General features: G+C 33.7%; 4 protein-coding genes across 6 annotated transcripts; 1 reads left to right on the forward strand and 3 right to left on the reverse strand.

Annotated features, from left to right (window-relative positions):
* Nucleotides 1-3,896: 3,896 nt before the first annotated feature.
* On the reverse strand, nt 3,897-4,902 carry LOC122608396. Its single transcript, XM_043781497.1, has 2 exons — nt 4,684-4,902; nt 3,897-4,524 (listed from the first exon to the last, which is right to left on the reverse strand). Exons 1-2 carry the CDS (start codon nt 4,848-4,850, stop codon nt 4,050-4,052), a joined length of 642 nt encoding a protein of 213 aa, XP_043637432.1. The 5' UTR covers nt 4,851-4,902; the 3' UTR covers nt 3,897-4,049.
* A 12,037-nt stretch (nt 4,903-16,939) lies between these two features.
* Nucleotides 16,940-39,219, reverse strand: LOC122608594 (protein ALTERED SEED GERMINATION 2). 3 transcript variants are annotated; one of them, XR_006325266.1, is made up of 20 exons: nt 39,085-39,219; nt 33,775-33,849; nt 32,821-32,898; nt 32,503-32,637; nt 32,309-32,416; nt 32,096-32,224; nt 31,350-31,465; nt 31,157-31,274; nt 30,258-30,363; nt 28,962-29,104; nt 28,690-28,857; nt 28,498-28,608; nt 21,735-21,843; nt 20,010-20,353; nt 19,813-19,903; nt 19,296-19,391; nt 19,146-19,216; nt 18,513-18,640; nt 18,240-18,355; nt 16,940-17,177 (listed from the first exon to the last, which is right to left on the reverse strand). XR_006325266.1 is itself a non-coding variant. In XM_043781690.1 (20 exons), exons 1-19 carry the CDS (start codon nt 39,175-39,177, stop codon nt 18,258-18,260), a joined length of 2,298 nt encoding a protein of 765 aa, XP_043637625.1. In that variant the 5' UTR covers nt 39,178-39,217; the 3' UTR covers nt 16,940-17,177; nt 18,240-18,257. The 3 variants fall into 3 exon arrangements, 2 of the variants coding, with proteins under 2 accessions (XP_043637625.1, XP_043637624.1); XM_043781690.1 differs by having other exon boundaries at nt 18,240-18,339; nt 20,010-20,350; nt 39,085-39,217; XM_043781689.1 differs by having other exon boundaries at nt 18,240-18,339; nt 39,085-39,217.
* A 3,410-nt stretch (nt 39,220-42,629) lies between these two features.
* On the reverse strand, nt 42,630-46,703 carry LOC122607892 (transcription factor bHLH143-like). The gene is made up of 4 exons (XM_043780964.1): nt 46,670-46,703; nt 45,678-46,154; nt 45,444-45,584; nt 42,630-45,040 (listed from the first exon to the last, which is right to left on the reverse strand). The coding sequence occupies exon 4, from the start codon at nt 45,021-45,023 to the stop codon at nt 44,034-44,036; it is 990 nt and encodes a 329-aa protein (XP_043636899.1). The 5' UTR covers nt 45,024-45,040; nt 45,444-45,584; nt 45,678-46,154; nt 46,670-46,703; the 3' UTR covers nt 42,630-44,033.
* Nucleotides 46,704-61,337: 14,634 nt separating this feature from the next.
* Nucleotides 61,338-62,296, forward strand: LOC122609131 (ring-infected erythrocyte surface antigen-like). The gene is made up of 5 exons (XM_043782190.1): nt 61,338-61,401; nt 61,525-61,566; nt 61,676-61,690; nt 61,775-61,851; nt 61,955-62,296. The coding sequence occupies exons 1-5, from the start codon at nt 61,338-61,340 to the stop codon at nt 62,294-62,296; spliced, it is 540 nt and encodes a 179-aa protein (XP_043638125.1).
* Nucleotides 62,297-72,089: the final 9,793 nt, after the last annotated feature.

Raw genomic sequence — 72,089 nt, forward strand, 5'->3', positions numbered from 1 at the left:
TTGAAGCACAACACTAAGACAATAATTCGGAACGATGTTAAATAAAAAGCTAGCAATTAAGGAAAAGACTTATGCCTATGAGAATCATTTAATTTGAAAAAATCATGATAATTTTTAGATAAAACTTTATATGTTGATATGTGAATATTATATGTGATTAAAAGATAGAAGAAATAAAAGTAAAAAGTCAGTCAACATCAATATTTCTTATACGTTTTTACATATGTAGCTTTATACATAAGGAGCAATTTCGATGGAGTTTCCTACCATAAAGTGTTACCGGTGACGTATCAAATTCAAGGTCAATGATATGAAAACAAATTACATAGTCATCGACTCATCGTCTATTTATAGTCTTATTTTATTAAAAGAGATATTTTTAAATTATAACATATTTTCCCCAAATGTCTACGAACAAATAAAAGAAAAGGTAGAATCTTTTATCACGTTGTGATTAACATATATACATTTGGTTATCAAATAGTTTATGATAATTATAATAAGAAGTGAAATGTTTATTTGAAAATTAATTTTTTTATAAATTAAAAAGCTGACCAAAACATACTGTGATCTGAATTTAACACAATGTGCTTTTATTGTATAATCTAAATACACATTGTGTTGAGTTTTAAATCAGAGTGTTTTTGATATCGAGTCAAAATCGGAAACACACTGTGATATGAATTAACACAAACACATTATGTTAAATTCATATCACATTGTATTTTGACAAGTTTTCTAGTTTTAACAAAAATTTTAGTTTTCAAATGATCACAACGTAAATTTATAAAGACTTAAAAATTTGAATAAATATCGTTGTCAAATTAAATTAAATATAAAAACGGGCGCAATATTTCAGATAGCTCACACATAAATAAAAATCTCATATCTCTTATAATAAAAAGATTCATCCATTTATATTAATTTTAACATTTACATTTTTTCACATTTAAATTTGAGCATATAATTACTAAAATGGTACTAGGGATTGCTCAATATTCCTGATTTCATACCCTACATTTAGTTATTATGCGTATCATACCCAACATTGTCAAAATTCTACTCGAACCATACCTAGACGGTCCCAAACGTAATTAGTTGACTGTCAAAACACCCCACGTGACTTACACGTGAGGGGTAAAAATGTAATTTTGTGTTTTTAATTTCTTAAATGGTATCTAACATTTGCTCGATGTTGCTGGCTTTTATACCTAACGTTTAGTTATTACTTTTTTTGAAAGGTGAAATTTGCTTGAAATTTCGTGTCGCGATTTGACAGCGGGAGGTCTAGCATACGTTTTTCTTAATTAGGTTCGCGCTAGGGAGCTCCTTCGAAGCAGAAATGCTTATTTCAAATACCCGATGGGGGGAAAACCCCATACTAATCTTCTCGAAGACACGACGATTTATATGGGTAAAGTTTTCTCCAAAATTCGATACTGGTAGTCCGTAGGATGTCAATACCGCTTTTCTTTGCCATCGATAGTCCTCCAATAAAGGGGTTCGAATCTTGGAGGAGGCAAGGGTTATCGATATTAATCGTCGCAACTTCAGGCGGATTAGTAGAGTTTTTCCCCATCGGGTATTGAAACAGACATTTCTTTTTCGAAGTAGTTGTCTAGTGTCGACGCGGTTAAGACAACGTATGCTAGACCTCCCGTTGTCGAATCGCAACACGAAGTTTCAAGCGAAATTCACTTTTCAAAAAAAAAAAATAATAACTAAAGGTAAGGTATGAAACCAGCAATATCGAGCAAACGTTAGGTACCACTTAAGCACGTAATTAAGAAACACAAAATTACACTTTTACCCCGCATGTGCAAGTCACGTGGGGGTATTTTGACGGCCAAATAACGACATTTGAGTCCAGGTATGGTCCGAGTGAAATTTTGACAGTGTTGGGTATGATCCGCGTAATAACTAAAAGTAAGGTATGAAACCAACAATATCGAACAAACATTAGGTATCATTTAGGTAATATATCTTTTATATATTATAAACAAACAAGTATGTACATGTTGCATATGTTTGTAACAGTGAATGTCTTATCACGTTATTTACATTATACAAATCTTTTTCATAATATACGAATCGGTCTTCTTGGATTAGATACTTTTTCTTGTCTTTACTACTAGCTTTATATCGATCGAGTTTTTGTTAGGCGATTTATGGACAAATGACAAACATGTACACTACTTCAATTCACAAGTTATATATAAGTGGGGCAATTCTTTTTCAAAATTCTTGATTATACAAATTGTCTCCCAAACCTTAAACGATTAGGATTAATATATATAGCACTAATGCATTATCGTATTGTTGGGGGAAAAAATCATTAATAAATAGCATAATCACCGAATAAGTAACAAATTTGTGTGAAAACATGAAAATTTGGGACATATAATTAGGAAACAGGTCTTCTTCTGTATACAAATAATAAAAGGTTGTGGCCGGTTTCCACCCGGCCCCTTTAATTGAAAACAAAAATATAACAAATATATTTGCAGTACGTAAAACTATTGTATCTACTCATCCTCATATTCCTTAACCTATTTTTAAATTGACCATGTGAATTGGTTTAACACTATCACCAAAATCAACATCTCGACACATGATTGATAAAAGAAGAATGAATAATTAATAATTGTGATTTTAGTTGACAACGACCAAAAAATAATGTATTAGATAGTATCTACCAATAAACTAACACAATATTATTATTGTGACATATGGCGTTTTTTTTGAACAACATGTGTCTTATTTAAAGTAAAATTATATTATATTTACAACTAATAATAATATTTAATATAGTTTTATATAAGTGTATAACTTTTTTAGAAAAATTGATATAGATAGCATAAAAATATGGGAAATGCTAAATACAACGGCTGTATTTGACGTGCATAAAAAAACTTGTACCTTCCATATTAAAAGTCCGTCCCCTAATTTTCATGGTAAATGTACAAACAATTTATGCATTTTAAACACAGCCCTAAGGACTATATTTAACAAACCCCTAAAAATATACATCTAAAATGAATTGTATTACAATTAGGAATATATGAATTATCCATGTAATTATATGTATCTGTAAGTTTTATATCTAATTTCTTAAAAATTCTTATATCACATGGATTTTTATATAACCCCGTTTCTTTGACTCATTATTATAAACCTTTTTGTAGGCTTACTTTCACAAAACCAATATTTTTTCCGTTTCCTTTACGTGATAAGATCTTGGCATGCTAATCAAAGACTAATGCAACTGACCGACCGTGTGAGTCTTTTATTATCGTCAAGCAAGCAAGTGTTTATATTGTAATTCTTTGTTGATTTATTCCATTGTCTATGGTATAATTTTTTTCTTCAATCACTATGTTATCTATTTTTTTCTCACTTGGTTATGAAAATTATACGTATAAGATGTGGATTTATCTAATTGTATTCACATATCTTTCATTAATTAGTTACACTTTATGAGTTATTTATAAGCTAATGCGGTCTTTTTCGTCTCATCTCAAAATTGTTGTTTTACTCTTTTCGATTGGTATTGTATGATCATCTTAATCCAATAAATTTATTACCGTTTGTGAATATTTATATATATATTTATAATATATATAGTAAACCCATACATCATACGGTATTAAGAATAGTAATATAATATACTTCATGTGATCATAAAATAGAATGTCTCCTTGTTTCTTGTACGTTACAATATCCGCGTTTGGTGAACACGTTTTCGTTTGTTGATCATGCATGTATATATCACTAAACTAATTAATTTAACTCGTTTGCATGTTTCATTAAACTAATTAATAAATTTAACTCATATGTATAAACACATAGTCATAAACTACAAGTCTACAACAATCAAACAATTAAAATACATAATATAAGTAGTTGAAAACTTAATATTGACATTGATAATTAGGAATATATATACAACATTAATATAATTTCATATATGAAGTAGACAAATTAACCATCATATATAGTACCAAAAGAGAACAATTAATTAAGTTCTTACTTGCTAACTAACTAACTAACTAACTACATTGGCTTGAAATTTCATCTAGTAATTTATACCTTCTCACCCTATGTTTAAAAACTGGTCTTATTTTGATCCCACCACCATCTCCTAAATGATTCTCTGACTTTGACTTTCTTAACACCACATTATTCTTCTTCTTCTTCTTATCCTCAACCACCACCCCACCACCGACGACGATCCTTTTCCGGCTAGTAGACACCGGCGATTCCTCCGCTGATGATCCATGTACTACTTTCTTCATCTCATTAAAACTTTTTGTCACCTTTATCTCTAAATTAGCTTTCCTAATTCTTTGAGTTCTTTCTCTCAAATCCTTATGACTTGCCATTTTCTCATCAGGATTTCCTTTGCTCTTTCCGGCGTGATCACCGCGTGTTTCGCCGGATTTCCTTGACTTACCGGCTGAGTCATGTAAGCACCAGTTGCAAGTGTTGTATGTCTCAAGTTTAGGGTAGAGATTGCTACAATATCTATTAAAAGAATTTCAATATAAAAAGTATTATATGTTTGAAAATAATGTAAAGACGCAGACAGTCATGACTCTATCCAAAGGTCGAGAAACTGCTTCCAAACGAAATTAAAAATATACGAAATAAAAATAAAAAATAAATATATGAATTGAACCTTACTTGTGTTGTGATCTGAATTTACATATTTTGCATTTGAAAAGCTCTATAGTGATGCCATGATCACCACACATGCAACACTCTATGGGTGATGGTTGTGTATCGCCGGGACGAGCACCGCCGCCTCCACCGCTAGCGCTGCCACCGTGGCTTCCTTTGGTTTTCACCATTTTGATTTAGAGAGAGAAAGGGAGAGGAAGGAGAGAGGAAGCTAGAGATATATATGTGCATCCATGTGTGTATATATATATTGCTATTGCTATTGGAATAATTATTCTGTGATCGAAATAATACACCTTTTATTTTATATTGTTTTTTTACTTCTAACAAACTATTTCTATAGAATAACTTTATAGTATATAGTATGATATCATCATTACAATGAATGTATCATCAATTAATTAATTACTAAAAGATTCATATGGCATTCATATACTAGTTTACTTTATAGCGTCACATAAAACACGAGAAAAATATAACTCACATTTTTGTATTATTTCAAACTCTATTATGCCCCGTAAGTAAAATCTAGTCTTAATAAAAAAAAGTACTAGTGTATCTTATAGTGTATAGTATAATTATCATTACACAAACTACGAGTTTAATGTGATTTTAAAAAGTGTTTTTATGACCAAACGTCATTTTTGAATTTGAAACTAAAATTAACAACTAAATTTGACAATAAAGGTCGAAATGATTACATAGAATCGAGAATTGAGAAAAACGTTTTATCAAGTAATTTAAATAGTCATCTATTTGGATTAATCCATGACATGATAACCTCCGATTGCATATAAGTGAAAGTCTAATTCAAATAATTCAAATACGTTGATTAGTAACCGAAGTTTAGATAAAGACTCACCCTTTCGTACCTGTCAATTTCTTGACTTTATTAAACCCCTTAACTAAATAATTCCATTATAAGGTCCAGCACTCCAATACATCGTTTATAACTTTCTAGTCAATTATTGTACATTTTAGTAATTAGATAACAATCGTATCTAACTCGTATTTTATTGATTGTAACCAACTATTAACTCATTAATTCTTATTATCTATCAATAGTAACTTTTTTTACTATTACCATTCATAGAACCTACTATTTATATCTAAGCAATCAAAGTAACTCATACGCAACCTTAGCTACCACTAAATTCATGCACATATCACCAACAGTTATTTGAAAGAATTAACAAACTAAGATCACGACACAATATTAAAACTAAATAAACTTGGAATTCAGTCGATGATGCAAAATTTAGCTACTCATAATAGCAAACAAATCACAATAAGTATTAATATGAGAAAAAGTAGTGTACCAATGTGAAGAAACAACAAGAAAGCTAAGAAAATCGAAGGTGGAATTAATGTCTTAAATCTCTTGAGAAACCTTGTAAAATTTGAAGATATTTTAGCTTCTTGAAAACCCCTCTAAATACCTTAAAGTCGACTGAGAGTAAAAGGTATTCGTTTGGTAGGATTTTGGTTTTCTATTAATAGAATTTGCAAAAGTCCATGTCTGGCCGATTTAAAAATGTGCCACATGTTCTTCATATGCACCAAATATGTTCCATAAAAAGAAAAATTCGAGATCCGGCCTGTATCGCGGCGCATGTAGAAGACATGTAATCTGAAGACTCAAAATTAAACACAATCTTCCAATCAATACTTGCGCAACATGTAATGAACTTTTTCTGAAATCTTCACTTCCTTTGGTCCAACTTCATAAGAACTCCTCCGTAAACTTGTTTGAACCTTCCTTAGTCATATAAAACCGTTTTCCTCCACTAAACCTGTAAATAACCTGAAACTACTCGTACATACCAAAAAAAAATCATCGAGATGTATGTATAAATGATCACTAACCGGTGACATAAATGGTCTAAACAATGTGAGAAATTTTTATAGAAGGATACACATCATTACGTAGTTTTTTTTTTTTATGACAAACTTGGTATATTGCTATATGCGATATTGTTTTTTTATATCCAATTTTATTTTTAAAAAAACCGATTATGCTTGAGAACCCATATCTCCGGTACGAGAATCATTTTGCTCAAAATTAAATTTGAATCCAAAATCTTAAAATGTCAATTATATATCAATTTATCTATTAATTAATTTGAATATTAATTATATATATATATATATATAAATATATATATATATATATATATATTTATTGTCGGTAAAGCTGAGATAAAAAAATCAAATGAACTTTTAATCTTAACCATCGAAAATAAGATTAACTTTTAATCTTGGCCATCTAAATTAAAAGTCAACTTTGACTTATTATATATAGTAACTATCTTATTATAATTAACTTAAATGTATACTCTTGTAATTATGGTAATTATTTACTACATGCAAACTATTTTCAAACGAGTGTACGTCGTCCATACCACAAATAACATGGATACAAAAGCCCAAAATTAATGATTATTGTCATATCTTCTATCTATTCATATTATTACGAATTAAAAAGCACAGCAAGTTCATTTCAATTTAAAATGTCAAAATTTTAAATAAAAAGATGAAAAAGTAATATGCTTTTACACTAAAATTAAAAATCAAACTTATTTTCTTTCTAATCGAAACTACTGTTTGCTTTTTTTTCCCTAAAGAAGTTATTACTTTAAACTTAGTTAATTAGTTAGCTAATTAACTTGAGTTCAAAACAAGCATATTAATAAAAGTTTTATAAAAACTTACCTTTGTCATAGAAGTTGCGACATTCCAACGGTACTCATAAACTCGAAATAATATCTCTTATAATTAGCTTATTAACCCGCATAATATATGAATAATTTAAAAATCTGTTATGACAAAATTATTTAGATGATAGAACTCAAAAGTTCATAAAATAACAAAAATAAAAATACAAATAAATTTCAAAAAGGAAAATGTTTATGACATTATAAGTAAATTAATAAAAAAGAACTAAAATAGGTGACAAATAAATTATTTTTTATAAAATGATGATGTCATGACAATCCTCTTTTAGTTAAGGGAAGTGATATTCGTACCACAATCCTCTTTTAGTTAAGGGAAGTGATATTCGTACCACAAATCTTTATATATGTACCACACTGTACAAGCTGTACAACTGACTGTACAAGTTAACACTGCACAGTTGTGGTACATTTATCAGAAGAAGTGGTACAAATATCACTTCCCTTTAGTTAATAGAGATAGAGATGTATGTATGAGTAAATAGTTTTTTTAAAAAGAAAGCATTTAAATTTTACCTTATAAATATTAATTCATTGAATTATATAAAAAAAACTTTGCTATTTATAGTCGTTGGATTATAGATAACGCGTTATGTACGTATTGTACATAACAATTGAAAATCAAATTTATGGGACACTTAATTCTATGTATAACATTTTACTGGTATTTAGATCGACATTTGTCGGGGTGACGGGTTGAAAATCTCTTACTCTAACATAACAAAAATTACAGGTGAAAATTTTTAACCCGGATGAGTGACCCATGTTACCGATTAATACATATATTAATGGGTTGAGAAGTCAAATAGGTTGATTTTGGGTTAAATGAGTTTATTTTAGGTCAACTACGTCAAACAACGTTATTGTTGGGTTAGATAGATTGGCATATCAAATGGTTTAGTATTGAGAGAAGCGAGTCAAAAGGGTCAAGACTAATTATATTAAATTAGTGTAAAAAAAATTTCAGGTAAAATATACAACCCGAATATGGATTTCTGGTTCAGTTAAACATATATTAAAGTTTGTCATGACTTTATGCTCAATTGTCCCTTCGGGGATATTTGATAAAATTTATGTTCAATATATCATAATAACCTTCATGTTAAATGATGAAATTTTTTATAATAATTTAGTAAAATTTTATCTTTATAAGTTGTAAATACTATTTATAACACTAAAAAAATATCAATATTATAAAACAAAAAATTTGTTTATCAAAGTCAAAACCACACAATTTTTTTTAAAATACATCTTCTAACAATTTGATACACTGAATGGGCTGGTAAGTTGATCTCATATTATATGGGTTGGCGGTTGATTTTAAGCCAAATGAATTGTGAGATGTGAATCAATTAAATTGTTGGGTCGACCTAATAAAAAATTATATAAAATTAAATATTTTTGAGTTGACGGGTTCAACTTTTAACCCAAAAAGCAAAAAAAAAAAAAAAAAAAAAAAAATCAAATTGGCAAGTTACCGGAGTCGATATTTCACAACCTTAATCCAGTTTTTGGATTCAGTTTTAAGTCGAATTTTGGGTAAGGTCAAATAATGACAATCTTAATAATAACTAGACTCTATATGTTATCTAAAAGTGTACAAGATAAGCTTACATGGTTACTCAGTCACCGACCGGGTATTAATCTACTTTATTATTACTGGTTGGTAGTTATATCAATCTCTATTATATTATAGAAAATAGCTCTTTATATATGAAAATGTTAAAATTTATGTAATATTTACACATAACACCCTTTAAAATGTTTTTATCTACAATACCCACTTAATATGTTTTTTTCAAAGTATCTTTATTAACCCTTTACATCAATAACTTACACCACTCGACACCATCTCTGCCACTAACAATCGCCCTGACCACTACACAATCGCCATGACAACTACCACCGCATTGCCGTGCTAGTATTATCTTATTAAGATTACATCCTTCCGAAAAGTATTATAGAAAAATTACAATTCATAGTGATAAAATTAATTTTATATCAATCTCTATTATATTATAGAAAAATTACAATTTTTGGATAAGAGAATTTACCAATATACCCTTAGTGATAAAATTATACCATCAATTTGTTATTTTTTAAAATATTTTCACTAAACGTGTACATCAACCACTTTTACATCAATTATTTACACCGCTCGACACCGGCACCACCACCACCACCACCACTCTCCACCGCCATTGCCATACGTGGGGGCCACCAAAATTCGACACTACCGTCGCATTACGTAGGTACCATGCTAGTTGCAGTGCATAGATTAGTTCCATATTTGAGTAAAACGGAATTTTTTGTACGGATGCTACTTTTTTCAAGCCTCATGGTGCAACTACGAACTTTTACTTTAGAATTTGTAAAACTACGAAGACCGGTGTCTTAGACACCGGTTTCAATTTTTTTGAGGCAAAGCCAGTGTCTTAGACACCGGTCTTGGGCTACGTGGCACGTTTCTTGGCAAAGCCGGTGTCTTAGACACCGGTCCTCTCCTTTTAAAACTTAAACCGGTCTCTTAGAGTATGTCTTTATGAGGAGTTGTACATTCTATCCAAAACCGGTGTCTAAGACACCAGTCCTCACCACGTGTAGTTCCCAGCTTTCTTTTGAATTCACAAGCCACCATTATCAAAGCTATATATAACTGTTATTTTTTTTTCGTTTTCAATCTTTTTTTGTTTGAATTCCTCAAGAAAATCCGAAACCTTGTCATATATACAACCATCATCATACTTTTCTTCTGTAAGACAATCTTTTAATTCATAAAGTGCTGATGCAAGAGTTGGTGATGAAGCTGATGAAGAAGCCATGTGATATAGAAATTATATATATTTGATTAATCTGTTAACGTGAATAAACAAAATAGGGATATAACAAAGATGAGCCATAATAATGTATTTATTATACAGAAACCTAACAAGACACGTGGAATTCGTTGGTTGGCTGCGAACTGTAAAACCGGTATCTAAGACACCGACTCTCTTCCGAAAAGTACAAACCATTTATTATAACAAGACACGTGGAGGGCGCTGGTTGGTTGGGAACTGTAAAACCGTGTCTAAGACACCGGCTCTCTGCCAACGCAAAAAACACCATGAAACCCGGTGTAACATCCAGAACATTTTAATTAACGGTTGACTTGAGTCGTTAAGTCAACACAACGTATCCGTTAAGTCTCTAGGAGATTTAATGCTTATATGTGATTAATATGCTATATGTGGAAGGCTTTAATGCCTTAATGATGTATATGTTAATATGTTTAAGATGTCAAAGATGATTAAGATTTGTTAAATGTGTCGGTAATTATTCCCGTTAAGTTGTTTAAGCCTTAGATGTGAAGATGTAAAGTTGAGGGGCCTAAGTGCAAGCCTAGAGAGTTGTTCCAGCAGGTTAAGGGGTCATTAGGGTTAATGAAAACACAATTTCAGTTCTCATTCTTCCCTCTCCAAGCCCTAGGCCGCCCCCTCCCTTCCCTTGATCAATTTTTGCGTGTTACGATCTTTTCTTGGTGATTTGAAGAGGTTTTGATCCATAGTTTGCATCCTTCTTGTAATCTACAGGTATTTGAGGTATTATTACATTGATTTCATGTCCTTTCAATCCTTTGATTCGTTTCATAACTGATCTAGGTCTTTAGAGGGTTGATTGGAGTCAAAATCGTGAGTTTTAATCGATTCGGTAATCTAAAACGTTTGTTATTGTGATGCAAATCAAGTAGGAGTTAATCAATGATTTCATTGCATCATTATGGTCTTAAAATGATGAATTTTGAGGTTCAAAAGTCGTTCATAAGGTTTGGGGTCGTTTGGGGTGTGTTTGGTTAAGTTTTGGAAGTCAAACAATGAGGTTTGTGCAGAATCGGGGCTAGTTGCGGCGCAACCCAAAAACAGTGACTTAAGTTGCGACGCAATAGCGACATAATTTTCAAATGGCCATAACTTTTGAACCGTAACCCTGTTTTTGACAAATAAGCTATCCACGGAATTGTAAGAGAGTCTACTTTCTAATGGTAATGCTTTTAAAAGATGATGATGATGTCAAGTTTCTAGAAAGGTTAATTTAGTGAGTGAATGTCGAGTTCTGTTGAGCTATGTAAGCCCTTAAGTATTAAACGAACCTCCGATGCATCAAGCATTGTCATGAGTCATGTTATAGGTTTTTAGACTTGAGTCATGACCATAAGTAAGTGGGTACTTGTTAGCTCATTATGTTGTCTAATGCTTATAGGTAGTCGGGGATACTTGCAAAGCTCGGTAACTTAAGTTATCATTTGTTGTACGTTTCTACGAGGTAAGATACATGACTTTTCTCACGCTGGAGGCACAACAAAATGTAGTTTTCTATAAGTAACCTTTTAATCAAATTATCTTATATGTGTTGGGTTTTCCAGGTTATGCGGGAGGTTATGTGGGAATATATGCATGTTGAAATGATTTATGTTGATATGATGACGTTTAAAGTAGAAGTATATATATGTGCATATGAAGTATGATACTTATAATGATGTTGCTATGAAATGTTTAAGATATGTGTTGTTGTTAATGTCATTGATATGCCTTGATGTTGATATGTGATGGCTTATATGTGGGACTTAAGTATGATATGTCTAGTTCACTATATACACGTGGGAATTGTTATGAGTTGTGCACGTTAGTGGGATTAAAATGGGACTAATTAGGTAACGATTGTGCCTAATGTTAAAGTAAATTTGAGATGTGGGAAATCGTTCTAGCCTTAGTGTTAGTGCGTAAAAAGTAAGAAAGATATAAATACGTGGGAAATGCTATAGCTAAATATGTGAGATTGACGTGGGAAGTGTTAAGCTTAACATGTGCTAGTTTATGCCAAGCTAGTGCGTATGTGGTCGCTTGAGTGGCTCCTTGCGACATAGTTACGTGGGACTAGTATTTCCGGGTGGAGTGACTAACCACCAATGTTAAAAGCATAGCGGGATACTACGGAAATGGCATTGCCTTTCCTAAAAGCTAAGACATGGGAAATTGTGCTAGTTGTAAAGCTAGTGCGTAATATGTAAGATGTAAGAATAAGTTAATTTAGTTAATTACAAGAATATGCGAGAAAGATGTACATGTGATCTAAGACATAGGATTGCAATATGACGTGAGATTAAGTAAGATATGTAAGACGTATGATTTAACGATGGATAGGCACAATTAGGAGTAAATACTCTACATGTGCTATACGTATATATGTGATATGTTTATGTGAGATATGTAAGACCTGACATGTTGATTAAGTTGAATATATATGTTGATATGATATGATGTGTTGGGATGTGGGAATAAGTAAAGATGGGATTACCTATGATTGTTGTGGATGATACGTAATGTGATTATGTTTTGAGAAGTAAAATATGACGAAGTTTTATGAAAGTAAAATGAAGAACGTTTTATAAATGTGTGTATCTTACTTGGCTAACACTTGCTTTTATGAAAATGTTGTGTCCTTCAGGATAAGAAGGTTTGAGCTAGGAAGGGATTAGCTCGGTGAGATGGGTAGATGCAATAAAGAAGACTAGCATAGTTTGTTGAATGCTTAGACTTCCCCTTTTAGTCTTATGTCCTGGCTACTTTCATTTACGATTTATGAATATGTAATCATGATGGCATTTATGTTGGTGCCATAACTTGGATTTCATTTAATTTGTTTTGATGATGCACGTTAGTAACACCATTTTATAAAGGTACCATCCGGTTACGGATGAAGCAGTTTTAAAGTGATCCTTTTCCGCTACTTTTTAAACGCCGTTTGGCAAAGTTTTTTGAAATCCATGTTTTTAAAATGACGGGTGTTACACCCGGCCTCTGAGATACCGACTTTGGCTATAAAGATGGATGACCAGTGTCTAAGACACCGGCTTTGCCAAGAAACGCGTCACGCAACCCAAAGGTTGTGTCTAAGACACCGGCTTTGCCTCTAAAAAATTAAAACCGGTGTCTAAAATACCGGTCTTCGTAGTTTTACAAATTCTAAAGTTTTAAGTTCGTAGTTGCACCATGAGGCTTGAAAAAAGTGGCATCCGTAAAAAATAATTCGAGTAAAACGGTAATAAATGAATAGCAATTTACTAAATCCCACGTCAAACTCACGGAGCACTCCAATGAGAGGATTTTCTTATGAAATAAATAAATGAGTAATGATATACTAGCGTCAAATTACCATCGTAACAGATCAACCTAACATTAACTCAACAATATGTACAAATGAGAAAACGCTTTTGATTTTAAACTATGACTGGTTTACTACAAACGGGTTAACAAGCCATACCGGTTAACCGGATACTTAATTTTACCCCATACGCGATAGGCCTACACGACTATACGAGAGCAATCGTTATTTTCTTTTTCATGTACGTGTACATGTACATTGTATATTAATTACTTTAATTTCTATTTAGTTATAGACTATTAAATTAATTTGTGACTTAAAAGTTGTTTGCGTTAAATACTAGATTGGTTCATGTGGTTTGTTCATTTTTGATGGGATCCGTTTTCAAGTTCATTGACAATGAGTTTCCTAAATCGATAATTTTAATTCTAGTTTCTTACATATTTGGTCCAAATTTGAAGGATCTGTGAGGATGGTCAAGTGTTCACGTGTCCCTCGATAAGAGGTTGTGGGTTCTTATATTAATTACGATAAATTTGTGTAATTGTGATGAGATCTTTGAATTGAAGGCTTTCAACAATGTACAAAATAAAATGTCCGGAACATAGTTTCAATCTATTTGCTTCGTTATGAAGCGTTGTTTTTTTCGTTGGATGATAATAGCTTTAAAGCTATGTGATAAATGACGAATATTTCATCTGTAATTGTAGAGGAAAAATGTTACATTTATGTATATCTATTTGAGAATATATATTTTAATATACATTCTTGTGTGACTTGATTAAGTGAGATATATTGATTTAAATATTAATAAATTATGTGTGTATCGTGTATAAGAAATGATGTACGTGGTCATGTAAACCACAACGAAAATACTTGTCACGTTACCATCATCCTGAATCACATTTTCCATGATATGATTATACTGTGTGGTCTCTATTATTTTAAAGAATTTCTTATAAATAAAAATAATCATCGTGTATAATAATTAAAGTATATCACTCTTACTAAAAACAAGTTACACAAATGTAAATAGGGCAAGTGAGAATTTTTTTGTCTTATGTACCAATTTGGTATTCAGATTACACACTACATAAAGTTCATGTCCAGTAAGTCATCCCCGCATATGGGATTACAAGATATAGCTTCCCCACTCACTTTTGACAAGTTTTGAACCTCTAACCTTTATTCTAGTCAACGAATCTAGTCACATGATAACGGTGTCATTGGGGTTTTACCCCATTAGTTACATGAATGTTTCTAAGCAAAAATGTTACATTATTCCTAATTTATAGACATATAAGAGAAGTGAATATGAAAATGTTACACATCCAACTTAGATAAATTACCCGTCACAACCCTGATTTGAATACAAGACTCTAAAGTCTTCAAGTCCCCTAAGTATCAACGAATATTATTATATCTATCTACAGTACATTTTGGGTTTTTAAACTTTTACCACCTAACTTTCTTTCTCTTACTTGTAACACCAGTTACAATGAATCCATTTTTTTTTCTTATATGAAACTTGAATATTCATAACATTCTTAGGGGGAGAGGTGTAGTGCCACTAAATTGGCTAATTGGCAAGTTTGGCAAGCTATCGGCGAATCATATATCGCCACGTGTCGTTGCAGAAGACTAGCCAAAAAGTAGCCAAAAACTAGCCAAAACATGCGGTATAATATATGAAAAGTAACCAATTTGCCAATTTCAAAACTAAATAAATGTAACCGAAATAGTTGTCGGAAAACTAAAAAAAGTGACCGTTTTTTGTAAAAAATAAATCTTGGGCTCAGAATTTGGGGGTCGGGAATTTCGAAAGTCGGAGACGCCATGGCTGCTAACCCGAAGGGTTTACCCCGTCAAGATACGCCCCAGATCATCCGAGTCCCATTTTTACGAACATTTGTATCATCATCGCCCATTTTTTCCCGCAACCTAAAAAACTGTTCAACAATATCATCATCGGCTACGAGCTACTTTTTCCGGCTACCGATTGCTTTAATGGAACAAAATCCGGCAATGCCGCCAAAGAAAAATCCGACATCGCTACCGTAACACTACCAAGGAAAAATCCGGCAATATAAATATATAAATATACATATATAAGCAGGAAGTCTAACCGGAAACCCAGAAAGGGGTCGCCGGAAAACATCCCACAGTAGCAGAGCAGCAGCAGTTAACCAAGAACCCAGAAAGGGATCGCCGGAAAACCACAAGCCGCCGTAGCAACAGCAGCAGCAGCAAAGGGCTCACCGGAAAACCCAAGAAAGGGCTCGCCGGAGAACCGATGCAACATGCAAGACCACAGGAAGAAGCAACAGGATGCACATCGGAAAACCGAAAACCCCAAAAAGGGATCGCCAGAAAACCGAAGAAACAAGTAGTAACATAGCCAACTACACCCCTGTCACAGCCAAACAAAGCTGTGGCCGTAAAAGTGAACCTTTTTGGCCGGCGACGACCGAAAACCCCAAAAAGGGGTTTCGGATCTCACCGGAGGGGTGATATATCACGTTAGGAGCATCGGCAAGTTTTATCGGCACGTATTCCGGCAATAGAAGCCAAGAAAAACGAAAATCGAGCCTCAAAATCGAAAACCCCCAAAAGAAGTTTTAGGTTTCCGTCGAGCACAAGAACCCAAAAAAAAAAAACGATCACAAAGTACACTCTCCCAACGTTCACAAGGATCGGCCAAAACTAGCCGATATATATAGCCAATACTAACCGATTAAACTTGCCGATACAAGCCGATGGAGATGCTATAGTGTAACCGATTAGCGGATACTTGCCGAAGATTTTTGCCGATAAAACTAGCCGACTACACCTCTCCCCCTTAAGAACCAATAAACGGTCAGGCTATTCAACTCATCACCATTACTACTAATACAGTAGTACGCACGCATGAAATAATGACCAACCGACAAAACATTAAATGATCCGTTATCCTCTTGGAATGAAATTAAACGACGTTAAAGTCATCAAATATTATATGCTTACCGTGGTTATTAACTTATTATTCATAATGAACATTTTGCCACAAAGGAATTTTTTTTGGGATCATCTTGAGCCAGGGGTAAAAGCTCTAACCATATAGCATTTTAATGATTGGCAACCCATTCTTCAACAATCAACAAATTGTCAAATGAAATAATGTGAGCTTACTATGACTTTTCATAATCAAGTAACCCAGATTTTAAGCCAAGGTTTCAAAGATTACTCGTGTTGCACATCAGAAACAAAATTAAAATTCAAAATAGATGCTATAGATATATGGCCTACTATGACTTTTCATAATCAAGTCAGTTTTGCTGTATATATGGATCCAATCTAACTGAACAATACAAGATATATTTAAAACCACATCTAACGGACTGCATCACTTCGAAACATACAATGCAAAGAGGATATATAGTAATTCATCAGAATGAAGTATACACTGTACACATATACATATTATATAAATTTAATACTTTAGGAGTAAACAAAGTAATAGTTACATAGAGGACCAAAAATTACAGCAAGAGCCAACCCATGATGCAACCCAGTGATAGGAACATAATATAAACAAAAGACAACTACTCCCAATACCTGAAAACAAGTGGATGTTTTGCTTAATATCTGCAACAATTTAAAAGAATGCGTCAAAACTCATCTGTCAAAATGCACTACACTCATCTGTAACGGGTGAAATAAATGAAACTAGATATATCACTAAAAAAACCCGAGTCAAATACATAGTGGGTCAAACAGGTCAAAAAACCTCCCACAAGCCCTTGCATCTTGGTATTTTTGGTGTATTGAAGTCCCAACTCAGACATGGGTCAAACATGTGCTGACTTTTCGTCCAGATGAAGTGCATAAACCCTCCAAAATTTACTACCGCGCATACAAAAATATTAAATAACCCGAACCAGTCAAAATAGACGACAAATATATGATGAAAAGTACTTGCATATCCTCCAACACGATCAAAACAAACCTCATGAACCTGATATATTGTAACCCTAACCCTAGATCAAGCCTTTTTCATGTATACTGTGTATAGTGCAAGGGTCAGCTTTTTAAAACTAAACCAAATGCTTTAATCCAACTTGAACTTGTGTATATTTCGTAATACACTCAAAGAAGGTTCTTACAGAGAGTAACCTCAATTATTATTTATTAAGAAAAAATCTACAAATTAAAAAAGTAATGGAACCATTCAATGGCTCATTCTTCATAGAGCACCAAGCCACCAAAGAAACAACCCTAGAAGCATTCCCATATAAATACCACAGTTTAACTCGAGAAAATGGCAAGTTGGCTACCAGTCAGATAACTCGAGAGACAACATGTGGTGCATCTCGGTGGCCAAGTGCTAGGCTAACCATCTCAAAGACTGCTAATTCCATGACTACCAGAAAACTGAGTTTCGATTTGGTTATAAGTTATAACAAAAAATTGAAACTAATAGTCAAATTCCTAAAATACCGTCAACAAAACAAAAACCTTCAACACAAAATTCATTACCATCAAAACTTTGTGATTGTCGACGTACAGATCACCTACATTTCAACATATGACAGACATCGATCTTTGTGACAACATTTTTGTTGTCTTTAATAGCTCTCAAGACATTTGCTTTAGAGCACTCAAAAGAATGATAAAACACAAGAGAATTCTAACGGTGCATTTAGTTACCTGGAAGCTCAATGAAAGCTAGCTTTGTACACACTCAAATGGGCGCAACGATCCTTCAGGAAACTCATGCATCCGAAACCCTTCTAATATCTCTAATGGCCTGCAGATATAAACATCTAAAACTTATTTCATCAACAATTTCCAGACAAGAGAACATACGCATCTTGAACAACTCATAAGGCTGGACAATGAATCATCAATCATGAACCATGATCCAACTGAATGTCAGTGTCAGGTCAAAATAAGGGTATCAAGAAGATATTGAACACTTACAATAACGATTCACGGTTATGGGATAGTCTGCGTTGATTGCCTTCCATTGCGTCTAAAATATCAGCAGTTTCGGGTCCAGCTGTACCTCCGGCAACAGCGGATGGAGCTGAAGCATGCGGGGTCCAAATCTGAGCACATTACATCTATTTGTCAAAATGGGACCACTATACTCATGTGTAAGACTAGATATCTATAATAGAGGTAGCAATATGTTGACATTTACTTTGTATGGGAACTTTGAGTTATGTCTTATACAATACATTGAAGTATCGAACGACCTAAATCAATGCTTTTACGTTTAACACAGAAGATTAGATGATTACTTAGATTTATAATACTCGCGGTCATATTTGGTAGCAATATGATGTTGACATTTACTTTGTATGGAACTTTGAGTTATGTCTTATAAAATACATTGACATATCGAACGACCTAAATCAATGTTTTTACGTTTAACACAGAAGATTAGATGATTAATTAGATTTATAATATTCGCACTCATATTTGACGCTCTGAATTTCTACAGAAAATGTTACGCTAAACCTAGGCTGTAGCAAATCACCCATATAGACCAGTTATCCTATCCATCGATCCTTCTCATTCTGGCACCTATACTCTAGGTGCACTACTTACCTTGATGCTATTATCTATCCCGCTAGTAGCTACAACACAGTCGAAAGGATGACTTTGCACACAGTTTACAACTGGAAACAAAACAAAGCATTAGCCAGCAAGGAGGAAACAAACTTGTGTAATACTGGTTTGGGGATAGAAACTTTATACCAGCACTATCCCCCATAAGCATCTTTATTAGTCTACCGGTGCTCTTTTCCCAAATAAACCATCTCCCATCATCACTTCCACTAGCAATGTACTCACCTGCCATCATTAAATGTGGAAAATGACGCACAGACTACAAAATATTTTGAAGCACATGCTCAGGGGTTCCAGCTTTGTGAAGGTAGCTTTAATGTAGAAAGATGGAAAGAATTTTCACTCTCATAAAGAGTACATAGGGTGATATCATACTAATCAATAGCCCAAAATACCAACTTGAGGCGGCAATTTCATTTTTTACAAATTATTTACTTAACAGGTATAGCTGAAATAGAAACATGTCAGAGTTGACTTCTAAATATCGGCACATTTTGCCACCTTTATACCAACTATCAACCATACAGCTTTTGCCAGCTGTTAAATTCCATGGATTACAACAATTGAAGTTGCAAACAAATTGGTATAATCATATGCAAACATAATTCACATTAAGACAATAGTAGATATACAAATAAGAAATTACCTTTTTGTCCAAGGAAACTGGCTTGTTTGATGTCTGTCCCTATATTACAATGACCAACATATCTTTGCTTCATATCTATTCCCCTCGCATGCTGCATACATGCATTAAGAACAGACTCGTTACTTCATTAGTTTGTCACCGAATCAACTAGAACACTTGAACTTATAAGTAAAGTTAGCAGGGAGAAAGACCAAAACCTGACGGCTAATTCTGTCACTTCTAGGAGATGACTTAGGCGAACCGGATGAGCTGTTTGTATGACAATTATTCATTGCTGATTCTCGTTTTCTGTGGATTCTGACATTTAAACGTGGCTGAAAATTGTTAGATTCAACTTCATGGCTTTCGTCACCTGATATTGAAGTTTCAAAATCAACTTCCAACTCCTCATAATCAGAGTCTTCTCTTCCAGACATAGGATGTGAAGTATCACTACTTGCATCTGACCGATAGAGTATGTCACTAAGAGATAATACTCTACTAGTCTGCGTTTCAGAACTAGGAGCTTCTTCCTTTTCCCTTTTTGAAACTTCAGCTTCTTCTAACAACCATCCAATCAATTAGATACACGAAAAAAGTCAAACAGATATAAACATTTGGAAGATGAATAAAAATATTTAGATATCACATATACAACAAGAACATGGACTTTAACACATAATTTACAACCAGCATGTAAACTCCAAGTAAAAGAAGCTTAAAGGACCATGTCATTTCCTGAAGTTTAATAAATAACTTGAAGTACAATGTAATGATGTATGGGTAATGATATTAAGGGAAAGGGTCAATAAGTTATAAGGGTCCAGAAGAAACACAACATGATGTTGGGCGTGAAGTCCTTGTTATGGTCCTGTTCTAATTAAGGGCCGGTATTTACTTAGGTTTAATCAGTGTTGTTAAAGGCGAGCGCCTCTTGCGCCTAGGCGCAAAAGGCAGGTGAGGCGCACCTCCAGCGCCTGAAACTCTAGGCCCAAGTCGACCATGAAAAAGGTGGTCAACAACAGTCAACTGTGGTGGTCAACAGCAGTCAAAATGGTCAAATGGGTCAAGATTCGACCAAATCATTCAAGATCCGGCCAAATTGTGGCTAGATCTAATGTTTTCCTGCCAAAATGAGTGACCATAGTTGTTTAAGAAGATTGAAGAAGAGAGAGAAAATATAAAATGGGGGGAAGAGTTTATATATGTTTATAAAATTTAATAATTTGAAGTTTTTGGTTGAAAAGTTTTGATTTTTTATTAGATATTTGGTTTTATAAATGACATTTGACTTTTTTACTAATATTTTTCACTATATATAAATATTTTGTATTTATTTACTTGGTGCGCTTTTTTTTCCCGGGCGTTTTTTTTGCGCCTCTCGCCTTCGCCCTATTTGGGGTCTTGGCACTTTGAGATTGCCTTCGCTTTTGACAACTATGGGTTTAATTAAGGACCGGTTCTAATTAGGTTTTTTGGGGACCAAGTTTATAAACCCTAGCTGTTCTACTATATATACTGGTCCATTGTATTGTAATTCTGTGTCGTTCTGAGCTTAATAAAATCCCTAAGTTGCAGTCCTGGATTAGTTCACACTTTGTGTGAGATACCACGTTAATTCTCGTGTTCTTTATTTTATTTTTATGTTTTGCTTCCGTTGTGGAACCCTACTATTCCTAACACATGAGAGGTATTAACTATAGTACTCGGCAAAACATTTTTGCAAATTGCTACAAAAAATCAGACAGAAGTAAAAGTAAACTGGATGGTTGGAATATATCCAAGTAAACGAAGAAACATGCAGGGAGTCAAGAAGCAAACAAGTAGTACGATGAAGTTCAGCCAGAAAAATAATTTAACTTTAGAAAGTGCAATACTGCATTAAATGATAGAAATATGTTTCAGTTGCAGAGAACAACTGACAATATAGAAAGTCATCTAACCTGTAATTCGTTTCTTTATGTTCGCGACGATCTCAGAAGCTACAGGATTTGTTGGAGCGACAAACTGGGCAGCAATGGCAAAGTCCATAGCTTCTTGGTGTTTATCCAACTGAAAGCCAAATATAATAATCAGTGTCTAATGTTCCCTTTGGTTCATAAAAACACATGTATATGCTTCCTGGGTAGCAAAAATTCTATTTGATTTTAGGAAAAAAATCCATGCAAGTTTTTCAGTTAAGATTTAAGAAACATACAATGAGGCTCTTCTCCTGGGAGGATCAAAGATTTCAAGTATTAGGGAAAACTTACACCATCTCCTGCCAATATCAACAATACCCGAACACTGGCTATTACTTTAGCATCCCTCTCTACTTTCATCTTTTTTGGAAAAGAATTAAAAAAACAAAAAAAATTCCTCTTCAAATAGTTATACTTCCATTCAGCCAGGTCTAAAAATAATCATATATCAAATAAGCAATGGACTTCTAGTCACATACTTACGTACATCGAAAATTCAATCACTCATATAAGCAAGCACACATACATCTGAAACTATGGCCGCCACCAGATCTCAGATCCTGGTAAGAAGCTGTCAAATCCTGGTGAAATTTGAATCGTACGATTCCCGGGTCACCCGACTCGTAAAGTCGTACCGATTCAATAACCGAGTCTTAGCCCCTTGCGAGTCACTATAGCGAGTTGGATCGTTGGAGGCATGTTTTACGAGTCGACTCGCGACTTGTACGAGTCTAACAACTATGAATATCATCATAATCTTAGGTTAGATAATTTGTTAAAAGGAACAAAAAAAAGAAGGTAAATGGGTGGAAACCCTCTGGTTCCATGTACCGTTAGGAATGGCAATGGGTGGGGTTCGGGGCGGGTAGGGTCAAACCCGAACCCGATACCCATCGGGTACCTTATCGGGGACCCCGTCGGGGGTAAAATAATGCCCCAAAACCCGAAACCCGATAAGAATAGTTATTTTTCAATAATAATTACCAAAATCTTGTTTAATTTGAGAAATGATACTACACGCTCTTGACGTTTTGAGAAATGGATATGCAAGTGTGGAATGTAGATACAAATTAGTTGACATAAGTGTGAAACATTATAATTACAAAGGTTAAATATAAATTCAAAACTAATACACTTATAAGAATATATATATAGTTATTGATATCGGGTCGGGTCGGGTCGGGGTGGACATGCCCCACTCCCTGCCCCGAACAGGTTCGGGTATCGGGTATTGTCGCCGGATGTCGGGTTTCCCCGTCGGGTCGGGTTTGTTTTGCCATCCCTATGTACCGTCTTGGTACCCAGGGCGCACACCGCATAAAACTCATGCCCGGTGACTCACCATTCTCACACATGGGTCACTAAATATACTTTCTCCTCTTGCCTTTGCAAGATTTGAACCTGTGACTTACAACCTTCATCTGTGGGCCCATGTGGTCACATAGTGGCGGTACGAGTTGATCAATGATCAATTAGTAAAAGGAACACTCTATGTATAAACACACAAGTTTGTAAGAACCAACTCATTACATGATGATTAACTTGGAAAGGATGTTTCGGGAAGAGTCTAGATTAGTTGTTGAGGTAATCTAGATTGGTATAGTGTATTTGTAACTTTTTAAGTGTACATTTAGTAACTAGTGTCTTGCTAGCTACTTGTTCCGTTCCAAAAATAAAAAATTGGTAAAGTATGGACCCTTAAATGAAGTTCAACTTTTAATTAGAGCCATTATATCAAATGATGGTGTCAAATGCCTTATTTAACTTTTTTAGATTTAATTTTATTGGGAAATGCTAAATACAGCCCTAAACGTGCATAAAAAAACTTGTACCTTCCATATTAAAAGCCCGCCCCCTGATTTTCATGGTAAATGTACAAACAATTTATGCACCTTAAACACAGCCCTAAGGGCTGTATTTAGCAAACCCCAATTTTATTTTAGTAACTTTAAATTATTATTATTTCCTTATTTAAGTTTGTAGACATTAATATTTAATTTTTTAATGATATAAATGTGGAAACTAATATTTTTATATTTTAAATCATTTTTTATCTTTAAAATTAATTTGTAATTTTTTTACAATAAAATATTCTTTTTTAATGTAATACGTTCTGATTAACTTATACTTTTGTATAGGATTTTTATCATATAACGAATAAAATTTGGTTATAAGGATTTTTGTATAGGATTTTTATAATATAATGTTTTTATTAAATCAATGTTTTGAAACCAGACCGGATGTCAAAGCGGCCTTCTTAATAAAGAACTAAAAAACAAATATGGAATCTATAGTAAGTTATCACAATTATATATCAGAAAAATAATTGTATGAAAATTGCAATGATAATGCATAACTTTAAGTTACATTAACACAACATGCGATATATAAATTGATAATTAAACTGCTTAGCAATTTTAGTGTATAACCAAACTATTAGAGCAAAACGTTAAAGCACAAGTACAATGACAAATTGACTACACAGACATATCCGGATAAATGAAAGACATCCAAATAAATGAAAACCTTATTTGGTGAGACCAGATAAATGCATCCAATTTTTAACTGTCTAGTCACAATTATCCGAAATCTAAACGACCACTAATGTAACTTCATGTTTTTTTATGGTTTAATTCTTACCTGGTTAAATAATTGTCAACTTTTGAAATTATAAAAATTTAACATGTCAGTATTTATATATGTTTCCCGCGTATTACGCGGGTAATAATCTAGTTATCAACCAAAATAAAAATGTCAAAGACTCGATGGTTATCCTAGATGGGAAAAATAGCTAAAGGTCAAACCCCGCAACCACTGAGATTTTATAGTAATATATAATTATCTGCTTTAGAAGTTACCATCCAGCCCAAGCCCAATGACATGACCTTTTAGACCTTTTATAGGCATACCCAGAGAGCTAGAATTAGGGTAGATGCGTGAATTGGGAGATAATAGATGAGAAAGAGAGAAAAGAGGAGGGGGGGGGGGGGGGGGGGGGGGGGAGGGAGGGTTATGTACACAATAAGATTATTACTATGGTCACTACATTTCTTCAAACACGCGTTTTAGATACATTTATCGGCAGGCCAACTTTAAATATTTTGGTAGTATCTCTTTGTTAGGAACAACCCTTAGCCTTAGCACTTGAGCACAGCGGAAGTAATTAAACAAAAAGATAAAATAAGAAAATAGTAAAACGACACACGAGATTTAACGTGGTTCGGCCCCAGTGGGGGGCCTAATCCACCGACTGCAACTAGGTTATTTTATTATGCTCTTAAACCATAAGATTACAATTACAATGAGGAGAAATATATATAAGAGGACAACTAGGGTTTCTTGCTTGGTGAACAAGGAAACCTAATGGGCTTCCTAAACGGCCAACTAAAATAGCCCTAAGGCCAAACACAAGCCCGTAAGGCCTTCACACCCAACAATCTCCCACTTGAAGGCCTTCCGTAAAACTTCAACCCGCCATTCAAGCAAACAAAATCTCGATCAAATTGGACCTCCAGTGATCTTTAGATAACAGAAATCCTTCAAGCCTTCAGCTCCAAGAACAAACTAAAACTTCAAAACAGAAGTTTTCCAAGTCTTCAGTTCTCCATGAACAAGCTAAGATTTCAATAAAAATGGATAGGAACAGAAGTCTTCACAGGTCCAACTCCTAAGAACAAACCAAACTTCAATCCATGCATCCAATGTATACCTAGTTGCAGCAGCCCTTTTCATCAATCACCTGAAAGGCCCATTGAATCTGTAAACCACTTCAATACAGTCAGTCAGACACAACTGACTCAGTCATGGCAAAGTCCGCCAATGACTCATCCTCAATCTCAACCGGCTCCTACTGATTTGACCGGATCCAGAGGAACAACACCACTCTCCATTTGGAACCCTCGTCTTCAGAACTCAACGTCGATTTCAACATATGTCAACACACTCCTCGTGCTCCCACTGTTACAAAATCCGTCCAAGTTCAAACCTCCGAATACGCTCGAACAGATTACCTGAAAGTCCCAGAGTCCTCTACCGCGAACTAGACTCGTATAACTCTCGAATCCGTGAGCCAAGACTTTTCTCCTAAAGTTGGTTCAGTTCTTCCGGTAGTGCAGTAATCTGCACACTCCAAAAGTCTAATCAACAGACTTACGAGTGCTTCACTACAGTAAATAATATAAAATGAAGCAAACCAGAATCTGTAACAAGAGTCTTCACTGCCTTCCAATGAGTCCCAATGCATCAACCCAGACACATTCCCATAAGCAGAATTTTTATCAACTTCGGACGACTCTAAAATCCCGAGCACCTCATGCAACCCCACAAGTCTAACTACTCATAGCTCCCATTGACCCTGTTATTTCAACCTATGTTAAGCCAGACTTCATGAGACGAACCTCCACTCGTATTCAACCAGCGAAAACCTTCACCCAATCCCAGTACAAAGATCCACTCAAAAGTCAAACTACTAATTAAAATTGAATAAGGAATAACATCTACAGTTCCAGACCAGTTAATAGCAAACGATCAATAACAGCAATAGAGAAAACAAAAAAACAAACGTTAGTTCCATGACTTGACTAACTTTTTTCACTCGTGTCGACACTGGCAACGGAACAGGAATACTCAAAACCAAAACACTCTAAACCTGCTAGTTCTATTTTCTTCAATACCAGCACCACATCCAGCAGAAATCCAATCCATTCCAAAACACCCGTATATACCCGGTCGAACAAAGGCTTAACCCTAATCAACCTAATACCTTGTTTCAATGGACTCACTTCAAACAAAGGTACTTATATTCTTTTCTTTTCTAATCGATCAAGGTAATATCACAACAACAAACTTAGTAACAACCACCCTTAAAAACAACATCCTAATCGTGAACCAGAATAACCCGAGATACAACTCAAACAATAAACTGAGACAATACCTCAACCTCTACCTCTGATCAATGACGAACAAGAACGTCACGGTGGCAACCAAGAACGGTAGCCAATACCTCCTCGAACAAAAAAACTAAAACAGTGCTTTTAACATCTTCCAATCGATCACTCAACACAAACACCCCAAAAGACAGAAACCCTAACAGAGTTCCATTCGACGGCGACTGACAACAGCAAAGACAGCTGCAACAGCGACGGCAGACAGACGGCTTTTTGATGATGAAACAGCGGCGGAACAGCGGCAAAAAAACTACAAACCAGACCCAAATCGACCGAAAGAATAAATAGCAGCAACGACAGTAATCAGCAGCGAAACAGGGGTGAAAAAACCCCAAACGCGATGGCTGGTGGTGATCTTGAACAGCTGTGATAAACCAGCGAACAAGGGAGGGCAGAACCAAACCCTAATCGACAAAAAACACAGCCAAACAAGAGTTGAGCCAGATCAGACCTGGAACAGCAGCAACAGCTGTAAATCAGCAGCAAGCAGCTGCAGAAAACAGCAGCACAACAGCTGCAGAACAGCAGCAGCAAACCGGATCCGATCAACCAATTCGAACAGCAGCAGAATTGAATCAATTCGAGCAGCAGCAATCGAATTATACCAAACCCTGGCTCTAATACCACTTGTTAGGAACAACCCTTAGCCTTAGCACTTAAGCACAGCGGAAGCAATTAAACAAGAAGATAAAATAAGAAAATAGTAAAACGACACACGAGATTTAACGTGGTTCGGCCCCAGTGGGGAGCCTATTCCACCGGCTGCAACTAGGTTATTTTATTATGCTCTTGAACCATAAGATTACAATTACAATGAGGAGGAATATATATTTAGGAGGACAACTAGGGTTTCTTGCTTGGTGAACAAGGAAATCTAATGGGCTTCCTAAACAGCCAACTAAAATAGCCCTAAGGCCAAACACAGGCCCGTAAGGCCTTCACACCCAACATCTCTTATTATTAATAATAATTTATTTTCGTACAAAAAACTTCTTAGAACTCACTATTGTTCATACGCTACTTTTTATGCACATTCTGTAGGCCGCATGTCTTCCGGGAAACATATTCTATACACTTGGGTAGGAGTATTGCATCGGGATATGGTTTTGTTGTTTTTGTGACATCAAATATAAATAATAAGTTCATTAATAAACATAATATAGATACATATAAGGTAACATATAATCTTGATGAAACTACAATCTTGAAATAAGAAGTCAATGAAACATTGACAAAAACTATTGAATTACATGTAATGACAGATATCAGTAGCGCATTATACTTCATGAATGATCAGGATGCATGTATTAGTTTTAAAAGTAAATTATTGAAATGAAAACGCCATTAACTATAAAACGACTCTAATGGATGTCACATGACATTCTTCTTCAACTTTGTTTGTCTAATCAGTACATCTAGATAAAAGTCTTGAATCCTTTAAAAATTCTGTAAGTAACTTGAAGCAATTCTATCTCCTGCTATCAGTATTGAAGATGATCTAGATAAACTTGAGGTTATTAATTGTAAAGATGATGTTAAAGAATGAAAGCATATTGCCATCTTAATTCGTTATATAACATTTCTTTCTTATATTTTCTGTATATACCCATCAGGCCATCAACAATTTCCTTTTTAATTGGGCCGGCAATTTTCTTTCACAGAATAGGAGACAAAATTAGCTCCAGGACCTATTTGGGTAAATGCCCGGGGTTCTGAAGGAATTTTTCCTTCCAGTCTTGCGACCCTGGCCAATTTGTCAAGCAAAATAAAGTTGTCGCCAGAAAAGCCGTCTAATTTACCTGTGATAGAGCTTCGGCCATACAGCTGAGGGCTCTAAATGAAGACGGATCTATTTCCACGGCTTTACAGCAATCTCTTACAGCCATATGAGCATCATTTTTCCAATTTCGCTGAAATCAAATTAAAAACGTTCAAAACTAGAGGGGCAAAGCAGATTTATTGGTTACATTAGAATAACTATTTGACAAAACCTTGAGAAGCAACGCTGCGCGTAAACACAAAGTTTCATGCATCAAAGTGTGACCAATCTGACCATGACCATGCAAAACATCATTGCAAGCCTCAATACCATAATAATAGTTGGCACCCTCTTTTAAAGACTTCTCTGCAATCTGAAGCAGTTTTCGGCATTTATCAAGCTGTGAAACAGTCATCATATTCAATGTTACGCTCTAATAAAACGAAATTAAAAGTTCGCTAATGAAAAATCCAAACGTAAGCTTGATCAGAAGACGAAGCAAACCCTGGGAGCAAGGTTCCTCTTTGCAGGAAAATGATTTAAGATATCAGAGACTTGTGGTTTAGCTTGCACTTCCTTCAGTATAGCAGTTGGATTGAAAAACTTCATTGCATCGTCTGAGGTATATCGCGTAGCACTTGAGTGAACTATAGGGTAACAATATATTGCTAGTCAATAACATGAATTATGCTGGTTAGGAACACTTGGGATAGAGCTGCTTTGCTTATATGCTAATGAAGTAACTAATCCTTAATCAAACTTTATATATTCATATTAACCAACTATTTGCAAGATCCATTTCTTTTTTGGGAAGATCTAAGAGTCTTGCACCTTATGCAGGAATTTACAAATAAATTAAACAATTTTATGAAACCAAAAGGCATGATGTGAATATGTGATACACGGAGTAAAATTCTGTAAATAAAAAAAAGATGGAGGTATTATGTTAATTATATCTTAAAGACTTATAGTTTGAGAAACTAATCCCAAATAGAAACTATACGTTTGAATATCGATACCGACCTCGAACACATGACCTACAAGTAAGGCTCGTATCCCAAATATAAACTAGTCTAAACTGCTCAAGAAGGAAAAAAAATCATTATTTAAATTTAAGAAACTGACTAAAAGAAATTACTCAACATAGAGTAAAATCACGTGATAATATTTACAAATAATTAGTATATTATGAATTTTATTCTAAAGAAATTATAACTTTAAATGCTTAGGGACTAAACTTAAACTTTGAATATACTAAAAGGACTTAAATGAATAAATATTATAAGAGAATGTCATCTTCCCCATTTGGATAACCTGCAAATACGCCGTCATACCTTTCCCTCCTCTGTATACGTTATTCCGGGAACTTACAGACCTTAAAAAAAAAAGCTAACAAAAATGGGTTGAGGGTGGGGCGGTGACCACCCTCATTCTACACTGGATCCGCCACTAATTGACTGCCGGAAACTTAAAAAAAACGTCCCCAAAACTAGAAACGGTACAAGCAACACCAGTTGACTTATCGAAGCGGTCAAGGAACGTCCCCAATTTTTTGGAAACGGCCTGGAATCGTTTCGCAGCCGTCCCCGTACACGTTTCCGTCCCCGGCGAGTTTCCGGTACGGGGTACGGTGGCTTCCGGGCATTTCCGTGCATCAGAGATTATAAACCAATGGCAAAACATCTACAAATAAGTCAGACCCATTTGCTTTATCAAACAGGCGTTAGTGGGTTGATGTTATAAAGTAAGGATAACTGTTCAGGAAGACAAGAAACATCACAAGGATCAACAAATCAATACCAGGATTTACATCCATCAAATACACATGCTCTCCACTATAGTTGAGAAGAATCTCCTCGCCATTGGGACTAAAGGTAACATGAGTTAGATGCAAACTTTGCTGTCCCTGAAGAGCGGAAAGGCAAAAAAAAAACAAGAAGTTTAAAAGTCACCATCTATTGCGAAGTATGAATGTACACGATAGATATCAGGTATTGGAAGGATTAGCCTTATCAACATCACAACAATAGCAATTATTACCTTTTAATACTAAGTTAAGAATGACACATAGCATACAGAAATCTTGAAACTTAACACAACTGGATGTTCAGATGATACCCCTGTATTCTTTTATGATGTAATTCCTTAAAGCCCGGCAACTATCAAAGTATCAAGTGTTTTAAATCACTGCTACTTGATGCATTTATTGTCATAATATAATCTCCAGATACAGATATTTTCAAGACATAAGCACACAAATATTGCATCTTAAGATCAATTACAATTAAACAACCTATAATTGAAAGTTGTACATCGAATATGCAATGCTCTAATTTCATGATCCAAAATTAAACCTCATAGAAAAATATTTCTTATAGTGAGGGTGAAGAGCCACCCACACCAGGTTACCACATATACATCACTTAAATAGCTATTGGATGTCAAAACATAAAGCAAATAGGATTTTGTGGAAATCTAGAATCTGGGTTAAGGTTTAGGCCTACACCTAGACCTTTACCTATACTAAAGATAATTATTTCAATTCATTTTAAGCAAAAATTCCAATAAAAGACGAAGCTAAAAAAGCAAACAATTGAAATCAAATCTTAAAAAGCAAACTAAACTGTTTTTAATGATCACTAGATTCAATAAAGCGGCACAGATTTACAACGTTATACAGTTATTGAGAATGAACTAACACGATCAGAAAGGTGGATTGGGCAGAAGTAGCTGACACATGGAGGCGGTGTTAACTTCTGCCGACAAGAGGATAATGGTGGAAGCATCCGTCTATCATATAAACGCGCAAATGCATCACTGCAGGTATATGGTATAGCAAATCAGATGACAAACAAAGGGAATGAGATAGGTAGCAAAGCGCCAAAAGACTACCTCCCACCAACAAGAAGCAAATGAGGCCTTGTGCTGCTAATATCACAAGATTTTAGTGCAAGTGATTGTCTAGGAGGTTCGGCTAATGACTTCTTTGCTCCACATCGCAAGTCAAGCTGGCATAAAACACTAAACATGTGAAGAAAAAAACATATATGAAAAAGATAAGTTCAGATATTGAAAGACACTACAAGATAGATTCAGTCAACTAGTTTCAAAATTAGAACAGTTGTAGCAAGTCTGAGTTCGAATGTAAGCTAAAATAAACAAAGGTCTAATAGGCCTGCAAATTTGCAGGTACCAGGTGTTCATGTCGAATGAAAGTAATACACCTCTGAAGTTGCTGAAAAGATAAAGCATGCTTATCGTTAACTTCAAGTGTGGATGTCATTAGGTTCAAGCCCCTTGCATACTACTACATAAAATTTTATGCAAGACCTAACTGAAGAGATATGGAACTAGTGGAATACTAAGTTTCACGTAAAGTAGAAGCTTTAGCTAATAGCTATATTTAAGAATCTGACCTTTCTCATCCTAAAATAGATTTACACAAAGGGTAATATCAGGTGAGAATATACAAACTTAGGTTAGTGACAGACCATAAATAGTACAGAAGAAAAACTGAAGGCGTCAACGCAAAGCATGTTTTAGGTTTCCTATAACACTAAAAAAAATGGCAACGACCCAATGTTGTTAGCCAAATAGGAAAGGTGAAGACTAGTATACAATCTAGAGTTCATACTTACTAATACACTGCGACATTCTCGGTCAGAAGATTCAGAAGTAGGACAAGAAGTGGCCTCCCGGAAATCATGTTGCCTCAAAGTCCCATCCTCGCTGGCACTCCAGACCATATTGGGATTCCCAGGCTCTACCTGCAACAGGAAAGAGAGGTCACAAATATAAAGCATCAACAGCAAATTAATATATATCTATATTAAAACCCAGATATATCTTACAGCTAACTTTTTAATTCGCCTGCTGTGGCATTGAAACAGTGCTGATGGATTAATAGAGTTAGCTTCAACACCCTTCCCTTCTAAGCGAGACAAATTAAATAGCCGAACCTGAAATTGCATAGATTTTCAGTAAATACAATAAGCTAACACGTCAATAGAGCAGTATTAAGTAACAAGCAAATTAAAAGCATTACTTCTGCATCAGCAGCTCCAGATACAACCAACTCATTGCATGTTTCGGGGACGAATTTGGTGCAAAATATATTTGCAGTGTGACCGCTGTCGATGGAATATAATAGCTTGCGTCTTTCATAACTCCAAATATTGACCTGCAGCATAATGGAACATTTCTACTCAGCACATGTTCTTTGAGTGAAGCAATACATGATACACCTAAATAATATTCAACACAGAAGCACCATGCAGGCCAATTTCACTTGGTTGTTCAGGAATGAAACATCTAGCTAATAGATGCATGAGGGTTACATAGATACGAAGGTGAGATATCATACACGAGTGTCATCAGACCCAGACACCAATAGTGAGCCATTTGAATTCCAAGCGATACTATTTACACATCCCTCGTGCGCCTGAAACGTCAAAAGATACGCTTATAATAGATAAGAAAGAAGAATATTTCCGCAAGTAAAATGTCAGCTCATACACATCCCATTCTAGACCTGAACATATTCTTTCATGGGCACAACGCTTTCGAAGCATGGCGTGCACGCATGTATAAAGTGATTATTGTACTAACATTATAAACGTGAGCATCCAAGTGAGATTTCAGCATACTCACAACTCACCATACATGCAAGTTAAAGTTTATTGGTGGTAATATTGTATTTGTCATAGATTGTGGTACTTCATGTCACATATAGTAAGATCTCTACAGGCAAAGAAAACACAAGAAAGTCAATTGTCATTTTTTGTGTAAGTTTTTGATTAAAACTCCTAAAGAACTTCTATGATTGCTATACTTCAACAACACCTAGCCAAGATGACTTCATGAAAAACTTTATATTCAACTAGAAGAGTGTTAATAGCAAAGGTTTATATTTTTATTCTTGAGGACAATACTGAATACTCCCAAGTACACCTCAAATTACTAGTCATTTGAGAACACTTTCTTTTATGGTTACCATGGATTAAACAATTGATGAGTATCAGTCCCCGACTTCAATGGAATTAAACCACTGTATTAGAATGAAAAGAAAAGGAGAGAACAAAAAAAAAAAAAAATCTAGGCTTCAACAAAGGGATAAAAAGGTCAAGAAATATATTTAACGTATTATTTTCACTTTTAAGAATATTATATATTCCATCTGTTTTCCTTTCTCCTAAATGAAAAGAAATGATACAAATTTTGTAAGGAGGTTGATGCTAATATGATAATGCAAATTATAAATCTATTTTGAACAGAATCTCTAGAAAAATATACGAAGATTTAAATACATAGTACACACCTCCAGTTCTCTTTCTAGGGAAAGCCTTCTAATTAATGATGAATGCAATTGCAGACGACGATCACGATCCACATCCTGTGATAGCACACGATAAAACGTTTTCACAGATAAAAAGAAAGAATTTGCCGAAAATTAAGTACTAGTACAAACTAAGAAAGTCATTTAACAAATAAGACACAAGCTCAAAATTATCAGTAAGAGTATTTGGTTTCATATAATGAACATTGGACTGTAATGAAATACACAAGGGCTATGTTTGGCACAAGCTTTTCAAGAGCTTTTCAGGAGCTTTAGCTTTTTATTTTAAACTAAAAGCTCCTAAAGTGTTAAAAGCTTTGTTTGGATGCAACTAGCTTTATCTTTTATTTGAAAAGAAAAAGTTCCAAAAAGAAACGCTACTAAGAAGTGACTAGATTTTCTGGTTCCAAAAAATCATTGTTAGACAAATTGGAATTGAAGAGTCCACGAGAACTTAGGAAAAGAATACCTTTCAATCTCAACTAGGTGACTCATTACAGTTTGGCTACCCATCTAGGGTTCACATTTTTGTAGGGTAAAAGGTTACCCCAATGATTTTATTATAACCACACAATCGATGTTTGGAAAAATTAACGTAACTGAGTGTCAAAGTGTCGCATTAGTCCATGCATCCGACAGACCGTGTACATGTACACAACTAAATATCTAGGACTACAAATAAAACACGGTAAGCAATATTACATAATAAAAATCGAGCACTATTATGTAATAGGTTTCTGCAATATTACATATTTAAAATCGAGCACTATTATAGATATCTTGGGTTCGCAATTACACCACTAATCACACTATTGAGAATCCATGGCACTTTAAAATCCCAGAAACCTAATAAGAATGTGTCACTCCACACTCACAGGATACATCATCACTGCAAGACCATATAACTACATGGGGTACCCTAGAATCCAACTTGATTGCAATCATTAACAATCCCTAGTGCACATGTTCACAACTAAGCAAAACACAAGAAAAAACATACGAATAGCATGAAAGGCCTAAAGCTATGTGTTTAGACCCTGATCTTTTAAGGCAATAACCCCCCCCCCCCCCCCCTTCCTTTATAATTTTTTAATGTGAAAACTTAAATCCTCTTTATTTCCGCTCATTACACACCTCTCCACAACACTTCTTTCTTAAAAATCAACCTCTTAAAAAAAGTCCTTCCTCCATTATGTATGTGTACACACACACTAGAGATCCATAGATCCAAACCAGTTAACAGCAATGATAAATAACAACAATAGAGAAAACAAGCATTAGTTTCGTGACTTGACTAGCTTTGTTTCACTCGTGTCGACACTAGCAACCCTGGAACAGGAATGCTCAAAACTCAAAGCACTCCAAACCTGCTAGCTCTATAAACTTCAATACTTGTACCATATCTAACAGGAACCAATCCAATCCAATCCAAAACACCAGTATATACTGGGTTGAACAAAAGCTTAACCCTAATCAACCTAATACCTTGTTTCAATGGACTGACTTCAGACAATGGTGCTAATCTTCTTTCCTTTTCTAATCAATCAAGGTAGTATCACAACAACAAACTTAGAAACAACCACCCGCAAAAAAACACCCTAATCGTGAATCATAATAACACGATATACAACTCAAACAATAAATTAGCAGCTGTAACAACAGCAGTAACAACAAATCCTAAAATCAGCAGCTGCAGCAGCAACAAAACAAGGGTGAAAAAACCCCCCAAAGCAGGCCGCTAGTGAGGTCTTGATCAGCTGTGATAAACCAGCGTACAAGGAAGAAAAACCGAGCTCCCTAAACGCTATCAGAGTAGCGAATAGAAACAAAACAGATCCAACAATGATCGGCTGTAGCAAACAGCTAACAAGAAATCCCAAAACAGGAATTTCTAATTGAAAACAAAACAGCCACCAGAATCGAATCACAACCAACCTGATCTTTGGCTGTAGTAGGACCAGCAAGGTCACAGAACAAAGCAGTAAAAATTCAGCCCCTTAAACGTTATCACACAAGCCTTAGCTCTGATACCACTTGTTAGGAATCAGATCTAATAAACAATACAAACTTAATTGCACTGAATAATAAACCCGAAGCCTTATCTTAGCACAGCGGAAGCATTTAAACAAAGAAGATAAAACAAGAAAATATTGATGAACGACAAAAGAATTTAACGTGGTTCGGCCGAGTAGGGGGCCTAATCCACTAGCTGCAAACTAGGTAATTTATTGATACTCTGAACCATTAAGATTAGAATTACATAAAGGGATGTATTTATAGGAGAACAAATTGGGGGTCTTGAGTGTTAAGAAAAGGCCCTAATGGGCTTTCTAATCAAAAATTCAAAACCGGCCTAAAGTCCTTCACACCCAACATATGAAGCATCACCCCCCCTCTTTTTTTTCTCAAATTACAGATTTGGTGTATGTAAAATGCCCTTCACCCATTCAATACACCATCCACCTAACATACATGGTCTACCAAAAAAACCCTTAACGAAATAATTTACAACATTTATCCCTCAACTCCTAAAATAATTGTAACTACCCCTTTTTAAATCTATTACCTCTATATTAATAATCTACACTACTCGCCGCTACCACCATCACCGACGTATCGTGCGGGCTAAAAGTCTAGCACATATATATATATATATATACACACACACATAAGGTACGGTTAACGTAAGAACTAAAACAAAAGTGAGAATTATGATCACTATTTCTCCCCTTTTTGCCCTTTTTGGTATTTTTTAATTTATTAGCAGAAACCCTTACCAAAAAAAATTCAATTTTTTCCCTTAATCCAGGGACAATGGGTTATGTGTTAAACTCGGATGGATAAGCTACGGGCGTAGCCCTTGTGGGTCGTGGACCTCAAGTATTCATAAAGGGGTTGGGGACTAAATGAATTAAAGAATGATTTGGATTTGTCGGCGGCGATCCAGCGATCCAAAGACGGTCGTGGTTGGATATGGTACAGGCGTAGGCTTTAGCCGATCGGGCTCAGCCTGAGATGGTAGTGATCGAAGTTTGTGAGTCTGAAAGTGAGAGGAAAAAAGGATGGAAAGTTTGAAAAAAATAAAATAAAAGTGAATATATAAATAAATGGATGTTTCAGAAAAGATAATTTTTTAGTGATTCTTACCGTTGAGTTTAGTTCTCACTGGAACACTTCACTACATATATATGTATATATATACATACATACATACGTATATATCTTCAATCTTCTGCTACAACTAAGTGTGAACACCTCTTTCTTAATTGGATTATGATCTAACTATGTTGCTATGCCATGTCAATGAAAATCTTAAAACGCTCTTATGTATGCTACTAGTAGTTTAATTATCTATCTCTTATAATTCATTGTTATATATTTGACTATTTCCTCTTAACATATAATAAACTAATCATAGTGGTTAAAAGTGCTCAATTTGGGCGCCTAAATGCAATTTTTAATAGCGAAACGCATCAATAGCGAGTTAAAACACTACACGCAACATGCACATTTATTGCAAGAATTGGTGAATGTTGATTTGGTCGGAAATGACAAAAGATCAAGAGGTTAAAGAAGAAGAAGATAGAGGCGTGTTTATGTTGATATGAAATTATATTATGTTAATTGTTAGTGACTTTACATTGACACCAAACTTTAGAAATCATTTATACAAGACACCCTGAACTTGTATCTTTCCATCTCATTTTTAAACACCAAAAATCATGTAAGCTTGTATGCAATCCTTTTATACAATTATGTTTCATTATATATTAAATTTATTTACCTCAGTGCGCTTTTTTCATTCCAGGCGGACCAATGTAAGGCTTTTGCACATTGAGTTTCCCTTACGTAGATAACTATGAACTAATTTTCAATTTGAAAATTAATTGCTTGAATTTGAAGGGGGAAAAAAAACAATTAGGGGAACCCTAGCCCCGATATCACAATTGGATACTCATCGACTCGCCCTGTATGAGCCGTATGATGCCAGTTCAATACCTCCATCCTAATCTCCACATGATCAGGGCACCCTGAGGATCGAACCCGTGTCTTTAGAACTTCACATGTGGGCCTAGGCTTCATTGGTTTACGAGTACCTTAAAGGAAAGGGCAAAGTGGGGATCGAACTTAGGACCTTAAGGTCACCAAGTACATGTCTTACCATTGGGAACTTCTTCTTAGTTAATTGCTTAAATTTGAATGTTTCAAATATTAATGTCAAAGTTTGAATCTATAAATTTAATTTTGATTTTAAAGCCATATAGCAAATTTAGAAATTTTATCTTCGAATTTTAAATTTTGTTATTTTATTTTCAACCAATGAAAAGTTTCCCCTTCTTAAACATTTTTTAGTAAGTTTCTTAGCTTGAACTAAAGTTGTCTATTTTCTCAAGCTTCGCGAAACACTTAAATTAAATTTTCGGGAAAAGCAATTGGTTATCAATTTATCGTAAGAAAAACATTAGCATTGACAACGTTTCAATGGAGTCTGTTTTTTCTATGTATCTATTTCATTTTGATAACTATAGTTATGAATTACATGGAGTTGTTTTAAGTCAAAAGTTTAACTTCTATAAAACAATATATCATTAGAGAGTCAAGTAAGATGCATACTAGAAAAGTTGCAAATTTATTGAGCTTCTTGTATGATTTAGAAATTAGAAGGTTTTAGTGAAATTGTCTACATAGCAATTCATAACATTGCTTATATCATTATTTAAGACCTACATTGTACTCGTAATTATATATTTACTTCAATTATATTGTGTGTTGTTGTAGCACGTAATTGTATGCTCTTACTTGAAGTTACTATATATCTTCACTACGTATACATTTCTAAGATCATCTTCTTTCGACTTACACTTCAATCTATTTTTATCCTTCATTCACATTTTATTTAACTATATGCTTTATCAACAGAAAGCACAACACCCGCACAATGTGGCGGCGACGACGGTCTAACGGTGGCGGCGACTATTGGTGGTAGTGAAGGCGTCGAGTGGTCTAAGTTCATTTTCATGTAAAGGTGGTAATGGAGATATTTTTAAAGATAAGGGTCTAAGGTGTAAATAAGTAAGATAACTATTTAGGGTGTAAATTAATTCATTAATGACAAATTGGGTAATTTCTTATAAGTCTTTTCTAAAACGGTGATTTCTCTTAATTATTACCAAAAATGGAAGGGGTTAGCATCATCATCACAACAAAATATTAAGTAGTGTATATAATAACAATAAACAAAATAGAAAATAGAAAAAAAAAAAAAAAAAAAAAAAGGAAATCAGAACGTACGGAACCGAGGTGTAGAGTGCGTGAATGAATGAAGTCGGTGATATTGCCATCGTGAAAGCAGCATTCTTGTGGTGGTGATGATGATGATTCCATTTTATTAATTTTAAATTTCTTATAATTAGTATTGCATAATATAATAATAATAATAATTATAGGAAAAAGAAAGAAAGAAACCCTGATTTGAAGTTGAAATTTTTATAAGAATCGGAATTTGTGTCACAGAAATAGATTTGAGTTTTGATTTGACAATGCTGAAAAAAGAGACTCTCCAGTCGGTGGTGGTGTGTGGATGGTTCTAAACACTTTGTACCTAAATTATAATAGTAATGAAATGAAAATGACGTTATGTTAGCCGTGACAATAAACCGGTTTCGGGGAAAATTGGTTTCTAATTCTAACCGACCCAAACCCGTAATTGGTAAACATAATCAAACCGGCTTTAACCCACGAATTTGAGTTGCCCAATTGGCCTAACCGGATTGGACTGAGTTCTAACCAAACACTTTAAAAAATCCGGTTATTTATATGTGAACTTTTAGATCTTACCTAATTCATTATTTGGCCAATATAGTTCACATAATTGCTAAATAGGGTTGGTGATCACATGTTGCGACAATTAAACGGTGATGATAATACAAAACAGTGGGGAAGAATTGATAAATGTGTGTGTAAATAGGAAGGAGAGATTGAAATTACTGTGTGTTAGATACAGATAGGGTGTTTGTCTATTTGTGTTTAGAGATATAGAATTAGAGGTATTGTGTAAATTAGGGACAATATGGGATATTGAAAAAGTGTTTAAATTACTTAAAATAGAGTTTCAATATATTTTATGAGGTTTTCTAGATAATTTAACTTTCGACTTTCATATTCGACTTATTTCACTTAAAGATGGCTAAAAATTTAAACTTTTAATGTAATTACTAGTAATTAAACACTTGACCTAAATATTCACGTAATTGGTTTGTTCATGAAGACAAAAAATATTCGTCATAATTATCAATAATTCACTTGAAAATGGCTAAAACTTCAAGTTTTTTCTTGTAGTTGCTTATCTATACTACTTATTAAAGAAAATACCCTCATGTTGAAAGTTATATGGGGGGAAATGTCTAAAATGCTCTTCCATGTAATATTTTCATCTACCACTCTTAAGTTATGTAATATTTTTTTTTTAGCACTAAAATATTTTTACTTACACTATTTTTTAACATTAATGATTAAGTTGTACTATCAATCCTTTAATTTTTAAAATATCCCCATTAATAATCTACATCAATCGACGTCTCATCTATCACAAATAGTCGCATCTACCACCACATTCTCGCCGCCACGACTACCGTTGCATTGCGCGGGTAACGTGCTAGTAGTTTCAATTATTTTGGCCACGTAATTAACCATTGACCTAAATATTCAACATAATTACTAATAATTCACTTAAAATTACTAAAATGGATAGAAGTTCATAAAATAGACTTACAATTTCTTTTTTTTATTATTATATATCAAACTTTTAAACATTCAATTTCTTAGATAAAAGGACATTCAAACACATAATTAGACATCTTCAAGCACATGAAATAGTCTTTTAAACATCTTAAATATCTCCAAGCAAATAAATAGTCTTCAACGAAATTGTCTTCAAACGTCTTAAACATAATAGTCTTCAAACAAAATAGTTTTCAAACGAAATACATCTTAAATATCTTCAAATAAAATAGTCTACAAAAGAAATAAATTGCCTTCAAGCAAATATATAACTAAACATATTTATTGGTCTTCATTCAACTTCAATTTCTTCAATGTACGTCTTCAACCGTTTTCATTTATCATTATATCCATCTTCATTTTTGATCTTCTTCAAAGTTAACGCGCATTGTTTTCATCAAGCTGGATCTATTCATCGGAAAGTGAGATTGATTCACCTTATTGTGTATGTCTTGTTCAATGTTTAATGACAACATCACCATTTTTTTTACATCTTTTATTTATGTTTGCTAAATTACAATATTAAAATAATTTAACATGTTTATTAATTATATATTTAATTATATATGTTTATCCATGTATTACACATGATAATAATTTAGGAATCTACTAATAAAATAAAATAGAATTAAGACTTCATTTGATTAACACATGACGCTTTATTTTTAGATAGTAAATAATTAAAACTTTAAATTTAAAATATATTGATTTAATTAACTAATATAATTAATATTAAATACGGAAGGTTGGTCCGCTCCGCAAAGCTTAGCTTTTCGGTTCCCTCCCCCTATGCGGTCGGCCTTATTACCAGTCTGCCTCCTTTCTCTTGACAGAATATCTCAATACCCGAGTGTGTTACACCTTAAATGTCTGGATTTAGCGTTATTGTCAAGCATCTCATTCACTACTAAAAGAAAGATATGGGTATTCTGCTCGAAAGCTTGACAAAGAAGCGTAAGCAAAAAGCATATTTTAGGAAAGAGGTCCAGTCAGCTAAAAATCATAATTTATTTATTGTTACCATGAATAGAGATTTTCATCAACAATCCTCTGTATATAAAAGTTAAATTTATTTATTCTATCCGTAAGATATCTTAAATTAATTAATGGATAATAATTATAATTATAATAATCTATATGTCTAAACTATAACTTAACTATGCTTATTATATATGTAGGGAGTGATAATCATATCACAGAATTTTATACATCTATCACACTATACATATATCATTACATATTGTACAAGTGTATAATGCATTAAGATGATAGATTTATCATGTTACGATTGTCACTTTCTTTATTATTTAGTTGTTTATCCATCTACTAATATACAAAACGTGGTTGAATATCATAAAATGATACGAACCATATTTTAGCATCATAGATTTAAATTAGGTGATATCAGTATTAATATCAAAAGTAATGCTATATTTTGATAGAACGTTTATGATATATATATATATCTTACTATTAGGCTATCATTAAAAAAAACTAAATTAATATTATAGTTTTTTATAAAAATATAATCAAAATATATATAGTTTATTCATACATCAAGTGGTAAACTTAATAATATAATCTATACTATATTATAAAACAAATTTACTTTTCAACTTTTAACTTTTCAACATTCAACATTTAACAATATGCACCATATCATAACCAACACTACTCTGCGCCACCGCCACCAATCGCCACTCACCACCAACACCACCGCCATTGTCATTACACCGCCGCATTGGCGGACATATAATCACCGCCACCATAGCCACCACCTATGTCGCCATTACATCACCACCACCGCTGTTATCTCCATCACCGTCGTAACATGCGGATACCTTTTTCTCGTATTAATAAAAGAACATCCTATTCCAACCATTGGTCGTAAAAATAAATTAGAAACCCAGCCATCAATTAACGATTTCTTGTCTTTTACAAATGCCGTTTTCCAGAGTTTCGAAATGATGATGAACTTTTAGAATAAGTAGCATTGTAAAACTAATTTCTTATAATTTCAAAGATAATAATGAACTTGTAGAAAAAGTAACAATTCGTTTGACAAAAATGACCCAAGCAAAACTACTACACAAATGAAATGATTATATACACATACATATATCACACAAGAAAATGAAATTACATATTACATTACTTGCTACATAAAAAGAGCACATCATTAATAGTGTGCTTGACTAGTGAACTTATCAATTTGTCCAACCTAATAAAGAAAGATAACCCCACAATTGATGATTACCCTTTGAACTTGAACAGAAAAGAGAGAAACATGAAGTGAGTTTTGGGTCCATCTGAGTCACCAACCAGGCATGCAAGCTTGCCAACTTCATAGGCCCTACAATACAATTCCTTTATTTCCTCTCAAGAATCAAAAGTCTCTTTTCTTGCTTCTTCTCACCCACACACATAAACAAACACACAGAAACACACTACTTTTCATTTTCCTCCTTTCTTTTTCACCTCATTAGACATTTCCTTTTCAGCCTTGGTAGTACCTGTCTAATGATATTAGCACCTTGTGACAAAAAAGTTGTACCTATTATACACCCCATGAAAATACTCATTATTTGACTTATACTACATGCAATGAAAGTGGAGTGTTACATGATAATAGTCCATAATCATCCAAGAAAATAGTCATCCATGATCCATGCTCCATGCTTCAAATTTATACCTAGTGAAGTGCAAGTTGTAGATTATAAAGACTAACCTTACTTTAACCTATATACAACCATGAGGATCATCATTAACATTACACCAACAATCCAAGAATTTCACATGCTTTAAATTTCCACATGATGCACTAAGATTTGTACTCTTCTTTAACACCTTTATAACATGCCATGAAGGATCAATGTCAAGAATCTAAGAAATACTTAATGGCTTCATGGGCACCAAGCTTTCCTTTCACAAAGCTTTCAATAACATTTCAACCCCACAAGTTGTCATATTTCAATAGCAAATTACCAACTTAACCCTTCACCAAACTTAAAAAAGTAGCTTTCAACTTCTTTATACCCTAAGCAATATCTCACTTTACAAGCAAAAATCTTTGCCAACACCAAATTTATGACAATGATTTTTGCAAGGGCTTGTACTCAACAAGACAATAAAAGATATACATTGCTGAAGCTTTTACCAAAAGGCTTGAAAATCTTATTTATCCATCATACAAACACCTCATGAATGACTTCGATGGTTACCAAACTTTTCCTTCACAAAAGCTTTCAAAATTGCCAACTGCAAACTACCAAATTCTCCTTTTTTTACACACAAAACTCAAACAGTATAGATTACCATAATGACCATTAACTATAAATCTTCTTTTGTTAAACCTTCATCCCGAACTTAACTAGATCAATATACAACCTTTAACGCTCAACGTACACATCACTATAGCATGACCGTTTCAGGACAAAGATTTGCCTTTCGTTATGCTTCTTTTAGAGAGAATCAAGCCCCAAGGCTTTAGCTTTCACCTTCAAAATTCTCAAGTAACTAATGGATTCATCAAGAATCACCATAGGATCCTTGCCACTTTTCACACCAGGAATTAAATTTTGAAGAATGCTTATAGTCTCCCTTACTTTCTCAATTCTAGCCCTTTTACCTGTTGGAAAAGTTTCAGATTCAATTTTTGGAAAGGCTATTCTAGCTCTAGAATAATTCTCACAACTACTGAACTCCGCCTCATCGGAGCAATTAACACCCGATTTTGCTGAGCTTGCAGTGTCCTCAAGAGATATGACATCATACCCACCTGTATCAAGTTTATGCCGTTTCCTAAAACCCGTTGAACTAGCCACTTCTTCAACTTTATCGTCAACAAATTCATGTTTATTAGATCCTGTCAACATACTGGGGGAATGCCCTGTACTCCGTTCCTCCTCATCCTCGTAATAATCAATCTCGTCGTTGCTGGCATCATCATCAGAATAGAGTAATGCGTTAAGCTCTTCGGAATCCTCATGCATCTCACTTGCATCATCATAACCGTCATCAAAATTTCGATTTGACCTACGTGTATCCTCGAATTTTTCAATGACTAACTCTTCCCTTTTCCGGTGAATGGGAAGTTGAGGTTTGAGAGGGTGGTACTGAATCGGGGTTGAGTTATAAATCAATGTGGTTTGATCATTCGATTGATCAAACACAAGAAACTTCTTTTGTACCTCATTTGTGGCTTGAGGTACGGGAAGTTGTTTCTTCGGGATCGAGTTGACCACATGGGTCAAGCCATTGAACCAGTCACATGGTTCTTGTGGTTTGCTTGCAGTAAATGTAAACAGTGGGAGGTTTCCATCAGTCATGTTCGGTGAGAGCATACTCCCTAAAAATGGAACACTTGGTCGGTGCCACAAACCAAAAGGAGCACTCGACAAATTTAAATCGATTTGTTGGTTCTGAAACCAGGATTCAAAACCCTTCTCCATCCAATATAAACTATTACCTACAAGGTTTGACAACAATCATAAGAATATGAATAGGAGAGGTGGTAAGATGCAAAAAACATGTTCAAGTTGAAAAGAGTCATTTTCAAGTACAGGTCCAAACGGGTCAGGGAATATCGGGTTAGTTGATCTGCTAAAGCGTTAATACTTTCTTATCGTCAATGATGAAATTTAAAAACAAATGATGGAGTCAATTACGGGTTAAAAGTTAAACAAACTCTAGGTGGCTTACAAGCAGATCGATCTACAATCCGTTCCCCTTTTAAGTTTAACTAAATTTTTGTTTGACCTGTTTTGTGGAATATAACCCAAATCGACAAATTTACAAGTACATGGGTCTCAATAGCTTACTCTACTATATACAATTAACAATCTTCAAACTTTTTACATTAAAACACTTACCAAGAGATGAACACTATAGCAGGCGTGTATTAAGATTTCTGAAACACTATAATAACAACGAAAACTAATAATTCCAGCTTGATCACGAACAGGAAAACAGAACTACGTTACGGGCTTAAGCAAAAGTCTAAAATACTCGGCCTGAAAAAATAACATAATCAACATACAAGATCAGATTCAACTCCGTCTAGTTCCACAACATAACATTAGAAACAAATTATAAGCATAACAAACCTGACAATCTTGAAGAGGTTGAAAGCATGCAATAACTTTAACAATTATGGTGGCACTTCCATCAATTCCATTTTCATGTTTCAATGCTCGGAATCTCGTCTGACCGGCTGATTGACCCACCATAACTACTAAAGATCTCAAGAACTATATAATCCCCAACTACAATATTTTGTGTACAACGTAACTAACACGAAAAAGACTCGAACTTTATCTTTGCCAAACCAACGGCTAAGAATCGGTTTACGGATTCGGATTCAACTAATCCAACGACAGTAACAAGGGATCACAACAAAAAGATTAGTTCCCATGGATGAACCGAAAGGAAAATAATGAATGATGAGAAGGGTATTTTGGTAATTTCACAAAAGGGTTTGAAAACTTTTACAGAATTACACGACAGTAAAGATTGAGGAAGATGAATTTTCTATAAATTTCTATAGATAAGCTACACCACCGCATGCTTTGTCTTAGCCACAACTGTAAAAATAAACATAAAAAAAATAACATTTCTTTAGATGATGAACAATTATTTCATACAAAATAAATATATGCTTAGGTGAATTTTAATAATATACATTGAAGATGCTTATATTAATTTATATTGAGTTATTTCTAATTATTTCCATAATAATTTTCAGTATATTACAAATTACAGTCTTAAAGCCTACTTGTACAAATTATAAAAGGTAGCAAAAAGCCAAAAACATACTGAACATTTACTAGAAAGAAACATAAAAAATAAAAAAAATATAATAAAAATGTAAAATTGTACCTAAACCAAATACCCAAATTGATTAATCCTTAGAATCTAAATAAACAGAAAAGAATTTAATCTTGAAAAACCAATTAAGAAAAACATAGAGTTACACAATACAATACTATCAAATAAATGTAAAGCATACTAAATTAAATTAAATATATGTATATATGTATAAGAAAAGCATATATATATATACAAATATGTATATAGTTGGATAAGGATATAAAATTACCTATAGCAATGAAAATCTTGAAAACCCAGAGACAAAATCTGTTAAAAAGAAGAGAAAAATATAAATAAGGTAATGTAATGTGTTTTTTGTTTGTGTGTGTGTGTGAGGGAAGAAAGAGAGGCAATATAGATATATAGATATAGAGATAGATATACGAATGAATGTATATGAGACTGTTCGCGCGTGCAAAGAAAAAAACAATGTGTTTTTGGTACGTGGGAATTGCACGCTTCGGTGGGTGGTGTAATTTAGTGTATAATCATGTAGTCTAATGTAATGTGTATTCATGACAATGGACCCTGGTTTTTTGGTTGAAAAAAATGGACCCTTTCTTCTTTCGAAAACACCCTTTCTTTTGTCTAAAATGCCCTTTCTTTCCCTTATTATTCTTTTTTTTGATCTTATGTGTATCAAGACAAGATATTAGAGATGGTATTTTTAAACTTATACATTTACTTCTATAAATTTTGTCATGTTAATTTTATAAACTTGAAATGGTTTAATGGTTTGATGGAGTTCACTAATCTTCTCGGTGTTTAGTCAATGAATTTATGACTTTGGTTTCTCGACTTGAAAGAGTAATGTGTTTGTCCATTACCATTTCGACTTCATCATAGATTTATATATGAACACCCATTTGTGATGCTCGATCTAATACTAAAAAATTGTTTTTATACAACATCCGAGGTTGAATTCCATCGTACCACGAGGACTCCATGCATACGGATCTATTTTATTAACTGTTAAACCATCAATTTTCTTATTTCATTTTATTTCAGATAATAAATTTATCAATTGTCAGATATAATGATATTTATATTCATTTTATGTCATCGTTCCCAACTTCAAACATAGACGCTCTCATACCTAGTTATTAAGAATTTAGGGCCCAAAAAGACGCAACTATGTAACTGACAATCACACCCATAACTATGAATAAAAACCGAAAGTAAAACCATCGAGAATGAAAAAAAATATGACACACAATAATTCAACGTGGTTATGTCTAATCACTTAACCCAGATTATTAATTTGACCCACAAGTCAAAGTGAATGATTGATGCATTAGAATTTTGGCTTGGGGTTAAAAGTACAAAGGATGAGTAATTTATAGTTCAAATACTTTGGCTCTACAACTAACTTGCCAACCGGCCAAACTTATAATCTAGACTTACATCTTTCATGCTTACACTCAAAGCCATTAAATACTTGTTTTCCGAGTAATTTTAAATCTCTGTATATAATTTAACAATCTCCAAGTGTGTAGAGTAATTAATGACCAATGATTAATCCGAGTGTTCATTTGGTTCAATAGAAACTCGATCACGCATATGAGTGTATTAGTTTGTTAAATATATGTAAAGTTTCATTCATTTACGTGATCAAATTATTGCTAATTAGTTGTTGACTGTCATCTTCATGGGTGCCCAATTTCATTTGATTATATTTTTCAGCAATGTAGTAGGTTATTGTTTGATAACGATAGTCCAAAACTTCATGATTGATTAATAAATTAAAGCAAATTGTTGAAATGAATCACATATTATTTGGTTATCTAACATACGGTACGTGACCATTCTTAATTATAAAAAAAATTAATTCTCTTATTTGTCATTTCAATACACATTGTATAGAATGATCATCGGAAATTTTGACACATCTTAGTTATAATGCACATCTGTATATATGTATATTTATATATCATTTTTTTTTTTTTTGAAAGCTAGGCAATTTTGCTACTTTAATAATAATATGCATACATAGAGCCTAAATTGAAAATAGTTACAAAGTCATGTGGCTAAAAAGAAAAAATTAGTTAGTATATCATTTTCTAAATTTTGCTCAAACTCGATTCATTTAAGCTAATATATACTGCTAAAGGTAATTAATGTAAAGCATATATTTTGATCCACATAAAGAAAATTAGTTAAAAAGAAGAAGCGTTATGAATTGCAAGTTAATTTGCAACACACAGGGCAGTATGATGAATATTTGAGATATAATAATAGATGATGGCACTAATAAAGTAATAATAATAATAATAATAATCTATAATCTATATCTATATCTATAATATATAATTAATAAAGAAAGAAAGGGGATCGAAAAGCATATAGTATGATAGGCATGATTAACCACCTGACGCAAAAGATCCTCTTGCAACCCAAGGAGATCTATTGTTACATTTTTATATATCATGCTTTGACGCTTTCTAATTGTATTGAATAAGATTTATTATTTATATTTTTATTTCATGCTATATTGTTTGGAGTGAAGGTGACATTATCTCTCTCTTCATCAGAGCTAATCGGGTGTATGTATAAGGGTAAAAGGTGTAGTTATCGATTTGTCAAAAATTAACTAAGAAGTAACCAATAAAAACATTATGCCATGTGACCAAACCAATTTAATTATACCAAAAATATATATATGAATATCAAGGGTATCAGAAAAAAATCACAAAGTAGACAAAATTAAAAGTTCATGAAAAACAAATCCAAATTAAAAAGGGGAAAATGATAAAAATCTATACGGAAGTTTTAAAAACTCATGTAAAATTCAAAAATACATGACAAAATCTAAATTTCGAGTGACCATTGGTCCTCTTTGCTCCCCTTGGTACCGCTCTTGGATATCCATGTCTAAACAAACATATATAGGGGAGCCGCACATTGACAGACAATTGAATCTAAATATTGTATTGATTGATGATGAAATTACAATTCTGAAATCAAGTATTTATAGACTAGTCTATAGATTAAATAAGGAAACACAATAAAAGTCTTTTCTTCTCTTCCAAGTCGATATCTTCTAATAGGGGAAATGATGACGACATTCTGATCCCACGATTTCCTCTGTAATATTTTCTATTTCTAACACTCTCCCTCAAGTTGAATAGTGGGGTCACCAAAATTCAACTTCTTTAGACATTTTTTTGAATATGACAGTTCCTACTGCCTTGGTTAGGATATCTGCAAGCTGGTCCTCTGATTTAACAAATGGTAACTTAATTATCCCGTCTTCGAGCTTCTCTTTGATAAAATGTCGATCAACTTCCACATGCTTTGTTCTATCATGTTGTACTGGGTTTTCGGAAATCTAAATAGCTAATTCATTATCGCTCATAATCTGAATGCTTTCTTTAGGAACAAATCCTAATTCTGTCATCAGTTTCCTTAGCCATAATGCTTCTGCTAATCCCTTAGATATACCCCGGAATTCAGCTTCAACACTTGACAAAGAGACAACCTTTTGCTTTTTACTCTTCCACGTGACAAGATTCCCTCCGATCACAGAGAAATATCCTGATGTTGATCTTCTATTTCCTTTGTCTCCTGCCCAATCAGCATCTGTATATACCTGTATCTTAAGATGACCATTTGCTTTGAACAAGACTCCATGACCAGTGGTTCCTTTGAGGTATCTGATAATTCTTAGAACTGCATTCATGTGTTCTTCTTGAGGTTGATGCATGAACTGACTCACTACTCCAATTCCGAGGAAGTACTTTAAATTTCCCAAATCCTTAATTTCAAATTTTGCACATAAATCTTGTTTAAGCTTCTTGGTTTCTTTCTCATCATTTCCGGTGATAATCATATCATCAACATAGATTATTAAACAAGTTAGCAAACCTCCTTTATGATTAAGAAACAAAGTATGATCAGAATTACTTTGCTTATACCCATACTTTTTCATAGCTAGTGTGAATCTGCCAAACCATGCTCTGGGCGACTGCTTCAATCCATAAAGGGACTTCTTCAATTTGCATACTTCTCCATCCTTAAAATTATGAGAAAAACTAGGTGGAGCTTCCATATATACTTCCTCTTTTAGTTCTCCATGTAAAAAGGCATTTTTTACATCAAACTGATGAAGAGGCCAACCTTCATTTGCTGCTACCGAGAACAAGACTTTTACTGTATCTAGTTTTGCAACTGGAGAGAATGTTTCAGAGTAGTCAATTCCATATGTTTGAGTGTATCCTTTTGCAACTAATCGAGCTTTATATCTTTCAATCTCACCATTCGGTTTATATTTAATTGTATAGATCCACCTGCATCCCACTGGTTGTTTTCCTTGTGGCAAAACACACTTATCCCATGTTTCATTTTTAACCAATGCATCCATTTCTACATCCATAGCATCCTTCCGCCTTGTAATCTTTAAAGCTTGCTCTATATTTGATGGAATTTCTTCTGAATATAACTTTGCTATAAATGCCTTTGCTTCTTTAGATAGATTTCCTTTCACCATGTTGGCCATTGGATATTTAGAGTTTCTGGGGAACTTTTCTGGGGAATATCTCTTTGCACGAATTCCTCTAGTTGTCCTTGCTGGAAGTACATACTTTTCTGGAGCCTGTAGATCAGCTAGTGCTTCATTTTCCTGCATAATTTCACTTGGATCTGGCACAATAGTTTCCACTGCAACATCCAAAGAAGAATTACGTACCTCGGATATCAGGTTTGGACTCATATTTTCGGTGGCACTGTGTTGTTGTTCCTGAGAGGACTGTTCTGGAGGGGACTGTTCTTCTGGAGAATCCTCTGGATCAACTTTGATACTCGATTCTGGAGAAAGTTCAGTTGAGTACCCTAGCTAACTTAGTGTGTCACATTGATTCTCCCCCTGACCATTATGTTGCGAGGGGTAAAAATACTTGGTTTCAAGAAAATCACAGTTTATTGTTGTGAACATATGACGAGTTTCTGGATTATAACATCTGTATCCTTTTTGAGTTACTCCATATCCCACAAAGACACATTTTTCAGCACAAGGATCAAGTTTATTATGATATGACTTTGGAACATGGACAAACACAGTACATCCAAATACTTTGGGTGGAAGGGTAAGTGTTGGCGGAAGTGTATGGTATTCAGTGAGAGCTTCAAGTGGAGTTTTCATTTGAAGAATTTTTGTTGGAAGTCGGTTAATCAGGTAAGTTGAAGTAGCTAGAGCTTCAGACCAAAAATGTTTTGAAACACTAGATTCAATTATTAGAGCTCCAGTCATTTCTAACAAAAGTCTATTTTTTCTTTCAGCAACACCATTTTGTTCTGGGGTGTGAGGACATGTGGTTTGATGGACAATCCCTTTGGATTGGAAAAACAGATTCATTTGTGAATTGACATACTCCCCACCATTATCTGACCTTACAATTTTGATGGACTGCTGAAATTGAGTTTGAATCATGGCATAAAAAATGGTGAATCTATCATACACTTCCGCTTTATTTTTTAAAAAATATCCAAGTCATTCTAGTGCAATCATCAACAAAAATCACATAATATCGGAAACCCTGACCCCCAAGAACCGGAGCAGGACCCCACACATTAGAATGAATAAATGAAAAAGGAACTCGAACCCTATTATTGCTTAGTTTATAAGTTTGTCTATGGCTTTTGGCTAAGATGCAAGTCTCACAAGAAATTGATTTATTCAAAGGAAAAAGTTTTGGAAACAAAGTATGTAAATAAGTAACTGACGGATGTCCGAGTCTTCTATGCCATAACCAGGCTTCTCTTTCACTTGTTCCATGAGCCAGCATAACACTTCCACTTGAATTCATTTCATCAACATAATACAGTCCCTCTCTCTCAGTGCCACGCCCAATAATCCGCCCCGTCCTGATATCCTGCAAAATACAAAAAATTGGATGCATAAGAACGGATCAATTGAGTTCTTTTGTCACATGACTTATTGATAAAAGTTTGTGTGACAAAGAAGGAACATAAAGACAATTTGACAATTTAATGTCCGGCGAAACTTTAACTATTCCTCCAGATTTTACATCCATTTTTCCCTTATTAGCAGCTTCAATATGGGTTTTTTTGGGTTTTGAAAATTCCAAAAAATCAGACAACGCATACGTCATTGTATCCATTGCCCCACAATCAAAAATCCATGGTCCATCGAACTCGTTATGACTCTCATCCACAATTAGGGCCTTCCCGCTTAACTGTGATGGACTTATGCGTTTATATGGACCAGGCCCACTTAGCCCACCTAAGGACTTCGGCTCACTAGGTTTAGAAAAAAAAGGTTTATAAGGAAATGTTTGATATTTTTGGGAAGGGATCGGTTGAGAAAGGAAACACCCTTTTCCTTCTTCCTTTTTACCTTTGACCACCGAAAAACTTTCCTCCTCCCTATTTGACTCTCCGGCCGCCGCTGCCAAACCTCCAAATCCCCCTTTTTTCTTCATATCCGATTCACCTCCTTTTCGATCTATATTATTACTTTTGTTGGTGGAACTGTTATTGGTGGCGGTGGTAGAAGGGTATTTTGAGCCGCCATAGGTGGTGGAAGGAGGTGGTTTCTTGATCCACCAATCCGGGTATCCCACATGACGAAAGCATTGATCTTTCGTGTGTCTTTCCATCCCACATTCTTCACATATCAAATCGGATTTGTCATCTTTAATGACAACCTTTTTCTTATTATCAAATCACCGGTAGCCCTTTGTTGCTAATCCTATGCCGCCGATCTCTCAGGCGACCAACCCGGTAGTGATGCCCTGTGAATCGTTAGTTGCTCCCAGAATCTTCTGGTGAGCGGCTTCCTTACGAATGGTGGCGTACGCAGCCTCGGCGGTTGGTAGTGGGTCGACCCGAAGAACTTCCCGTTTAATGGATTCGAATTTTTGATCTAATCCATTTAAAAACTGGAAAAGTTTCTGTTCGGATCTAATTGTGGTATATATTTTAATGTCTTCTGGGCACTTCATGGGGTTTGGATCGATACGATCGATTTCTCCCCATACACCTTGAAGAGAAATCCAGAAATCTTCGAGACTCTTATCGGCTTGTTTGAGTTCATTAGCCTTTACATGAAGATTGAAGGCCTGTAACTTATCTTTCCCGCTGCTATAGGTGACGGCTAAAGCATCCCATAGTTCTTTGGCAATCGAAAACTCGGTGAGGTTTCCGGCTAACACAGGTTCGATATTATGAATGAGCCAGGAAAACACAATCAGGTCTTCTTGTTCCCATATCTCATATTTTTCTGATGAAGCTTTTTCTGGTGGTTTGTCGGTTAAGTGGGTTAACAGATTTTTTGACTTTCCGCCTATGGCTACTCGAATCATTCGAGTCCATAAGGCATAGTTTTGGCTGTTTAATTTGAGGTTAATTTGAAGATTGTCTGAAAGTTTTTGGTTTTGTGATTGGTAATTGGTGTTGTTTTGTAATAATGTGACTAGTTGTTGCAATGCCAATTCGGAACCTTCTGCCATGGAGGCTTAGAATTGCTTGATGGTATGCGAGTTTGGTGATGCTTTAATCGGTAGATGATGAGTCAATCAGTGGCTCTGATGCCATGACAAACATATGAATCTAAATATTGTATTGATTGATGATGAAATTACAATTCTGAAATCAAGTATTTATAGACTAGTCTATAGATTAAATAAGGAAACACAATAAAAGTCTTTTCTTCTCTTCCAAGTCGATATCTTCTAATAGGGGAAATGATGACGACATTCTGATCCCACGATTTCCTCTGTAATATTTTCTATTTCTAACACACATCGGCACTATAGGGCTGATATGGGCTGTTTTTGCCGCTCGCCAAAGGCCGGTTGCTGATTTCAAGGAGCCAGGTGATCAGAAACTAACCTGTCAATATTAGGCGATGTTTCTTGTCAATCCTAGCCGATTACTATACATCTATCGACCTAAGGTATTCGGACGGAGTTTTCTCAATTTAAAGTACTCGGAGTGTGAGTTTATTAATTATGGTTAATATTTATATAGTAGTTTGTAACTGTGCTAGCTCCTAAATAGTCACCTATCGAGATTTCGAATCTAATACCTTAAAAGATATATTGTTTGTTGAATGTTGACGAGCGAAACATCTAAACGTTAGTTATGCATATACAAGTTAGATCATAAGAAAACATGGTTTTGCTCCTTTAGATTAAGGGTGTCTATCTCAATTATAAGTAATTATCTTCAAAGTATACCAAACAAACAAAAGAAAAAAAAAATCAAATATCATGAAAATATTATCAAGCTAGGCCATGATTTAAAAGCAACAACCAAACAAGAAGAAGCTGGATATATAAACGAGGCAACATAGCTATCAAGAGGTCGATCGTGTGATAAATATGCAAGACGCTTAGCTATAAATGAGCACCAAGTGACACTATAAAAATAAAACATACACTTTAAGCGTTTGTACCGATAGAATTCTTATGTAATGGCATGATTTAGTAACAACAATTTTTCAATATCGAGTCCTAAAGATGAAAATGACATATTACTTAGTATTGACAACATTGTAATTTACTTAGCTAAGTGTTTCGTAAACTGGTCATGTTATCATGTATGATGACAACATTGAAATTTAATTACTTAGCGCTAAGATCATTCCCGTTGATGACTAAATAGTTTAGTTGGTTTGCATAGTGGGATGGGCCACCAAATTTCTTCTAATATGTTTCCAACTTGTTCAACCAGTCAACCATAAATTGGTCGAATTATTTAACCTTTTTAATGATTTAAGTGGAGTAAATTTGTTTGAAGGTTTTATAAAATTGAATTTATATATTAAAAAAATGATATTGGTTTGGATTGTTAATGGGATTATAAAAATTGGTTTTAGTAGGTTGGGTGGATATAGGAGAGAGATTTTAATTTTTTAATGAATAGTATTGTTGGATTGAGTTATGAATTATGAATGAGATAGTCTAATAAATTAGTAAACCTTTAATTTGGATATCGCTTCTAGTATTGTAGCTTCATGGATAAAAATAGTACTAGATATATGGAAGTTGTCTCATTAACCATCATTATATGGATCGATATTGGAAAAACTTGAGTCTTTAAAGTTAAATACTCCCTTGATAAAAGACAGTTTTTTGTGTGTATATTACCAGGTTTTAGACTTAGAGATTAGTATACAAAGAGGTAATGATAGGTAATGACGTTTACCTTAAATTTATTGTTAACAAATATTATAATATAGAAGTTATGTTTCTAAGTTGAATAAAAGGCTATAACGTTCAATCAAATCTCTCAAGTTGACGATAGAACTTAGAAGTTCGATCAATTAAATGTGGAAGTCAATTTAGATTTGCAGCTAGCGATCATTAATAAATTAGTAAAACGCACTTATTAGTTACTCTATTACACAACCCACTCCTATGTTGTTTGGGGTAGTGTTTTGTTGGTGCATGATAAAAGCATACATATATATATATATATTAATATATACAACATATAATAAGATTAATGCTTTACATTTCCTGCCATACTACTGCTTGAAGTGGAGGGAACAATAACTAAAGCCCCCAATCAATCCTAATATCTCTCTGTCCCTATCTCACATACTTAAAATATTTGTTCAAAACTATTTTGCTTTCTCTACATACAACACACGTATATGGTGTAACTTTGTTTTTTAAACCCTATGCATCCCTCCATATCGATATATACTATGTATTTGGGAAGACACTTTTGGAAGCACTATAAGTACACTTACACATCCATATTGGGGGATTTGAGGGATGAGATGTAAAGTGGTGTAAAGCAAAAGATTATTTTCCGCACGTCTAATATGTTATTTAATCATCATATTGTCACTTTAATCAATTACTCCAACAGCTAAAATAATAACAGTATATAGAGAGATTAGAGAATAGATGGATTTATACAAATATACATACATAATTAACTAGGTTTTAGTTCAAATGAAACTAATATTAAAATAAACAATATTTTCCCCTGACTGAAACTCGTTATGCATCATGAAAATTTTGTGCGTCAGTTTTATGCTTGTGTTTTATTAATCTCCGTATATTAATTTTTATTTTATTTTTAAACAGTCAGTTTATTAATAAAACTAGCAAGGTGCTAGAAGAAGAGTACAATACAAAGTGAGTTAAAAACTAAAATTACACCATTTCGCCCAATCTAAACGAGAATCCTTCGATCTGTTTGGGATATCGGATGGATGGTTCTTTGTTGGAGAATATGCATTCATTCCGGATTTTCCAAATAGTCCATATATAGGAGAGCATTATTAGATAGACGTATCTGGACTTTGTACGGCTGATGACAGGATCTCTGTGGACCTCGAAAGTAGCTCTAGCATGGGAAGGTTTGTTAAGTGGGATCTTACACCAAGAGAATAAAAGTCCACAAAACTGATGCAAACGAGCAAGCAATGAAAAGGTGTTGTGAGGTTTCTTCTTGGAGGTTACATAAAGGGCAGATTGTGGTTGTGATTTGTACGTTCCTGTGTTGGAGTAGATCGCAGGTTGGAAATGGCCAAAATCTTATCTTACTTTTTACTTTAATATATATATATATATATATATATATATATATATATATATATATATATATATATATATATATATATAGGGGAAAGATAATTTGAGACCAACTAAAAAAAGTTCAAAAAAGGACCATTGATTTTCGTAACTTACACACCACCACCATCATCTACTACGATATACAAGACTTTTTTGTAAAAACACTAAGACTTTCCAGCGACGGGCCCACAGAAAAATCATGTGTAAGTTAACTTACACATGTGTCAGTTACACATTTACACATGATTTTCTGGTGGGCCCGTCGCCGGAAAGTCTTAGGTGGTGTTTGTTTGGGACTTAATAAATTAAGTCATGACTTAATCAAAAATACTTAATCCATTAAGTCATCCAAAGTGTTTGTTTCCTGACTTAATAAACAAAAAACAACTGTATTGACTTAATCCATACAGACATTAGTTATCCATTCAGTCACTTAATCAATTCAGTCACTTAATGGGTAAAAAAACAAACAGGCCCTTAGTGTTTTTACAAAAAAGTCTTGTATATCGTAGTAGATGATGATGGTGTACAAAAATCAATGGTCCTAGTTGATCCTAAAATAAGAGGTGGTCTCAAAATATCTCACCCCTATATATATATATATAGGGTATATATATTATATATAATAACCAGCCCATAATTAACCAAGATATAACTTGAAACGGTTTCTATTGCAAATGAAACTTTTTAATTAATTAGCTTTTCGTGATTGACGATAATTTTTATATATATTAAAAAATAACTGACCTAATAGCTTATTAACCAATAAAAAACTCAATTTCATCAAATTAAACATTAATGATGTCATAAATAGTATTAATTAAAAATCTTAATAAACGTTCCAAAAAATTTATATATTCGATCATAATTCAATATGGAAAAGGCTATATCCAATAAATAATTATCATTATTTATTAGATAAACATATATAATCCATATGGAAAAGGATATATCCGTGTATGTTTTCTAATTTTCTCAAATTAGCATTTACTTGTGGTATAGTCTATTATTGATGAATACGTAACGTTGACCAATCAAACAATTATATTTAATCAAATTTATATATATTTATGCCATATTTAATCAATTAAATGTCTTAGTAAAAGTTTTAAAAAAAAGTTAATCTTAATAAAACTTCCAATATATATGTTATGATATATATGGTGACAATCTACAACTCTGATAGACATATTATGGTTTTGTTATGTTGATTTATCGCTATTCCTGTCACAGTTTACAACTCCGATGAACATATTATTTCAGTATAAAGCTCAAAGTTTTAGTATATTAATCAACTTTTTAAAATCAGTTTACACTTTTTGGTTTTTTCATAACCAATTTAAACTTTAACCCAATTTTAAAATAAATAATACTTTATTGAATAATGTCTATTTAATAACAAAATATAGCTAAAAGTTAGAGATGTTATAACATTTGGACACGAATTAATCTTTATATCAATACGTATATTATATTATTAGTTGTAATCAAACTAATTGTAATATTAGTATATTAAAAGATTGGACGGATTGTTCAAAAAATCATTAAACCATTTATATTGCTTTGGTTAACAATTCAAGCTAAAACGATCAAACCATGCACATCCTTAATTACAAATATATATAACAAATGTAAAATTGAAAATTAATTTAATTGATATAACTTCTTTAAATATAACTAAGAGATGATATGTTTTTAGTTATGTGACAATTATCTTTATATGGCAATACCATCACATTAAGCTTCTAATATCCATGTCCATATCATGTACAAATTCAGATCTCATTTATATCATTGTGTTATTAGTTTAGCTAGGATTCTTATAAAACTATATAAACAATGTTAATTTTATTCTAATTTTATTATTAGTATCGGTGTTGTTGTTAGTTTACGATTAGGATATAAATTTTATGTATACGACAAAAATGAGAAGACAAAAAACACTACAACGAATGTCGTCTACAAAAAATTGTTGTAAAAAGTGAAGGAAGATACATGCTTATAATGTTCAAACTATTGCATGACTTTATTTTTAATTACATTCTTAATATCTTCCAATATTGGTTTTTGGCTAATAAGACTTTTAGCTTGCATATACTTTTACTTTGATAATAATAATCTAATTGTTTATAATAAAGTAAACCTGTGTATTTGACACGGGTCTAAAATCTAGTTTAGATCTTTTATAATCATGATATTACATCTTCAAATTGGTGAGCTATTATTGTCGTGCTTACAATGTGACGACCAGCGACTACCCGACTATAAGACCATCCATAACACTATGAAGTTTAACAAGTCGATCGATTGCCTTTTGAGGCCAACATCAACTTTCCGTAATAACCTCATAGACGGATGATGGACACATGTCAAGCAACCATAGACGATTGCCGACAACAAGTTGATTCCTCTACTTCAAGTTATGGAGATTTTATATTATTTAGATGCTAAAATGATACTTGGTTAGCTCACCCACCAAGAATGTTTTATATAGATGATTATGTCATTGCACCAAAACCCTAACCTTTGCTTAACTAAAAATGTCAACGAGTTTATTAGTAGAAGGGTATTCACGCGATGCAATGATGATAGCGGTGGCTGTAGTGCTGGCGGTGGCGCTGCACTGACAACGACGACGATGGCGGTGGCGGCGCGATTGGTGGCAGCGGCGGCGGTGATTGGTAGGATTGTTTAAATTAGGATATTCGAACACATATCTGAAATTTCGGATATCCAAACTTTTAAAAAGATTTATATTTTTCGAATATTGATTATAAATTATTTGGATATTTCTGGATATTAAAAAATTAGAATATTTCAATTTTTTTTAAAAATAAGGTTTTCGGATATTCAAAATATCTGAAATTTTCAAAATCACTATCCGAATCCAAAGTCAAAAGTTTAGATATTCAAAGTTCGGATGATATCCGACTTTTCAGATAAAATTTAATTGGATTTTCGGAAAACAAATTAGGATACGGATAACTTTGAACACTTTTAGCAATTGGTGGTGGCAACGGCGGCGGGGGTGGCAACGACGATTGGTCGTGGTGGCCGGTGGCGGTGGCGACGGTTGACAGTTTTAGCTTTAATTCTTACAACTTTACATAAATTTTTTTAAATTATTTATTATAGAAAATAAGTGGATGAGAAATCAAGATAAACAAGATGAGTATCTTGAGGATGAAAAAAAATGTTTAAATCTTAAATATGGTAGTTTTCTTATAAAGTAGCATAAATATTTTATTTCAAATGAACGTAAATTTGATTTAAAAGTTAAATCTACTGATAATTATCATTGACATACAATATTAAAGATGTTACTTTTACAACCAAAAGTTTGGATTTTTTTTTTTAATCAAATAGTTGTAGCATATATTTAAACAATCTAACAATACGTAGAGATCCCTTAGTTAACTTGAGAGGTAAAGTTGGGGTATCTTGACCTTTAATTTAAAATCAAAGTTTAAGATTTAAAGATGAATATTGAACCTTGACTTTTCATATTATTTCAATGGTGGAGATCTTTCTAACTTTACTCATTGAGTTACTATCAACTTGAGGGAATCCTTGCCCTCTAACAATATACTAGGCATAAATAAGAAGTACACATTGTTACAGGGTTGGCATTGCAAGCATGAAAGCACGGCTCCATTGGTTGGCCACCTATCCCACATTTGAACACCGCCAACGACGTTGAAGGGTTAGCATGGGTTGATGTTGAGTTGATCACTTGGTTGTGAACCAATGTGAGGATTGACATAAGTTGTTAGGGATGAGCAAATAACCCGAAAACTCGTGACCTGGCTTAAGCCCGCTTGAACCCGACCTGAACCGACCCGCCCGAGAGCTTCACGGTTTGGGTCTCGGTTCCACTTGTAATGGATTATCGGTTCTCGGGTCGGTTCGGTCCAAAACCGGGTAAACCCGATATAGTTATAAAAGCTCGAATATTAAAAAAAATTTCCTTTTAATATTGTCTATGTAATCTGTTCAGTGTTTAAATAAGGAAAAATATACAAATAAATATAAACTCATACATCATATATATAAATTAAAGGTAAAAATGCAAATTTCGTCCCTATGGTCATTCGAAAAGCTAGTGTTTCATCCCTCCGTTAGTTTTTGATTTTTTTTATCCCTGTGGTGTGCTTTCGTCCCTGTCTCCGTTAAGTCTCCCCCGCATGCAAGTCACGTGAGGGGCAATTTCGTCTCATTCTTTTTTATTGGATTGTAGGTCTCGATATATAAACAATCACCGTCCCATTTTCCCCTTTTTTCATCCCCGTGCTCTCTCTCACTCCCACCCTTTCGAATTCCCCCCAAAAAACACACACACAAAACACCATGGAAAGACCACGATGGCGTAAAAGACAACCAGATGACGAAGATGATCTAAATCATATTTATGGTAAGTATTAATATAGGTTTTTCATAAAAAGAAGTATTTAGGGTTTTTTTTGTTATTTTTTTAGGGGTTTCGCAAAAAAAAGGGGTTATCATTTTTTGAATTCTTTTTTGTTTTTTCCTGCAGATGTTTACAAGGATCTTTTTACCATCTACGTTCATTATGATGGTAAGTTCACAAAAAACCCTAATAGAGTATGTCGATGGAAAGATTCAAGCTTTTGACTTTATTGAGCATGATATATTTTCTATGCATGACATGAATGATATGATTACAGAACTTGGGTATGATGGTATAATGTATTATCATTTTTTGCTTCCTGAAAAAGATTTAGATATTGGTCTTAGATGATAAGATTTAGATGTATTATCATTAGGAACTGATAAGGATATTATTAAGATGATAAGTTATGTTCCTAAGTTTCAAGAAATTAATGTGTATGTGGAACATGGGGTTACCACATTAAACGATCATTTTCTCCCCAAAACAGGGTGTATTATAGAGGAAATAGACTAGGTTTAGAAAACCATTGTTGATTGAGGGTCCTGGTGAACAGAGTAAGCAATCAATTAAAGAAACAATTGTGGAACAAAATGTAACAGAAAAAGCAATACCAAATGTCATGAATTTAGAACAGAATATGAATGTAGAACAGAATGTGGAAGGTTATGGCTCAAATGTAGAAGAGAATGAAGCAGATGAAGAAGAGAATGAAACTGAGGAACAAGAGAATGAAACAGATGAAAAAGAGAATGAAATTGAGGAACAAGAGAATGAAGCAGATGAAGAAGAGAATGAGAGAGCAGAACAGAGGAAGATGATAGTGAGGATGGTGATTTTGAACCAGAGAAAGAAAGAGATGTTGGGGATGATGACAATGAGGAGGATGAGCATGTAGGTGGTGGTGCAGCACTTGAGAAAGAAGGAGATGATGACTATGAAATTGACATGAAAGACTTTAAGTTTAACTTTGAGAAAGAAGTAAAATCCAGCGAGAAAAAAGAGTTTACTCCACAAATAGGTGAATTGGAGATGAATGAGGAGGTTGTGCCAATAGACTTTGATGACTTTGATAGTGGTCCTGATGAGGATACTGCAGATGGTGATAGAAAGAAGAAACTAAAACACTTGAGAAGGAAGCAAATTTATGACCCTAATATAGTGGTTAAAAGTAGATTCTATGTGTCCCAAGTGTTCAATTCAAAAAACCCAGTGAAAGCCATGATCAAACAGCATGCAATTGACACTAGGAGGGATATTAAGCTTGTAAAAGATGACAACGTGAGGGTGAGGGCTAGGTGTTTTGGTATGGTTTCTTCATCTTCTAAACCAGTGATGACAAAGAATTTCGTAAGGCAGGAAAAACAAAGACTTGCTTCACCAGAAAAATCACAAAAAACAAAGGAAAAAACAACTGCAGAGGGTCAATTAGATAAAGAAGAAAATGCAGAGGGTCAAAAAAGTAAAATTGACAAAGGAAAGGGGGTTATTGGGGATTTGTGTCAGGAAAAAGAGGTGAAAAAAGGAAAAAAGCCCACTTGCCCATAGACTTTACATGTATCTAAGGGAAAAGGAGAGAATAGGTGGATGGTCAAAACCTTAAAAGAAGAACATAAATGTCTTCAAGTTAGGGAATTAAGGTAGTGTGACTCTACCTTCATCTGCAACCAAATCATAGATACAGTAGATGCAGATCCAAGGATAAAAGGGGCTGCAATTGTGGATATTGTATCCAAGAGGTATGTAATTAACTGTATACTTAATTTGTTTATATGCGATATAGATCTGAACCCTTTCTCGTCAGGGGGAGCAAATCGAGAAGTCCTTCGTAAGATAGGGCTTCCCGGAGAATTTGGTGTCTTTCTATTTAGAAACAAAGGACCATAAGTATAATTAGACACTTCGTCTTTATTGTTCCACTAGCTAAATCCAAGAGGTATGTAATTAACTGTATACTTAATTTGTTTATATAATTGTTTAATTAACTATGTAATTAACTCTAAACTTAATCTGTTAACTTAATTGTTTAATTAACTATGTAATTAACTCTATACTTAATCTGTTGACTTAATTGTTTAATTAACTATGTAATTAACTCTATACTTAATCTGTTTACTTAATTGTTTAATTAACTATGTAATTAACTCTATACTTAATCTGTTGACTTAATTGTTTAATTAACTATGTAATTAACTATATACTTAATCTGTTTACTTAACTATGTAATTAACTCTATACTTAATCTGTTTACTTAATTGTTTAATTAACTATGTAATTAACTCTATAATTAATATGTTTACTTAATAGATTTGAATTGGGTATCAAAAGGATGACAGCTCAAAGGGCAAAGCAAAAGGCTAAGAAATTACTGGCTGGAGACTACAACCAACAGTATGAAAGATTGAGAGATTATGGTTTGGAGCTTATGAGAAGAAACCCAAACACCACTGTGAGAATTGATGTTCATCCAGAACCAAACCCAAACTCAGAAACAAGGATATTTAAGAGGATATATGTTTGTTTGGGGCCTTTGAAAGAAGGGTTTAAAGCATGTGGGAGAGATTTGCTAGGGTATGATGGTGCCTTCATGAAGGGTCCATATCCACTATCCAGGTCAGGTTCTCACAGCAGTGGGTTTGGATCCTAATAATGGAATATACCCTCTAGCATATGCTGTTGTTGAAGCTGAAACATTTGATTCATGGAAATGGTTTTTGGAGTTGATTGCAGAAGACTTGGATATACCAACAAAGGGATAAGTGCGCCGGAATGCAGTTAACTTATCATGAAAAGTTATTGTGTGCACGAACTCTAGGTTGGCTTTATTGTATTCAGGAAACCCGATTAAATGTTTAAAGTAAGCAAACAACCGGGAACTAGCTTATGTGGAGCCGGTTTTTTCAAATGCATTGACCCTTGACTCCATACTTGGAATGCTTGCTGTATTTTATACAATTATAAATAATGAAAAAATCTACTTTACATATATAATACCAGATACACACACACTCACACACAGTTACACGCACTTATTCACACACTCAATCTAAAGTCATCTTCATTCGCTAACGAATATGCTGAAATCACTTAATTCCAGTTCGATCGATGATCTGAAACACGTTCTTTGTCGATCAAAGGTACGTTTCCCCCCAAAAAAAAAACACATTCGTGATTTTCCCGATCTTTGATTTGAATTTCCAAAGTCCAAACCCAGATAATGATGATGATTATGATGTTGTTGTTCGTTTAGAGATGGGGTGGCCGGAAATGGTGGTGGTGATGAGAAGTGACGGCGGCGGCGGAATAATGAGGTGAAAAGGCAAAATCAGAAAAAGGAAGTAAGACCACCATATAGATCTGAATAAAAAACCTTTACAAATCTGAATAACATTTACATTTTTCCGACCACCATGGTGTTTCCGGTCATCGTTTTCCGGCAGTAGAGTGTAAAATCAGAAAAAAGGAATCAAGTATTTATGGTTTCATGTCATGATTTTGACCTTTACAACCATCGACTAATACGCCATATATTAAAATTATTAGCCTTCCATCACAAGTGCCATCGTCGGAGAAACCACCGTCGCCGTCGATTGATCGATATATGATATATAGCAGATTGAAGATATCATCTGTTTGTGTATATGCATATATATAATGTGTGTGTGAGTAGTCGGCTCATGGTTTGGTTTGGTTATGTGAGATGTTTGGTTAGATTCATGTCATCTATTTATGGATTATCGGCATATGAATTAATAGATAAAAAGAATACATAAAAAAAAGAAAGAAAACAAAGTTTTGGTTGTTGTATGGGAGAGACAAAGCGATGTGGCCAGAGAAAGAAAGAAACATCTTTTGGTCAAAGGTTTTGATCCACGTGGAAATGCATTTGACAAAACCGGCTCCTCATAAGCTAGTCCCCGGTTGTTTGCTTACTTTAAACATTTAATCGGGTTTCCTGAATACAATAAAGCTAACCTGGAGTTCGTGTACACAATAACTTTTTGGGATTAGTTAACTGCATTTCGGCGCACTTATCCCTACCAACAAATGGCAATTTCACATTCATTTCAGACAGACAGAAGATATTGTTTAATTAACTATTCAATAAATTAAGATTTAACTATTTAAAACAAGGTCATAATTGTCATACTCTTGTCACTGACAAGGATTGATTCCAGCTTTAGCTAAAGTTTTCCCAAGTGCAGAACATAGATATTGTCTTAGACATATCTATGAAAATATGAGCAAGACATTCAAAGGTGAAATTATAAAAGAGCTGTTATGGAAGTGTGCAACTAGAACAAATGTCATGGATTTTGATGCTGCAAACCTGCAATGGAAGAGCTTAGGGTGGAGAATGAAGGTGCATATAAGTATATGAAGGCAACAACCCTCAACATTAGAGCAGAGCACATTTTTCTGGTAATTTTCATTAGTAATTTTTCTGGTTATTTTGTGGTATTTTTCATACTAGTTAACTGTTTTATTAGTATATTAATAGGATAGGTTACATTAGTATATTACATTAGTAATTTTTCTGGTAATTTTTATACTAGTTAACTGTTACATTAGTATTTTGCATTAAAATTTAATGTTATTCTCAGGGAGGGCTCATTGTGATATCCTGTTGAACAATATATGTGAAAGTTTTAATAGTAGATTGGTTGAAGTAAGAGAGAAACCTATTATAAGCTGCCTAGAATACATTAGAGAGTATTTGATGAAGAGAGTAGTTATTGTTCAGAAGGTCATTGATGTACAAAAGGGTCCTTTGACACCTGCAGCTACCATGCTATTTGAGGTAATTAAAACAACCGCTAATAAGTGAACTGCTAATTGGAATGGGTTGGACAAGTTTCAGGTTAAGGATTCTTATAGGGAACAGTGTGTGGTAGATATAAGGTTAAGAACATGTACTTGTGGGAACTGGCAGTTGACTGGGATGCCCTGCAAACATGCAGTGTGTGGGTTATGGGATGCAAAAAAGAATTCAATATGGACAGGGGAACTTGAGGATTGGGTTCATGCATGTTATAGGTTGGACACATGGAAAGAGGTTTACAATTTTAAGATTGAACATGTGGTTGGATCCACATCATGGCCAAAAAGTGAATGCCCTACTAGACTTCTCCCTCCTAAACATAAGACTCAAGTAGGCAGGCCTAAAAAACAAAGGAAAAAATGTACAATGGAAATTGAAGCTGCCAAAATGGTGAAAAATGGGAAGATTAGTAGGAAAGGGAAGAGCATTACATGTGGGAAGTGTGGGTATAAGGGTCACAATGCAGCCAATTGCAAGGGCCAAGGTGGTGCAACTCAAGCTGGTCCAAGTCAGCCAAGTAAAGGTGTGAAGAGAAAGAAGACTGCTGGTGTGAGTGCAAGTCAGCCAAATCCTGCTGTTAAAAGAACAAAGAGAACTGCTGCTCAAGCTGGTGAGAGTGCAAGTCAGCCAACTGCTGGTGTTAAAAGAACAAGAAAATCTGCTACTCAAGTTCCTGCAACTACTAGCCAAGCTGGATGCAGTCAACCATTGGATGTGTAACTCAATGATTTAGAAAAACTATTGCTTTTATTATTTAATGTCTTTTGGAAGTGTAATTTGTTTCTGAATTCTGTTTTTAAACCTAGACTTTGTTTCTAAAGTATCTTTTGGATGGCTTATGTACTCTGTTTTAAATCTGCTTAATTACCAAATATGGTATTGGTTATATTGTGGTGTCTAGTCTCTTAATTACCAAATCTGCTTATGTACATCAATGTTGTTGTCTAGTCTCTTATATGGTATTGGTTATATGCCAATTCTGTTTGTAACTTATCACAATTTTGATGCTTATTTACACCATTATGATGGTTATCTGCCAATTTTGATGGTTATATGTCAATGGTTATATGCCTACTATGTTTCTGAATTCACAAGCAGATTTAAAGCACCAATATTACATGTTTATGGCAATTTTGATGGTTATATGTCAATGGTTATATGCCAATTTTGATGGTTATATGTCAATGGTTGACAACTTTTGTTTTGCTTCTACAAACTGACTAAATACTTAAAGCACCAATATTACATTGAAGGGAAAAATTTTATACATTGAACCAACATCACAATACAAACTAATAATACTTCAACAAAAAAGTGAATACAAACCAACTTAATAATACTTCAACAAAAAACCAAAAACATATAAAAAAAATCCAGCTGAAAACCAAGCATTTCTTCAATCTAGCCACTTGTTCATTTTTTTCTTTCAAAGTAGCTTCCAAGTTGTTTTTGGCTCTTAACAATCCAGGAATTATATCAGTCGATCTTTCACACATTGGTGGATCCACCCATCCAAGAAAACCACAATTTTTTGTTTCCTGATAATATCAAGATAACAACCAGGATTCAAGAAAACTATTTCGAGTTTCAAATCAAAACAAACAAATACAATTAAAAATAGGGTCGGGAATACTTACACTTCTTAAACAGCAATAAAAACGACAACCCGGATTCAGTGGTGTCCATGATGTTTTCACAACAGAAGGCTTCCCACAAAGACAATATCCTACCATCGATTGAAAAGTGGAGGTGAAATTAGGGCTCAATTGAAAAGGGGGAGAGGAAAAGGGGGAAATAATCGGGTTGGACAGGTTGGATATATGATTTAAGTGGATTTTTGACGTTTTTATATGACTTATATGAGCCAAATTACGAAATTACCCCTCACGTGACATGCACGTGAGGGGTCTTAACAGAGGGACGTTAACGGAAAGAACAAAAATTACACCACAGGGATGAAAAAAAATCAAAAACTAACGGAGGGATGAAACATTAGCTTTTCGAATGACCACGGGGACAAAATTTGCATTTTTCCCTAAATTAAATGAGTGAAAATGGAATTTTCATACCAACTCTTTTACAAGAGAAGTGAGAGACTTATCACTTAAATCAATACCTAGTTTTTATTATATTTATTTTTAACATAATGGGTAATTAAAAATAAATAATCCTAATAGGTTTTTTCCAATTTAAGGTATACTTATTCCTTATAACTACAACACATTTTTGTAACCACAATTCAAATAGGGGATAAATTATCAATTTTAGGACATGTTTGTTTTTGAATCATTAAGTGACTGAATTGATAAAGTGATTGAATTGATAAATAATGTCTGTATGTATTAAATAAATACAGTTATTTTTTGTTTATTAAATCAAAAAAACAAACCCTGTTGATAATGTAAGTATTTTTATTAAGTCACGACTTTTTATGAAGTTATAAAACAAAACACCACCCTAATCTGGTTGAAGACGTTTCCACATCTAGTAAAACTACTTTGAAAACAAATCTCGTTGCTGGTTGTGCCAAATCACCCAGTAGACTTTGCCCTATTGAGAAGCCCGGCCAATTACCTGTTGGGCATTAGAAAATACGAGTATGAATGCTTTCTAATATGAAATGAATATTGCTTACAAACAGACTCTAAAACAATAATAATAAAAGCCAAAAGCAGCATGGACTTAGGATTACTTTTATAATTAACATTTCATCTCGATCTTATCTACTTCAGGAGAAACACATTGCTAATAATATAGTATCTATTCCTCCATAAAATAATATATATATATATATACATAGAGGTTTTAGGTAAAATAAAACAAGTATTAAAATAAAACAATATGAATCCCTTCAGTCAAAATCACCGTGCATCATGAAAATCATCGTGCATCAATTGCTTCGTGAATCTCCGTGCATCAATTTAACTATGATTTAAGGGTCAAGATCTTGTCCTACATGTTTTACTTTAATACTTGTTTTACAATACCCAACCCCTATATATATATATATATGGAAATATTAGCTACTTGGTAATGTAACCAATTAACTACAATAAATCAGTAAAAAAAATACATTTATCCTTAAATTTAATTAGTTTCTAATTATCCTAACTTAATGCACAACAAATACTTTCGTTTTTCCCTCTAATTTTTAGATGTCTTCCTATACTAGTTCCCACCAATTTCTTTATTAACATTTTACCCTTAAATTTACATTAGTTTCTAATTACCCTAAATTAATGCATGATCAAAAATTTTGTAGATTTTCCCTCTAAACTTTACACATAATTTTCCCTCTAATTTTTACATGTCTTCCTATACTAGTTCCCACCAATTTCTTTATTAACATTTTACCCTTAAACTTACATTAGTTTCTAATTACCCTAAATTAATGCATGATCAAAAATTTTGTAGATTTTCCCTCTAAACTTTACACATATTCCCACCAGTTTTTTTGATTAACTTTTTATATATCATTCTATTTTTTCTTAAAAAATTTGAGAGCACACAAACATCAAATATTTTGTTTACTAATTGTTTCTTGATTTTGTGAATGGATGAACAAGATCAATATAGATGTTCTGCCGCTACTTAAGTAACAATGAATATCTACAAGGTTAATCATTTTTCTTTTATAACTTTTATTATAATTTGTTATACGAAGTTTAATATCTACAAGATTAAATTGGTGGAGTTATTGTTTGGTTTGTCTTACTGCAAAGTGTTGCTGAAGTTGTTGGCTTTTTAATACAAGGTGTTACATATAGATCTATTTGGTTTATCACGTGGTCATGGAAGACAATGCAAAAAATTAGTCTTTTAAGTATTATCAGTTTTATTATTGTTGCATTATTGTTTTGCGTCTAAAGTGTGGTCTATAAATTTGTATGCATCACAGAATTATATATCCTAAAGTTTGTTCCGTCTCAATTTTCTAAATGTAATATTTTGATCATTGGATATGGTTTATTTTCAATGTAATGTTTTATGTTAGTTATTGGGTTAAATATGATTTATCAAATTTTGATAAATGAAGAAGTGAAAATATTAGAATGTAGTAATTTAGGGGGATACTTTTCTTTTGAATCTGCGTTGTAACATCCGTTTAATTAGGAAGAAAGGTTGGTAAAATACTACAATAAATAATTAGTATTTGTTATTAAGAGTTTGGTAAAGTCAACGAAAGTATTTGCCGTGCATTAAGTCAACATGATCAGAAGTAATTTAAATTTAAGGATAAATGTATCTTTTTACTGATTTATTGTAGTTAATTGGCTACATTACCAAGTAGCTAATATTTCCCACATATATATTCACAATGTAGCCCCGGTCTTGAGCATGTGCAAATGGCACAATTAAGCCGGGCTTTAAAATATCATGGCCACCAAAATTTTACACATATCTTAATTCTTTAATGCATGTATTAGTCCAATTGGGTAGTAAAAACCCAAACTTTAGTCAAAGACTCACAATCCAATACTTTTTAGTCTTTAAAATTGTATATGTACTAACGATCATATTCTATCTTTCGATATTTTCGACTTTCCCATGCAAATCGCATAGATCCAAACACAAATTATAAGTAAAATTAAACTTATATTGATTTACTCAATTTGATTAAATTTTTTTTATTAATTTCTATTCTAAAAATTTTATGTTATTTTATTTTGATTTGTCAATTTTAATGCATTTATCAATTAGTTATATCCATTGAAAGACCGTTATAGTTGTCTTGATACGTTTATAAATATCTATTATCTATGTGGATTTTAATTTCTTTTGGTGTTTAATGGGCACCTCTAATATTGTCAAGCAGGGTACCTAAAATCTATGGAACGGGCCTGTCATAATGTATTAACATACATCTTTTATAATAATAAGTTTACCATTAATATATTAAACCATAGAACCAATAATACATCATCATTGCTAAATGACTAATTTCGAGCTTCTATTCTTATCTAGAGCAACAACTTAATGTAAGGATTAATTACAATACACAGACGAATAAATTTCTGATGAGTCAACCCGAGAGTAATTTTCTAGTTTCATAGAACAATACCAACAGAAATGAAAATAACAATATAGTTGTTAGAAATTCATGTGTATCTCATCCTAGCTATTTGAAATTTTCTTTCTTCAAAAGGATTCGGGAATTTTGCAAGTAATCAAAGTTCTATACATGGTCCTCACAAAATATCAACCAAAAGTCCAAAACGGAACGTAAACCTGGCTATACTTGGGAAAACCACGGGCTGAAGTTTCGACCAAAAAACTTACTTAAAATTTGCGTAGATCGACCTGGGGGTGGGTGAAGTGGACGACACCCAGGGCATCATATATAAACCAAGGTGCATCTACCTTAGAGTGTATGTTTTTCTATAGGCTCGTTTAGGTCCAAATTTAATACCACAAAGGAAAATATCATATTCATAATGTTTTAGTTAGCACAATTGCTATTGTTAGATGCTTGGCAAAAAATAATGTGTTGCTTCATGGTACAAGTGAAAAGCTTTATGATAATTGTATAAAGGAAACTTTTGAGTGATACTTCAACTGACTAGCCACTAATAAAACAACAGTTCATATAATTTACACATAGAAACATAGTATCATTATCTCATTGTCGATCAGTAATATATGAAATTCAATTGGTTGAAATGTTAGCTTTAGTAGAGAAAAATATCAAAGATGCATTTATTTTTTTTTTTTAAATTTTTCCCCCACTGATTCTCTATTGCACATTACTAATAATTTGGTTGGGCCTTTTATTGGGCTCTTTTGTTGTCATCCAGAAAAGATATAATATGGGGGCCCAAAGATATGTCTGAGCTGTGTGTTAGTGCCACAGTTGAGCATCCTAATTCCT

Source organism: Erigeron canadensis, chromosome 7 (assembly GCF_010389155.1).
Source record: "Erigeron canadensis isolate Cc75 chromosome 7, C_canadensis_v1, whole genome shotgun sequence".
NCBI lineage: Eukaryota > Viridiplantae > Streptophyta > Magnoliopsida > Asterales > Asteraceae > Erigeron > Erigeron canadensis.

Excerpts from the sequence above, each read along its gene's own strand:
- LOC122608396 (XM_043781497.1), bottom strand. The coding sequence starts at position 4,850 with ATGGTGAAAACCAAAGGAAGCCACGGTGGCAGCGCTAGCGGTGGAGGC. Across the intron at positions 4,525-4,683 it reads AAATTCAGATCACAACACAA|ATATTGTAGCAATCTCTACC; the intron begins GTAAGGTTCAAT and ends TTCTTTTAATAG.
- LOC122608594 (XM_043781689.1), bottom strand. The coding sequence starts at position 39,177 with ATGGAATCATCATCATCACCACCACAAGAATGCTGCTTTCACGATGGC. Across the intron at positions 33,850-39,084 it reads GCACTCTACACCTCGGTTCC|GATGTGGATCGTGATCGTCG; the intron begins GTACGTTCTGAT and ends GTGCTATCACAG. Across the intron at positions 28,609-28,689 it reads GCGCAGCGTTGCTTCTCAAG|CGAAATTGGAAAAATGATGC; the intron begins GTTTTGTCAAAT and ends ATTTGATTTCAG.
- LOC122607892 (XM_043780964.1), bottom strand. The coding sequence starts at position 45,023 with ATGGAGAAGGGTTTTGAATCCTGGTTTCAGAACCAACAAATCGATTTA.
- LOC122609131 (XM_043782190.1), top strand. The coding sequence starts at position 61,338 with ATGGAAAGACCACGATGGCGTAAAAGACAACCAGATGACGAAGATGAT. Across the intron at positions 61,402-61,524 it reads TGATCTAAATCATATTTATG|ATGTTTACAAGGATCTTTTT; the intron begins GTAAGTATTAAT and ends TTTTTCCTGCAG. Across the intron at positions 61,852-61,954 it reads ATGTGTATGTGGAACATGGG|AGTAAGCAATCAATTAAAGA; the intron begins GTTACCACATTA and ends CCTGGTGAACAG.